The 72,089-nt window shown below is 38.6% G+C and overlaps 1 protein-coding gene across 2 annotated transcripts; it reads right to left on the bottom strand.

Annotated features, from left to right (window-relative positions):
* Nucleotides 1-17,260: 17,260 nt before the first annotated feature.
* LOC107827293 (TOM1-like protein 9) lies at nt 17,261-31,791 on the bottom strand. 2 transcript variants are annotated; one of them, XM_075251877.1, is made up of 11 exons: nt 31,424-31,645; nt 29,679-30,186; nt 29,167-29,245; nt 24,742-24,840; nt 24,528-24,644; nt 23,889-24,049; nt 21,559-21,640; nt 21,230-21,315; nt 19,743-19,931; nt 18,775-19,208; nt 17,261-18,193 (listed from the first exon to the last, which is right to left on the bottom strand). In XM_075251877.1, exons 4-11 carry the CDS (start codon nt 24,796-24,798, stop codon nt 17,520-17,522), a joined length of 1,800 nt encoding a protein of 599 aa, XP_075107978.1. In that variant the 5' UTR covers nt 24,799-24,840; nt 29,167-29,245; nt 29,679-30,186; nt 31,424-31,645; the 3' UTR covers nt 17,261-17,519. The 2 variants fall into 2 exon arrangements, with proteins under 2 accessions (XP_075107978.1, XP_016509876.1); XM_016654390.2 differs by lacking the exon at nt 29,679-30,186 and having other exon boundaries at nt 31,424-31,791.
* Nucleotides 31,792-72,089: the final 40,298 nt, after the last annotated feature.

Genomic DNA, 72,089 nt, shown 5'->3' with positions numbered 1-72,089 from the left:
TCCTTTTATTTCTTTTAAATAAAATTAAAACCTAAATTAATTCCTAATCAAATTATCTGATCACATTGAATTAAGTAATTCTAAATAATAATTACCACCACTAATTAAATGACAAATTAAAGAAAAAACTACCAAAATTTGAAAAATTAAAATTAAAGTGCCAAAATGAACTATTTTGTGATTTTTTCCAATTTTATAAAACACCAAATTACTAATTAATTCAAAAATGCAAAAATTAAATCCCAAATGCAAATGCAACATATTTTTGTATTTATTAATGAATAAAATAAAATAAATGTGCACAGACAAATGCAAATAATTAACAGAAAATGCCACGAAATCCAACAAAATTGCAAACACTGAAAGAAATTATTTTGTTTTTAATTTGTTGGAGTAATACATATAGGGAAAAAATTACGTGCTCACAGAGTCACAGGTCGGAATGGAATTCCGGAAGTTGGAGTAGCTCCGTAGTGTTGATTGTGACGTGTGTGCAAAATTTCAGGTCATTCGGACGAGGATTGATAGACTTTTTGATCGAAAGCATATTTTTAGAGTTTTAGAATTCTTAGGCTTGAATCTGTGGTTGATTCGTCATTTTGATGTTGTTTTAGGTGTTTTAAGGATTGGTATAAGTTTGGAAAGTGGTATTAGACTTTTTGGTGCCTTTGGTTGAGGTCCCGGGGACCTTGGGAGGTTGTCGGAAGAATTTGGAATTTGTTTGAGCAACTTCAGCTGTTGTTTTTCTGTCATAACCGCACCTGCGGTTGGGTCCCGTAGGTGCATAACCGCAGAAGCGGCATTTACCATCACAGAAGTGGAAATTGGGAGGAACAACAGGAACCGCAGAAGCAACATATGTACCGCACTTGCGAGACCGCAGATGCGGATTCTGGGTCGCAGGTGCGGCGGAGAGGTTTTAAATGAGAACCGCAGTAGCGAACCACAGAAGCGGTATTGCAGATACGATGGGTGGACCGCAGATGCGAGATTTCTGGGCAGAACATATAAATTCTTGCCTTCGCGAATTTGAACTATTTTCACCTATTTTCAAACGAGAGGAAGCCTTGGGGAGCATTTTCAAGAGAGATTTTCAGAGGAATTCCTTGGGGTAGGATCTTTGGTCCATAAACTCGTTATTGGGGTGATGTTTATCATTATAAACATGAAATTTAAGGAAAATTAGTGGTAATTTAGGGGTTAGGTCTTGACTAATTAGAGACCTTTGAGTAATGATTTGAGGGACCATTTGACGTCCGATTTTGGTACTTTTGGTACGACTGAACTCCTGAGAGTGTGAGGATTCTGGAAATATAAATTTTAATTGATTTCGAGATGTGGGCTCGAGGGGCATTTTGGTCATTTTACCTAATTTCGTGTATTAGCTTAGAATTTCTTTGTAGAACAATTACTTGAAGTGCTATTTACATTATGAAATTGAATTGAATAGATTTAGGCCATTTGGAATCGAGTACTCGTGGCAAGAACGTGGTCTCGGGTTGATTTTGAGCCGGTTCGAGGTAAGTGGTTTGCCTAACCTTGTGTGGAAGACTTTCCCCTTAGGATTTGGTATTGTGATGATTGAAATGCCTTGTACGTGAGGTGACGAGTGCGTACTTGTGCTAATTGTTGAAAATCCGATTTTCATTAAGTAACTTTAATTGTGTTTTCCCTTTTTATTTATTATACTTGCACTTTTAAACCTGCTGTTAGTTTAGAGAAGCATGTCTAATTGACTTAATTGCTTTATTTGCTTTAACTACCTTATTTGTATTACGTGAAGCATGCTAGGTTAGAATTGTCTGTGTTACCTTGTTATGAAGTTGAGTTTATTTGAGTATTCCTTTTGCCATTGTTGTGTGTTTTACTTTGGGACTACGGGACGGCATCCCGAGAGATCCCCTGTACGCATTTACGATTTGAGCTAAAGTGTAGGATACCGAGAGATCCCTAGCACGTATATATATTGAGCATACCAAGAGATCCCTAGCATATATTGAGGATACTGAGAGATCCTCGGGATTCCAAGAGATACCTATCATACATTGAGGATACCAAAAGATCCTCGGGATACCAAGAGATCCCTAGCATACATTGAGGATACCGAGAGATCCTCGAGATACCAAGAGATCCCTATCATACATTGAGGATACCAAGAGATCCTCGGGATACCAAGAGATCCTTAACATACATTGAGGATACCATGAAATCCCTGGCATATAGTGAGGATACTAAGAGATCCTCGGGATACTGAGAGATCCCCGATTATTATCCTCATAAAGAATGGTATCTCCTCGTGATTGTTTTTGCCTCTATTTCAGTTATTGAGTCTTTTATATTCCTATATTTAATTCTTATCGTTAGCTTTCAACTGTGCTGCTTACCTTATTCTGTCATATCTTACATTTTTAATTATCTCAGTAGAGCCCTGACCTTCCTCGTCACTACCCGACCGAGGTTAGGCTTGGCACTTACTGAGTACCGGTGTGGTGTACTCATGCCCTTTCTGTGCATGTTTTTCATGTGCATATCCAGGTACTTCGACTCTGCCCTATCACCCTTGAGGCGAGGCGACTGCTCCAGAGACTTCGATGTAGATCTGCCATGTCCACAGACCGAGGAGTCCCTTTCCACTCTATCTTGTAGTGACAACCCTTTTATCTTTTTTGTTGATGTAGACATTCCGGAGTTAGAGCATTTTTATTATATTCATAGCTTGTGATTCATGGGTTTTCGGGTTTTGGGAGAAATGTATTAGTTTTTGATAGTTAATATTGTGTATGCCGAGCGGCATTTTTAAACGCTGTTTTATTACACTATTTATGTTTTAAATTGTTTTCTTCCGCAAATTGGTTTATCTTCCGCAAATTTAGGCTTACCTAGTCATAGAGACTAGGTTCTGTCACGATGGTTCACGGAGGGCGAACCGAGGTCGTGACAGAGTTCATTCAGGCTATACTGAGCTTTTTATAACCTAGAGAAACCATCAGCTCTCTTGTTTTCATGGGCTTAATCTTGAGGACTTATCCATTCTCTCCACCTTCTCACTTGCCTTTTCTTATCCTTACTCCTGTCTTCCTAAAACCTTGTCGCTCTACCATACCTTAGCTTGCGACCTACACATATCTATTTATACTACTCGCAACCTTCCTTCAACTTGCTGGCGCCATAGATTTCCTTATGTTATTCTAGAACATCAAGCGAGACATCACATCATCTCTAACTCTTCTTTACTCTCTTAACTAGACCTCTTGGTATCTAGAAACCATAGGCTGGAAGATATAACACTGATGATGTCGTTATCATTCCTGGATACTGAATCCCAGTGCTTCTAGCCTTCTATCCGAAGTATGGACTATTTACAACCTTCTTCATTTGAGTGTCTCATACGTTGTTCACCTTTACCTTACTTACCTTAAAATCTCGCATCACATCTTCTATCTCTTTCATAACCTCCCTTCCATATAGGTATAATTCACATCCACAACTTGAAGCTCTATTATAATACTTGCACATTTGGTGCATACACAATCCGGTGGGAGCTTCATACTGACTTCTTATGAGGCTGGTACTTCTTCTAACTGGATATATTGTAGAGCCATTATAGAATATGGTTGTTGTACTGTCTCTCTTATACCTCTAATATTAAGAGTGCTTCTGCAATGTTCTCAATCATGATTTCTATAATTTTCTGGGTCCAATAATCAGGCTCATGATTTACTTAGTTGATGTAACTCTTTAATTTCCTTTTTCCTCTAATCAGCCTTTATGTAGTCTTAAGCTATCTTCCGATCTACGGTTCATGGTATTAGTTATTACTTTAGCCTTTCATGTACGCTATGGAATATCTATGATAAAATCTTCTAACAATTCAATCATTTGTCTATGACCTAGACTCAATTCTTTATTTTAATTTATACCGGGGTCTTCTATGGTCATATGATTGTCAACATATATGATGCATGGATAATACTCCAAAATCTTAAGTGTGTTCATAACGTAACTAACTTTGGATCATTGATCGAATAATTCCTTTTGTTCCTTCTCATCTTTCTTTAAACGTAAGCTATTACTTTTCTTGGTCTTTCTGCCCCTTGTTGCATGCATGCTTAGCTTATCTTAGTTCTCACGCATGCCGAAATTTTTGTGCAACTCGTATGATTTCGAATATTACTTTTGATTTTACATCCCGTTCATTAGCCATGGTAGGTGCCACTTTATTATCGAGTGCATATAATGTTGTAGTGAGACTGTTTTTACATGACCATTCCTTCTTCAAGTTACTATGCTTAGGTTGAAACCTTCTTCCTTATTTCCTCGACTAGTCTTTCATTGTAGTATTTAGGGAGGATCCTCTGACTCTTGTAAAGCTGTGAGCTTATTACGTCGTATACTTGATAGAATTTTTGATGTTCTTCCTCGCCTATAATTATATGTAGTTACTTATCTCCACGCCCTTGTGCTTGTAGGGTTGCTTCTGACTAATATTTTGACTGTCTTTCCAGTGGAATTCTCTTTTATTTCTGTAAAACACATACGGTACCTTTAACTTCCCCAACTCCTATCTGAATATATCTCAAGTATTACAATCTCATAACTACGAGACTGAATTCACTATATTGGGTTTTACTATGTTTTATCTTACACGATCTGCTGATTTGTCTGTAACCTCTTGTCTAACCATAACTAGGCTCTTGCTGAATCAACTACTAACTACTTGTTGGCCCATTCTCATATCAATATTTCATATAATCTTTCTTGGGTTATTTCTTTTGTCTTAACTTACCTCTCGCACTGGCTCCTTATTTATCAATAACATCCTGTGCAGAAACCCTTACTCCCTTTCCTTAACGTCGTGTTTGCATAATGTTCTGGAATCGTAACATATCTATAGGATTTGGATAAGTAAAATCTCATTCCTTTCTCATTTTTATCACATTCTTCCTTTACCATTCCATAGTTACAAGAACCACTTAATTCTAACTTAATTCCATATCACTCCATATTCCCCCCTTTAAGGGAGTACAAAATTTAGCATTACGGTGATCTACCTATAGATGTTTTAGCTCTTCGTCGTTGGCATCTTTTCACATCATCGATGACCCTTACTCACCTTGCGGTAATCCTTCTGTACCAAGGATAACAAAATTCCTTACTCACGAGAGAGATACCTAGTATAACTGGCACACGCAGTCCCTTAAGCTTAACTTTGCTCACATTGCTTGCTTTAGGGGAGCGTCTTCCTGAATGACCTTTAAGGGTTATTCTTCTATCGTCCATTCTATTATTGCCGGAACGCAATCTCTGAATTTCTCATGATGCCGACTATTATCAAATCACTCAGTCTCTAATTCATGTTTAGTTTATCTTGTTCACCAGCCCATATTTATTTCTATTACTCTAGGGTCTAACTTTTCCTTTTGGTAATCACGTTAGAGTCACGAACTTATTTTTCGAAATGAGGATATGACTTTATGGCCTATACTTTTTTGTTGTCTCAAGGCCTGTCACCTCTCATCTTTTCCTTCCCTTGACAATAGACTCTGTAATGATGTCATATTTTTGATCTACCGTTGTCATCCATGTATCACATCTTACTCATAATGCTTTATTAACACTCTTCTTATTTCTCTTAACATTTATGTCCATCACTTTATTCTGAAAACTCCAACAAGTTATTCTTTTGCTTTTAGCTCCCCTTACCCCATCCACTAGCTCTTCGGGCTACCTAACATTCTCTCTCTACTAGGGACGGGAGCCAGATTAAGGTAATATTTATCCCTTCAAGGCTTCCAGTGCCTATATTTGTAATTTTTTCTAAACATTCTAGTATTCCTATATAGCTATACTATTCTAGAGGGCATCATCTGGGTGTCTCACAAGGAGATATATTAGCACATTTACAATATCCTTCGTAAATATCAACTAACGCAAACAATCCATCTATTATTTTGGGTTACTCTAACCCCAGCCAGATCCTGATATCCCGTCCTTCTCTTAAACTATATCTTGTTAGTTCCCATAGGGCATAACTGATATGGATGTGGCTAATTGTACATACATTTGTTATTGTTGAAGGTAACACAAAATGCTTATATTTCTCTTCCTAAATTGTAAATACTGATAATCTTCATTAACTGGGTGCCTCGTACCCTCTTTCACCTTACTTCTTTTACTTGTTGAAACTTGTATCTACCTTCTGAATCTCTCGTTGCTTTTCACCATATGGGTGGATAGATATTCTTTCCTTAAGGCTCCTTATCAAGAAGCTTACACGTCTTAGTACACACATATTCTATTGAAGACCTCACATTTATCCATCACAAGAATGACTCAAAATCGAGTTCCTCTAACTCAACCCTTCTACAACCATATGCAATCTCTTACCAATTGTCTTTTGGATGTAGGTATCGTCTTATTACGAATAAAATAAAATTTAGGAGTCTGAATTCTTACAAGTGAACTCTACCACACAATCTAGAGTAAGAAGAAAGAGTGACAGTCTTAAATGCCCTGTAGCCTCCTACTTATAAGTGTGGTTCACAACACACCCATAAACAAGACTCTACTAGACACGTCTTGTAGACTCCCTAGGGCAGATCAGCTCCGATACCACTTTTGTCACGACCCAAACCAATGGGCCACGACGGGCACCCGATACCTTACTTAACCGAGTACCAACATAATGTATCTTTCGTATCATATTATCATAGGTAAATGAACCAGAAAGGCTGTCAGGAGATAACTAGAATAAAGCATGACGGAATACTCGGTATAGGATGACCCAACATGATATACCAACTTATACATATGATGTACAGGCCTATAAAGCTGGCATGATCCTTTATATACTCAAAACATAGGTCGACAAGGCCATACAAATATCCATATACATGACATGTGTCTACAAGCCTCTAAGAGTAGATAAATACCATAAAGGTTGGGACATGACCCCGCTATACCGATCAATACATGTTAAAAGCATACTAACCAAATAGGTGACTCCAGAGCAAATAGAGCATACCAACACCTTCTGTTGAGCTGATAGCCTACTTGGAGGACTCTCAAACTGTCTATCGGGACCTACGGGCATGAAATGCAGCGTCCCCAGGAAAAAGGATGTTAGTACAAATAATGTACCGAGTATGTAAGGAATAAAAATCAGTAAATAAAAGTCATGAGAGAAACATGGAGTAAAAGACTCAACATGTGAGTCTGAATAACTCTGTGAATTATTTAATATTTATAATGTCATGCATATGCGTACAAATGGCATAGCATGCATAGTTATATGCGTACATAACATCAGGCCTCTGAGGGCATCCCATCATATCATCTCGGCCATTGTGGGCAAAATCATCACCGTATACCAGCTGATCAGGTAGTGGTGCATATATAACGCCATAATCTTTCCTCATACTCCATATACATATATATATACGCGTATATAATGCTATCTAGTCATAGGTCAATGTGCATGTATAATTGAACGCAATGCATAAGAAGTGAGTTAATAAGATTTCTCGGTATGTCATAAGATCATTACGCCTTTAATTAATATCAAGAAATAAACTTTATCAACTTACATATTTTCTGAGACCCATGAACAGATGATAGAATAATAGGACATATAGCGAATCAAGAACATAGGAACCCTTAGTACATTTAAGAATAGAGTCATTTGTGAAAGTTGCGTGTTTGCTCGTTTTGTGTGTATCATATAGACCATGTCAAAAGGAAAGAAGGGATAGCCTTAACATACATGAGTCGATTCTCTTAACAATCCCTCTAACCCACGTCATTTTGCAAAAAATACGTAACGACGGGTGGAAGTATGAAAGAATCCGTATGATATTCTTGAGAAAGATTATACCGTGCTCTCTTAAAATTGCATCTCACGTTGCTGTTAAGTTATGAAATCTCGCATGAATTTTTGTTGAAGCTTTCCTCCATTACTTAGCAACCATAACCTCACATTTTAATGATGTAGGGAGATGTCTTATCATTGTGGGTTGTGGGCCCCATTTGATAAGAATGAATTTTGCCCCAAATCTCCTAAATATGTCACCTAGCCCTATGACTTAGTCATATGAATTCCTTTCTTGCTGCCACGTTGGGAGGTTAATGTTTATCCATCAATTCCTAATTAGCTTGTTAATGTTTCATTAAACTAATAATTAATTAACTATCCACATAATTAAGAATTATCTCAAATAACTTAAAATACTAATCACTTTTAACACATATTATACACCTTACTATCATGGTCATGTGGTATATTGTGTGGCAATAGTCCATAAATACGGGGTATTATAGCTTGGATCATATTTTATTCCAAATTGGCAATCTTCAACGAAACTCATTTTCTTTAATATGTTTACCCTTTCACCCTCACGAATTTACTTATCACTTGTTTAAAATAGCATAATATTTATAACCTCAAAATAATTTTGTCCTTGGACTGATGTCAATTATCTTACGACAAATCCAACGTACAATACTACGGGGTGTAACAAGAAGGAAAAAAGTTTATATTTTTTTTGTGGTATTTTTAATATATTATTTAGGTTAAATAGAGGTGTTGTTATTTTATTTCTTGTTTTTTGCTATGCCACCGCGTTTGATTTCACACTGTTGGTTTTGTTTGCCGGTGGTTAGTCGATGGCGTAATAGGCACAGTTTATGTTGGAATTAAGTGTTTAATAGGAAACGGTTTTAGTTGAAGTGACAAAATGGAATTCGGAACCAACTTTAAGGGGCTATGTATGTATTTGGCTTTTTTCTATATAAATATTTGATATTGATTATTACTTCTTCACTCGTACATAGTCTCTTTCGTCATCAAAAAGGCAAGCATTTGTTTTGAAAAAAGAAGATTTAAACGTAATCAATCGTTTATTATCAAGTACTCTCCATTTTTCTTTTTCTTTGGTCGAACAGTCGGTTATTTTTCTTTTTCATGCGCAATTGAACCCAAACGTATTCTTTTTATTGTAGTTCAATTTGGTTAAGTCTACTAAACTTAAATGACATTAATTCACATTTTTAGACTAAAATTCAAACGTTTAAAATCACCTGAACTATAGAAATACTTAATGATAAATAAATTGTTTTAAACTCTGTAAACCTATCATAATTTTTATTTTTCAAGTCGCCAAATTAGAACAATTTGATTAGATTCATCCGTTTAGCGAAAAGGAACATGAATGATCTGGAATGTTACTTTTTAAATAATACGTAAATCAACATAATATATTATCCTGAGCTTGAATTCAATTTGGATTTAACAAATTAACTTGAAAAATTATAAAATAGGAAGAATACTTTGATGTGTTCTTGTTGTAGGTATATAAAATTTGCGAAATTAAATTCATAAATTAATTTAGACTATATTTTAAATTCAAGATATATTGATCCCAATAAATATGATGGGCTAATATAATTGAATTAATTATATAAATCCAACATATATGGATTAAATAAATAAGTCTTAATCCATTGGGCTAACTCATTTAATTGGGCTACAAATGATGAGCCCACTTCGTTTAGCCCAAGATGTCATCTTTCTAGAGGCACAGTTTGGTGCCACGTGTCAAATGACGTGGCACGCCACGTCAAATGGAAGAGCCAATAGGACCATGCAGCGTGCCAAAATGACAAGGCATGCCAAGTCACATTAAAAGGCTAATGAAATCGCGCCACGTGTGCAAGTGACATGTTCTGACCAATCAAATGCGGTCATGTCACACTTCAATTTGATTGGTCGGAAAGAGTTTGTTCTTATCACAACTCCTCCATTCCACAACTATAAATAGGGTCTTCATAACTCAGAAAAGACACCAGAAGTTATAACAAGAAGCAAGAGAGGGCTCATGGATCAAACGCTGCAAATTTCTCTACAAGTTTCAAGCTTCAAGCAATCAAATTCAAGCTCAAGAACGAAGAACAAATCAAGGTCAAGTTCAAGCAATCAAGCTCAAACTCGAGAACAAGATCATCGTTCGTGGCAACAAACATAGATTCAAGATCAAGCTCAAAGGCCCTTGAATTTATTTATTATTGAAAAGAAGGATCAAAGGATTCATAGAGATTGTAACACTCAAGTATTTGAAATAAAATACTACGATTGTTACAATATCTTCAGTCTTGATTTTATTTTCTTGACGCAATTTATTGTCTACACTTGTATTCTTAACAATACAACATACGAGTTAGATCAACTTATTTGTAACTCCACGTTTAGTCAAACTAAAATACAAGTTACGTACTATTCACCATTAGAACGACATGTTTTTGGATGAGCAAACCTTGGCAAAAAATTCTCTATTTATTTTTTCTTTCAATTCAAATAACGACATGACTATGACGTTCCATTGAGTGACCGGAAAAGTGGCAATAATTGTCCTTTTTTTCCTGGTGTATCTTGATTCGAAGATTTAGTTCGACAAGGTAACTTGTGTAATTGCTTGAATTAAAGGAGAGACCGATGTGTTGCGGAAGCCAACTGTATATAGTGTGAATAAGTCACAACTATTATACCAAAAATTATGACAGCCACCAAATAATAAATAAGACAATAAAGCAACAATAAAGGGAACACCAGAATTTACGAGGTTCGGCTAATTTTGCCTACTCCTCGGACACAACCAATATTTTATTTCACTCCAAAAATACAAGTGAAACAATACTAAAGAGAGAAGATACAAATGCCTTAAATAGATGAGAAGGCAAATGAGAGGTGTATTTCAATCCTAAACATTAGGCCTTCTTTTATAGGGGAAAAATCCCCCCCAAACTTAACTCTAAACCAATGTAGGACTTTGGCATTTTGCCAAACTTCAACAAATCTCCACCTTGGCAAATTCCACATTTTCAATTCTCTCTCAATAACAAATTTTGGTTGTGTCTTCATCTTCAATCTTCAGTGTTCAACAATGTTGATCAAATCCAAACAATGTTGAAACTTGATCGCAGTCACCACCTTAGTTAGCATATCAGCAGGATTCTCCGTAGTATGAATTTTCTTCACTGTGACTCCTCCTTCTTCTATGATTTCTCGTACGAAATGATACCGAACATTAATATGCTTCGTCCTTGCATGATAAACTTGGTTCTTCGCTAATTGAATAGCACTTTGACTATCACAAAAAATTGTGATACCTTTTTGTTCAACACCAAGCTCCTTTAGCAATCCTTGAAGCCAAATTGCCTCCTTCACAGCCTCTGTAATAGCCATGTACTCTGCCTCTGTTGTAGACAAAGCAACTGTTGACTGCAAAGTAGACTTCCAACTAACTGGTGCTTTTGCAAAAGTAAACACATAACCAGTAGTTGATCTTCGTTTGTCCAGATCACCCGCAAAATCTGAGTCACAATATCCAACTACAGACTGATTGTATTCCTGCTCAAAAACTAACCCGACATCTACAGTATTATGAATATACCGTAGAATCCACTTCACAGCTTGCCAATGCTCCTTCCCTGGATTGTGCATATATCTGCTAATAATTCCAACAGCTTGTGAAATGTCAGGCCTTGTGCAAACCATTGCATACATCAAGCTACCAACAGCATTTGCGTATGGTACCTTTGACATATACTCTCGTTCAGCTTCATCCATTGGCGACATAATAGTACTTAGCTTAAAATGGGAAGCAAGTGGAGTACTAACTGGCTTAGTCTTGTCATCTATGCCAAAACGTTGAAGTACTCTCTTCAAATATTCCTTTTGAGATAAACAGAGTTTCTTTGAACGTCTATCTCTAATTATCTCCATGCCAAGAATTTTCTTTGCCTCGCCAAGATCCTTCATCTCAAACTCCTTCTTCAGTTGAATCTTCAACTTATCAATTTCTTCCGAATTCTTGGAAGCTATCAACATATCATCAACATATAGGAGAAGATATATAAAGGAACCATCTTTAAGCCTGCGCAAATACACACAATGATCGTATTTGCTTCTCTTGTACCCTTGCTGCAACATAAACTTGTCAAATCGTTTGTACCATTGTCTAGAAGATTGTTTCAAACCGTACAACGATTTTTCAAGTTTGCACACCATATTTTCTTTTCCAGCAACTTTGAATCCTTCTGGCTGAGTCATGTAGATTTTCTCCTCCAAGTTTCCATGTAAAAACGCAGTTTTTACATCCATCTGAACTAGTTCCAAATCCAATTGTGCTACCAAAGCCAACATAATTCTAATGGAGGAATGTTTTACAACTGGAGAAAACACTTCATTGTAATCAATTCTCTCTTTTTGAGCATATCCTTTGGCCACCAATCTTGCTTTGTAGCGAACATCTACTTGGTTAGGAAATCCTTCTTTCTTTGCAAATACCCATTTGCACCCAATTGCTTTCTTTCCCTTCAGGAGATTGGCCAATCTCCATGTATGATTCTGATGAAGGGACTGTATTTCATCATTCATGGCAATCCTCCACTTATCTTCTTCTGAACTTTGGACAGCATCTTTATAAGTGGTAGGAACATTATCAGCTACAATTGAGGTTGCACAAGCAACCGTCTCTATGAGACGAACAAGTTTCGTTATTGTTCTTTTTGGCCTACTGGTTGCTATTGATTCAAGTTGTTGTTGAGGTTCCTGAGTTGGAATCTCCTCTACTGGCTCTTCTTCCAGAGGGTAATCTTCATTTATTTCCTCCTCTGCTTCTTGTGTAGGAAAAATAAATTTTCCCTCAAACTCCACCTGCTTAGAAGCACCTTTATTTTGTTTGGTGTCTTCTGTTACCTTATTTACCATAGCAGATTCATCAAAGGTAACATCCCTGCTGAATATTACTTTCTTTGTCATAGAATACCATAAGCGATATCCTTTGACTCCAGAAGTAATTCCCATAAAAATAGCCTTCTTTGCCCTTGGATCCAATTTTGACTCCGTCACATGATAATATGCAGTTGAGCCAAATACGTGCAAAGAGTCATAATCTAAAGCAGACTTTCCATACCATTTTTCAAATGGTGTCTTGCCATCAATAGCAGCAGATGATAAGCGATTAATGAGGTGGCATGCATATGTAACTGCCTCAGCCCAAAATTCTTTGCCCAAGCCAGCATTGGACAACATACACCGTACCTTCTCCAGCAAGGTCCGGTTCATACGTTCAGCCACTCCATTCTGTTGTGGTGTATGTCTAACAGTGAAGTGTCGGACGATGCCATCATTTTCACAGACCTTATTGAAATGATCATTTTTGTATTCACCTCCATTGTCTGTGCGAATACACTTGATCCTCTTGCCTGTTTGATTCTCCACCATCGTCTTCCATTTGAGAAAAATTCCCAACACTTCATCTTTGCTCTTCATTGTATACACCCATACTCTTCGGGAAAAATCATCAACAAAGGTTACAAAATAGTGTTTCCCACCCAATGAAGGTGTTTTGGAAGGACCCCAAACATCAGAGTGTACATAATCCAAAATGCCTTTAGTATTATGGATCGTTGTACCAAATTTAACCCTTGTCTGTTTCCCTTTAACACAATGCTCACAAAACTCCAAGTTGCAAGCCTTTACTCCTTTTAACAATCCTTGATCTGATAGAGTTTTCAAGAATTTCCTCCAGCATGTCCCAAGCGCATGTGCCATAGCTTGGTTGCTTCTGCCTCTTTGTCGTCACTGGATGTCACTGTCGCTGTCCCAATAACTGTACTACCACAATAGCGGTACATATTATTATTCTTCCGATTAGCCTTCATTACCACTAGTGCACCGGAGCATACTCTCATCACTCCATTTTCTGCAATGATTTTAAACCCTTTTGATTCCAGGGCTCCCACAGAGATGAGATTCTTCTTCAAATCCGGTACATATCGAACATCTGTTAATGTTCTGATCATTCTATCATGGTTCCTTAATCGTATTGAACCAATGCCATATGAGGTAAGAGGGCTATTATCCGTTGTGTGGATGACTCCATATTCTCCTTCTTGAAATTCCACAAACCAGTCCCTGTTGGGACACATATGATGGCTACAAGCCGAGTCCATCAACCATATGTCTGATGATGTTGATGACTCTGTTGTAACTAATGAGAAGTCTGAATCATCACAATCAGCTACATTTGAATCCATAATGGCCTTTCCATTGTTATGTTTGGCCTTATTCTTCAACTTCGGACAGTCTTTCTTCCAGTGCCCTTTTCTCGACAAAAGGCACATTCATCTTTGCTGGGTCTGGATCTTGACTTGGATCTTCCCTTCTTTGTCCTCGTTTGATTTTGAGGACGACCCCTCACAAACAGTGCTTCTCCTTCTCCGCCCTTCTGTTTTTCTCGCTTTCTTTGTTCATAGCTGTACAAAGCCGAACAAACTTCTCTGAGAGAAATTTCGTCATTTCCATGGAGTAGAGTAGTTTCAAGGTGCTCGTACTCATCAGGAAGTTACGCCAACAACATTAAGGCCAAGTCACCATCATCATAAGTTGTATCCATATTTTGCAAATCTGTGACCAACTTATTGAAACTGGTGATATGTTCATTCATCGTGGTACCAGGAACATAGGTGAAGTGAAACAGTCTCTTCTTCATGTACAATTTATTTTGACTGTTTTTCTTCAAAAATTTATCCTCCAGTGCTTTCCATAATTTACTTGCAGAAGTTTCCTTTGTGTATGGAGATTTCTGCTCTCTAATAAGGTAGGATCGAATGGTACCGCAAGCAACACGGTTGATAATTCTCCAATCTTCTTCTCCAATAACATCTGGTTTCTTTTCTTCAATGGCCAGATCTAGCCCTTGTTGAAAAAGTACATCTAGAACCTCGCCTTGCCACATCCCAAAACGCCCGAACCCGCAAAAAATTTCTACCGCAAATTTCGCATTTGATACAATTCTTGTCATAAGCGAAGATGCCAATGATGACGTATTGTTGACACTTGATGTAGATTCTTCTTGTTTATTGTCTCCCATATTTGACACAAATATTATTTAATAGCTGACGACACAAATCAAGATTATTTCCTTTCTGGTGTGGAAGATCAGACTAAGCTGCAATCACAGAGCATACTAAGACAGAATTTTGACACAGTTACCAAGATAAATCTTTTCTGATGTGGAAGATCAGACTATGCTGCAACCACAGAGCATACTAAGACAGTACCTTGGCTCTGATACCAATTGTTGCGGAAGCCAACTGTATATAGTGTGAATAAGTCACAAATACTATACCAAAAATTATGACAGCCACCAAATAATAAATAAGACAATAAAGCAACAATAAAGGGAACACCAGAATTTACGAGGTTCGGCTAATTTTGCCTACTCCTCGGACACAACCAATATTTTATTTCACTCCAAAAATACAAGTGAAATAATACTAAAGAGAGAAGATACAAATGCCTTAAACAGATGAGAAGGCAAATGAGAGGTGTATTTCAATCCTAAACATTAGGCCTTCTTTTATAGGGGAAAAATCCCCCAAACTTAACTCCCAACCAATGTGGGACTTTGGCATTTTGCCAAACTTCAACACCTATAACCTTAGGACTCGGTAGAGAGAGTCCAAGATTTCCTGTTTTTAATATAAATATTGAGGAATGAGATAAACACATATGTATGAAATAGAAGGGGAAAAAATATCAGTTTTGCGAAGTATTCCATTTAACCATTGCTTATTAATTATCACAATGATGCTTAACCTTTTCTCAGCTTTTTATATCCGCGGTGCTTAACCTATTTGTAATGAGTTGTTGGAGACAACAATTAAATAGTATATGTTTTTGATGTTGTAAATTGCGAATGATATGTTTGAAACGAAGACAAGTCAATATGAAATGTTCAATGCTTTTGTTAGTACAATTGTCCGAACAGTCGTTTTCTATACATCTGTATTCAGTTCTTTTCTTTTAACAATATTCAATATGAATTACTCCTATTGTTATGCACCATAAATACCCACAAATATATAATATGAAGGCGCTATTTTGGTAAAAATTGCATGGGCTAGTCAGTTTTTGGACTGGTCATTCAAAAATAGCAAGCGTTTGCAAAGTCATTGAAAAATAGCCACTATTTTGTTGCAACATGGAAAGTTCCGGCATAATATACTTGAGATCAGTGCACTTGTGTATGAACTTTCAGCAAATTATGTTGGACCGGTATATTATACTGAAACTCCAGTATATAATATGATGGAAGTCCAGTATATTAAACTGGAACTCCCCAATATACTTTGCTGGAACTCCAATATATTATACTGGAGTTCAGTATATTATACTAGAATTCCAATATATTATGCTGGAGTATTTTTCGGATTTTGAACAGTGGTTTCATTCAGATTTATCTTTACATGAAAAGTGCTAAATTTCGACTACTTTTGAAATTGTGGCTATTTTTGAATGACCACTTGTAAATCTGGCTATTTTTTTAATTTCTCCCGCTATTTTGTGTATTCTTTCAAGTTTCAAGGGGCAGCTGAAGCATAACACAACTCATTAATTGGATAAAATTGCAGTCTTATCTCATAAATCCCCCAGTTAATCAATAATCAACAGGGAGTAGAAAACATACACAGGCATGGTCAAAACTGGGGATTTTTGCAGCTGCAAACCATTATTATCTACATCCTCCAAATCAATCTGGCAAATTTAGCCTAAAATGGATAATCTGAGACCTATAAACCAAAAGACACACCCTTAAATGGTCTTAATGCAACTTACAAGGGCAATACGAATGATTTATTGAAGCATTTGTTAATATCCCAGCTCAACCAACCAGTATAAACACTTGGCAGTGTAGAATCTCAATCTTCCATATAAACCAAAGAAATCTAGTACGACGAAACAACTACCACAACAGAAAACAGCAAGAGACCGTAAAAATTAACCTCCCAGGTTGTAGCTCAGCATCGTATTTCTTATATTGATGTCATTTTATTATGATTCTATTGATGGTACTAATATATTGTCTCTTGTGGCCTTCTTGAGCCGAGGGTCTCCTGGAAACAGCCTCTCTGCCCCTCGAGGTAGGGGTAAGATCTGCGTACATATTACCCTCCCCAAACCCCACTTGTGGAATTACACTAGGCCGATGTTGTTGTTGTAGCTCAGCAATCATTGGACAACAATGGATTATCTTATCACTTTACAATATTGTAAGGTGAAATATTGATGCAATATTTCCCCTGTGAGCCATAAAGTTCTTCCGCTACATGGGTTTCCCAGCATTTACACAAACTTCCCAGTAAAAGCACAAATAACTGCATGACTAGTTATAACAGCAACCAGCTGCACAAAAAAAAAACATAAATGAAGGCATTCTATACATATTCAAGCTGATAAAAAGGAGGTTCGTCGACTTTCTTTCTTTGTGATTTTGGTTTTACTCTCTACAAGAAATGTACAAACTCTCATGAAGAACCATTAAATGAATATGGACTAAAAGGACCAATCTGCGAAAATCAAGTGTTAAGGAAAAAATCAGAACAAACAACAGAAGCTTGATCGCTAAATAGAAGTGAGAACTATATCGGAGGAAAAACAGTGCAGAAACCAGTCACTTTCACATGCTCCCAGCTCTGCCAGGAGTAGTTTTGGATGACTTGAACTTTGAAATGTCAACAAGATCCCCAAATAGTTTGTCTTCCGGCTTTGAGGGCTTTCCAGATGGTACATATGAAGGAGTTGAAACTGGATATGACGAATTATTTAGGACGCCATCATCCCTCACGGAGAGCCCAGACATTCTCTGGTTAAGAAATTGAGTGTTCTGTGGTTGGGCATAACCATAGCCATAACCAGCCATTTGGTTGCCATAAATTTGCTGAGGATACATATAACCCATCTGCCCAGATGGCATTTGTTGTGGAAACATACCCATCAATTGCCCACCTTGCATTGGTTGAGGTGACAAGCCTACCATTTGATTGCTTTGCATAGTCTGGTTCATCATGGCAGGATGTCCACCAGTGATCTGCTGTGCATACATACCATGGGCATATGAACCACCAGCTAGCTGCTGGCTGTTAGCTGCCACCAGCTGATTATTTTGCATTGATAAAGCATTTAGACTACCAGACATTAGCTGATTGTTGTGCATTGGTAGAGCATGTGGACTGCCTGGCAACAACTGACTATTTTGCATCGGTTGAGCATGAGGATTCCCTACCATTTGGCCATTCTCAGCTGCCTCAGCTTCCCATGGAGGTGGTGGAAAAGAACTATTGCTTTGACCACCTAAATCAGGAATTGGACGAGCACTATGTGAGTAACTATTCAGAAACTCAATGAGCAAGAGGGGGCTTAAATTCAGGCAATCCGTAAGACTCTATCAGAAATTGCAAGGGGTTTTACACGTGACAGATAACAGTATCAAACCTATGCCTCTATGCAACCATAACTCTTATGAGTCTTTGCTATTACAAATACTCCCACCATTCCGATTTGTATGGCACTATTTCCATTAGTCCATTCCAAAAAGATTGGCACCTTTCTAAATTGGAAACATTTAACTTAAACTTCTCATTTTACCCACAGTAAGAAGTTCTAGATGTTATGTTTAAGACCACAACTTTCAAAAGCTTCAAAACCACATAAATAATATGGCATGATTAAGACCACAAGTTTTAAAAGTTCTCATTTTTTCTTAAGCTTTGTTACCAGACAATTTATGCCAAACAAATCAGAACTTAGGGAGTAGTTGCTAGGTCTATTCAGATAATAGACAGACATATAACAGGGAGGACAAAATTTGATCTACAGGACACATTTCCAACTGTATACACAAAGAATGCAGGCAGAATGACAAAGAAATGCACCATAAACCGGAGAAGATGACTGCTGTTGCTGTGATATCTGTCCGTTCCACGCCGCATTAGAGCCTTGTGTATAGGTTGTTCCAGGGGCACTTCCATTTGGGTACATAGATGGCAGGGTAGAACTGAAACTCTGTTGTTGAAATTGAGGAGATGAAGGATGCTTCTGCCCAACTGAATATGGAGATTGTGAGTTGCCAGGTGGTGAAAACATGTCAACAAGAGCAAGGGCATTCTGCTGTGAAACAGGACTTGCAGGCTGAGGCTCTCCACCAACAGGAACAAGAGCCAGTGCATCCGCAGCCGTAGGCAAGCTAAAGTCATCTCCACTCAGAAGATCAATTTTTGGGCCAACATTTGCTGTTGTTGATGGACTGCTAGCTGATGGAGGAGCTGGAAGAAGCAACTGTGTCCCTAAGCTAGTACTTGAAGTAGATCTGAAAAGCACACCAAATGACTTAGATGACAAAATTGCTTCACAGTTCACATCAAACTAAGACTCAAAAACTAAAATGAATACCCAGGATTCCCATCGTCTTCCCCCTTTTCTTTTGGACCTTGGGATTTGGGTTTTTTTTTTTTTTTGGGGGGGGGGGGGGGGGGGCGGCGCTGGGGAATTGATTCTTCATCACTCTTGTAATAGCAGACGACTAAGGACTTCTGAACCTTGATAAAATCCTAATCTAATTGATAGTAACTTAAGGTCACTATTTTTAGGCAATTAACAATTTAAGATATCAATCTAGAAAATCAATGTATACTTTTTTAAGCTATAAGCTTTCTCATATACTTAACCAATCATCATTCATTTTGCTAACCAAAAACCAATCATCAAAAGAAACTGAATAGGTTTCTTTTTCTTTTTTCTTTTTTTTTTTTTTGGGGGGGGGGGGGGGGGTGGAATGTCCGGTTCGGACATACAGACGGAGGACGATACAGTTAATAGTCACGACTAAAGAGAACACATTTACCCTTGGTCTGACTGTCTGCTGTCTCCAGTATCAATAAGAGGAGCATCAACATTTACAAGTGGTTGAGCTGAATCAGATTTTGGTTTTTCCACTTTAACAGAAGTTCCCGCAGCAATAGCTTCATGTTTGGCCAATACACGCTGCAACTCATCATTCAGCGCTAGCCCTTGACAAAGCAGTGATTCATCCCTGCATCAAGTGAATGTAAGGATCCACAGGAATCACAACCAGATGGTGCATAATAAAGATTGGAAGAGCAGAGAGGAATGATTTGGAGAGAAAAATATCATGGTCAGTCCAGTACATTTGTAATGTTTGATCAACTATCGTTCTCCTAACTAAAGTACTAGAACATTGACTGCAAAAATAACTGACAGCAGATGGCACTAAAAATGTTCAGCCTTTAGTTTTATTCCCGGCAACGACTTACCCAAGTCTATCAGATATTTACTTAATTGACATGATTTTTACTTCATATGTTTCACTAAGTTATAGTAGTTTTTAAATCTTTATCCAAATAATAAGTGTTTGACTTTAGAGTTACATTCTATAGCATAACATTTTTTTCTCCCTTCATTAGCGCCTTTCTTCACAAACCTTACAATTTGATTGTTTTTTGTGTAAAGTCCCATCAGGCCCTGGTGCTTTTCTACACTTTTGCCTTTGACACTTACAATATCAAGAGGCCATGAAGTAATTGTTATCACATGCGTATTCCACCACTCCCACCAGTTGGAGTCGTGAAGTGCCTATCAAAATTAGAGAATCCCAAAGACTATTGACACTATAAATTGTATGATTATCTCACCTAAAAGCTTAAACTATTGAAGAGCGCACACTTTTTTTACTTAATTAAGTCCTCAACACGCCCCATTAAGTGCGAGACTGACTCTTATTCATGAGCCAAGCACGTGAAAATTCTTTTTGATAATAGGTGGTGGTGAGACTCGAAACCACGACTTCTGCCTGCTCTGATACCATGTTCAGCATGTGACCATTTTACCTAAAAGTTTAAGCTTTTAGAGAGAGCACACTTTATTTACTAATTATTTCCTCAAGAAGCACCATGTATAACAAACTAATTATGACACATCTATGTCCTAGCAAGTGTGTTTTCCTAGTCCATTCAAAACTTTAAAGTTGAATTAACTGACACCCTGTTAAACTATAGCGAGGGTATAATTAACAGTCAACATGTGATAGGGGTTTCTCTGCTTCCAAAACACCTAAACGGTTGATCCAACCTAACCAAGTGTGTAGTTTTATTTGGTTCATTTAACACAACTTTCTCAGAGTTGATTCTGAAGTTTTAGTTGTTTGGAGCATCTGTTGAGCCAGTGGTATTCAGAAATCTAGTTCTTCTCCCCGATCAGTTCCACTTCATCTATATGAATATTGTACCAACAACTAAAACTTTGACAAATCTATCAAGATATCTCGAGAAAGGCACTTAATGAGAAGCGGTCAAGAGTAAAACAAGGCCTTACGTAGTCGAGTTTACAAGGTGTACCACTCTTTGCTTGTAGGTGCGACACTGTTCCACCAAATCAACAATCACCTCTTGTTTCAGTCCCTGTAACCCGACAAGCAAATACATTCTCAGGGAACGAAGAATGTCAACTCAGCAAAAAAAACAGATAAAATTTCAACCAAAAATAAGAACAAAATCAAAGTTACGAAAGTTCAACCCCAAATACCCAGCACTCTACTTAGAGGTAAATATTTCTCTACAACTGACCTGCCCAATTTGCATCCGAGTAAGAATATCTTAATTGTTGAATGATAACCTGAATAGATGATATAAACAAGACTCTACCTCTTTGTTTTCCGGATCTAATGCACTCAGCATTTCAGCAAGTACATCCATGATACCACGTGCATTCTGGATCTCTGTCAAGCTAACAACAGAAAAAGAAGACAATGAACATTAACTACCAAAGCAAGCCTAGCAGACGAAAGATATGCAATAAAGATATCAGGTGTCATTCACCAGCAGCTGCAAATCATCCCCCCCCCCCCCAAGCAAACAGAAATGTCTTGTCCACCAAAAGAATATAATATAGGAAGGGGCATAACACATAAGTTTGTGTGAAGATTGGTATACAAATTGCAGATTCAGAAGTTTAGCAGCTAAGTCAACCTTAAAGGGAATCCAAAGAAGAAAAGGAAGGTCTAAATAATTTGTATTTCTACTGCGGACCCTACATGGGATCACTTCAGCGATCTCAGCATCGCATTGTAGGATTGGACAATAGACTCATAAAATCTTACCAGACACATTATAACAAATACAACATATTGATACTTGATGGATAACATGAACGCGTTCAAAGTAGTCTAAACAAGTAACATAACATATTGCTAGAACTAAGAGAACTCATATTTCTAGAATTAAGAGTATATGTTGACAAATTTTGTATTTCTGGTGCAATAGTGGCCCATTAGTTAGTTCAGATCAGTACATGGATTTCTTGGAGCTGTTAGGAAGAAGGCTGTAGTAGGCTGATTTCTGTGTCCTTGTTATTCTGTTCCTTTTCTGTACCATCTTGGTACCATTCAATATAATCTTTATCTTATCCAAAAAAAAAAGTAACATCATGTGTAGATATAATGATGCATCTCAGAAGAGAGATATCAACACAAATCATAGACAAAAAATGTATCAAAAGATAAGTGCAAAAAGAAAAAAGAAAAGTAAGATGCAAGAATGGAAATATATACATGTCCAAGCCTTGTGGACAGAGTTACCATACCTATACTAGTGGGAGTTAGCAAATACCCCGTGAAATTAGTCAAGGTGCCCAAGCTGATCCATACTCCTGTCATCTTCTCTTTTGCATTCTTGGATTTAGTTTTCTAAATATGTTGTATGTTTGCTATTAGTGCTTCTTCCATCTTTTCTTAGCCGAGGGTCTATCGGAAACAGTCTCTCCGCCCTTCCAGGGTAGGGGTAAGGTTGCGTACATCCTACCCTCCCCAGACCCCACTTGTGGGATTACACTAGATTGTCGTTGTTGTTGTTGTTGTTATTTCTATTTACTTCTGAGTAGACTAAATCTTGGATTATTTAACCTGACATCTGGAGGTCAACAAAATGAAGAAAAATAGTATAATTGGAGTAGTAGTTGGAAACTACTACTGATCCTATGACCCCCCCCCCTCAACTACTACTGATCCTATGAACCCATTAGTGATCACACAGAATCCTACACTATACCTGCTATGATCCTACCATTTCTCAGTTCAACCAGAGATTTGGATCGACTCAATGAACTTGGGAGAGATCCTATAATCTTTGGCAGTTCAAACCAACATAGCACAAGAAGAAAGATATATGAAATACCAGCAATCACTCCTAAGGTTATTCACTGTTATATTTGAGCAATAAGATACTACGATTGCTAATAGAGGAAATTAGTGCTAAAGTTCTCTTCAATTACATAAGCGATGCCTCAGAATGTAAAGGGTTTGCTGGAAGGTTGACAGCAGCAGGTGATACCAAAATAGAAAAAACAGATACAGAGAACTATTCCATTGTGCATCTTCTGGACAATATGGCTGGAAAGATACAAGGCTTGCTTTTAAGGGCAGAGAACTCACATTTCTAGAATTAAGAATAGTTGTTTACAAAATTTGTTCTTTTTGTGTAAAAATGGATCACTAGATAGTTTTAATCAAGTACATGGATTTCTTGGATCTGTTAGGAGGAAGGGTGGTAGTAGGCTGTTCCCTGTTGTTTTGTTTCTTTCCTGTACCATCTTGGTACCATTTCAATAAATCTTTACCTTAACCCCAAAAAATATCTCTTCCATTCTTTATTGCACTCTCATCAAATTGACAGGTTTCGTTGACTTTAAACATGACTTGTTTTATCACATGCCTAAATTTACATTTGGTTGAGGCGTTGAGCTCAACCATCAAACTCTGTAAAGGCATGCACTATCAAACTACTCATCAATCAAGTCGTGCAGGGACAAGTAGGAGAAGATTCTCCTAGACTGGCTCTCCCTTCTCACTTCTCAACACTAACTTTACTAACCGCACTTGCTGACAGCTCCACAATAGGACAAGAAAAAGGAGAAAGAAATCATAGCAAAATGAATTAAAAGTGTTAACTTCTTTCCAGAGTTAGAAATAAAGATTCACCTCAAGGTTGGATATTCAACCTCTGCAGAAGACTCAGCTGCTTCCTGTCCGGATTCAGGATTCCGTAGATTCTGTGGGTATGAAGCCAGTGGATGTGTTTGGGGGGGTGTGAACACTGGGGCTGATCTCTCAGATCTCTGAGGGAACACAGCTCCAATGCGCTGAAATGTAAAGCAATATGTTTAAAACTCCATTTTGAGAAGGAAAGGTGAAGCTAAAGGAATGATATGACATGACTAACTGTGAATGAACAAACTACATGTAGTGCAAGCTGGAAGTTTGGTTCAATAAGCATCTGTATTGGAATTTTAGCGACCATTGTACTGTTTGGAGATATGCAGTCCCCCAACAACTTCTATGCTGCAACTGGGCCCTATACCAATTAGTTGCTGATGGGGTGATATTCTAGAAAACTAAACTATCATACTCATCAAAAGACCCAGTTTCTTTTCCAAATTGTTTTAAGACCTCTTAATGACATGAACTATTATCAAATAGACCCAGATACACAAACTAAAACCAGTAAGAAGAATTACCAGCAACTCCTGGTATGCTCCATAAAATTGTGGACCTCTTAATGACATGAACTATTATCAAATAGATGCAGATACACAAACTAAAACCAGTAAGAAGAATTACCAGCAACTCCTGGTATGCTCCATAAAATTGTGGGTATCTTGCCCTTGGTCCTCCAAATGCTTCTTGCCATGTGTCTATCAAAATTAATACTTTTTCCTTGACATGCAAGTCGGGTTGCTGTTACAAACAGTATATATAGATGCCTTAACTTTATGAAGAGAGAAAAACGTTTTAAAAAGGACATAAGGGAGTTCGAGAGTCGGTAAGAAGTCACCTTCTTTTTTACAATTTTCACCATCTCATGAAGGAGATCTTTCTCAGCAACATGCATATGGACAATATCCCCACAATTCTTCACAATTGTTTCCAACAGCTGAAAAATGAAAACTCAAATTATCTAATGTCCAGTCAACTGTTTGCTTTGATAGGCTGGAGTACTGACTTCTGAGCATAAAAGAAGGTTGATTTCGGTAATCCTTTATGGTTTTAGAATCTTCTTTCTTTATTGGTTTATAGATCTTTAGAATCATAAAAAGAGAACATGAAATTTCAGACTCTCATAAAGGTCACAGTGCTAAAGAAGCAAAAAAGTCTCACGAAGCATGAAGATATGGAAAACCATTCCCATTTGTATATTCTGGACCACATGGCTGGAAAGAAATAATGCTTACTTTGAAGGAAAGAGAAGCCATATATAAGATAAAAAGCAAACTCTCATAGTTCCGAGCCTAGCTCCAACAACTTCTTCGTGAGGAAATGTACTTCTTTTGGTTTGAATAGGGGGTTGCCCTTTTTTTGGTTGAAGTAGCCACGACTTTGGTGGTAGTCAGTTTAAACCCATAAACCCAGGTCCACTTACTTGTAATTTTGGTGTAAAAGTAGTACATTAGAGAGTATGGATCAATATCTCCGTTTTTTGTATTTGCTGGGAGGGAACATATAGCTTAGTTGGTTTTTTTATAACACATATAGCTTAGTTTTTGTTTGGCTGGTTGATTAGTCCTGTACTGTTTTTGCACCATCTTGGTACTTATTTAATAAAAACCTTACCTTATCCCAAAATAAAAAGGTCACACTGCTAATGAGGGGACATCTAGGCAACTAAAGACTTTTAAAGGTTAAAGCTTGATAGAGTAAAAAGATGTGTCTATTTGAATGCCAAAACAAGCCTATCTTGAGATACTTCATAGAGTTTTTGCATGAATATTAATTGTTGTTTCCAACTCTTGCAAGGATTTATGAGAAGTAAACTAACAGAAAGGACAAGTTTGATGAATATTCCAAGCTGAAGATAAGAATGTGACTAACTGCTGCTGATGGATTTAGACCGCTGCAGCACCCTCAACTTCAAGAAGATAAATGACTTTCCAGGCAGTGAGTTAAAGAAAGAATGCCTGCTGCAGTGCATAGATGAGCTGGAACAGCCACTCTCGAGAGGCTTTTATACTGCTGCAGTGCCTCATATTTAAAGAAAAGTCGCATCTTCGGGTGGTGAACTGGAAAGGAAGACCACTGCACGCTGTAGCGCTCCTGACACAAGCTTGCCAGCCGCTGCAGCGGCCTCATAGTCATCGGCTGCAGCACTCGAGCAGAAAGTTCCGTATCAAGAGGATAACCCACTAAACCCAGCTGCTGCAGCGGTCAGTTTGGCATCCGCTCCAGAGCCCCTGGACGCTGATGCCAAAATTTGACTAGACGCGATCCTAGTCAAATTTTGGGGGGTCTAAATAGAAAATCTCATCACCCTGGAAAGGGACTTACTTTGGAAAAGAGGCAGAGCCTAAAGATTGAAGCTTCACTCCTTCAACCCCAAGATCAACAGATTCCAAGAGGCAGATTTGTGAAACTTTTCATCAGATCTTTCTTCTTCTCATGACCTTTTCCATATCTGTTTATGTATTCTGTATTTGAACTCCACTATGAGTAAATCTTTTTGTTGGGATATTGATGGATCTTAATGTTTTGAAGTAAGGTTTAATTAGTGTTGTCAGAAGGCTCACTTAAAGCACGCTTTATCCCTGAAACTCCATGAAATCGCAAGTTGTGTGCTTCGCCTCACTTAGTTAGCCCTTTAGTATCGGCTAAGGTGCCAAGGAGTGCACCTCTTCACGGACTCTCTTTTTGAGTGCACAACACTAGACCATAAATATAGTTGAAAAATTCATATATTAATTGTTAAGAAAACCTTTTGCCGAACTTCTAGTTATTAGGAACAAGAAATTAGAGCTTTCTGGGGAAAAAATTTAAGAACGAACTTTTCTCAAAAAAGAATAGGAAATTCGAAATTTAGAATAAGAAAAATATCCCCTAAAAACTTAAAACTGCATCTTTTCTTCTAAATCAAAATTTTGAAATGGTCTTTGAACTTGATTGACATGATTTTTACTTCATATATGTAACTTTATTGTAGTTCTTTTTCATTCTTTTGCTCAAAAAGGTATCGTTTGTTCTATACCCTATAGTTACATTTTGCTGCATTACATTTCTATTCATTATTTTTTCCATAAGCACTTTGCACTATTGCCTACGCTTTAACTTTGTTTTGCACTTAAATCCCCGACAAACTTGGCGTTTCTCACTTTTGACTACTCTGGGTTTAATCTTTTCATTCTTCATTCATGCTTGTATGAATTGACCTATCATTTACAAATCCATTGATGATTTTGGTAAGGGCATACCCTTAGTAATTAGGGTTTGCGATACTTAATTATGAAGTATGTTAATTCTAATTGAAAGAGGAAAACTAATCGAATTTCCATATGAATCTACCGCATCATGATTTCCTTTTCCACTAGATCTTAACCAAAAGGGAACGACTGAACAAGTGAATGAATCTAATTGTGGTAGTTACGATAACCAATAGGAGTCTTGAATAATTCTATAAACCCAACCAATTGATAAAGCTTTCTTCATTTTAATGCATTACAAGAGTTCAACTAGATTCATAACCACAAGGAGTTACTGTTTGCAACAAATTATTTGTGATACAAAAATAAATCGTAACCACAATATAAATATGAAGAAACACAATTTTATTGATAAACAATGCGGGTACAATTCTGTTTATCCCTTGATTCTTCCTCCGCTTTATTCTACGTGATTTGAGGGCCTTAGCGGCGTATTTCTCGAATGTAGGACTTTAAGAAAGACATATTTGACATGTCTTTGATCTCTTAATGAATATTCCAAGAGTTTCATGGAATTTCGGAGATCTCATATTTGATCTCTTTGTACATATTCTGAGAGTTTATGGAATTGTTGAGATTGTCTTTGAAGAAAATATATAGCCTTATTGATAGGCATGAATTAGGGTTAGGGTGGAGTAGCCACCAAGTAACCCTAATAGACTCCTAATATTTCAAGAGTTGTCTTGAATTTAGGACTTATCTTGATCTGTTAAAATTTTAGTCTCTACCGTTACTTAACTAGATAACTCGTAATAGTTCAATGCAATTGAGAGAGGCATTCATACCAAAGGAAGCTTACTTTCAAACATCAAGTGAAATCAAGATCCCAAGTCCCAACCTTGTCTTCTATCACATCAATTTTTCTCATCGTTCAAACTTCCCTTTCCAAGTATTCTACTGGCTTATTTAGTATAGTTCACTTAGTTGCTGGAAAAGAACTACCGTAAATTGATTTCTCATTAAGCATACCTACTTTGTTCCATAAAGAAGCCAATCACGTGGGATGACAATTTGACTTGTTATGAAAGAATCTAATCACCCAGCCCAAAGCAGAAAGGCAGTGGGTGGAGTAGCTCAAGATCATTATAAACCCCGAAACCCTTGTACATTCAATGATGGACAAATACAACATTTTTTAACACTACATGGATTATATTTTGTGGCCTTTTTCCGGAGAGAGAGGGAGAGAGAGAGAGGAGGTTCAATAGGAGTGAGCCAAGAGTCGAGCCAAAGACTAGGCTTGATAGGTTAATGAGTGGACCTAGAGTAATATTAGTGGCTTGATGGGTTGAATTGAGAGAGAGAAATCTTGAGCAACTCCACGGGCTGAACTGAGAGAAAGTGAAGCCTAGAGCAATAGAAAATAAAGAGAGAAAGCGGATGTGAAAACAAGTTCACCAAAGTTTTGCTCTGATACCACGTAAAGGAATCCAAACATCCAACTCAACGCCTTAAGGCAATAAGTGGAGTAACTCGGGATCTTTACAAACCCCTTTGGAAAGTGGAAATTTGTAGACAACCTATGAGAGACAAGTGTACCATTCTCTATCAATTGCAAATTCATTTTAAGTTTGACTAGGTACATATCAAGGCTACAGCTTTAAGGTAACAACCACCAAATAAAGTGAGAATTTTCAGGGACGCGGATAAAGCCTTACCAAAACTAGCAATACACGGTAATAGCTTATTAGAAATTCTTGAGATGGATAGTGGCATTATATCACCACTCCACCTCAAGGGTAGTCCATATAATGTATATGTGGGTTTTTTTAAATAAAGATCATATAGCATACATAAATAGATGTGGTTAACAAGAGAAAATGAAAAAAAAAATAATGAACATGAAACAATTAACACGAGGAGGTAGCATAAATTTAACAAATTTGTGTGAATGACTGAATGAACATCTACTACACAAAAGAAAGAAAGTAAAAGAAAAACAAAAGGTGGAGACTTAACAATCACATGAATGAAGTACTAAAACATCAATTTTGTCAGCTTTAGAAACTTACTGTCAGAGCGAGAAGTTGGACTTTGGGATTCTTACTACCAAGACGCCTTTTTATTCCTTTCACCACATCTTTGGCTTGCCTGGTAACCCCAAAAAGAACATAAAAACAGTAACAACTTTAAACAATCTTCCGCCGAAAGTAAAATAAAATACCCATATGATCAAGCCAATAACAAGAGGAAAAATTAAAAAGGACAAACGGAAATTTTTTGTTAACACTACTACATGATGCGAGTGCAATCTAGTTCATCGGATTTCTATTTAATGTTTTTCTTTTATATCATATTATTAATAATAAGAAGCACCACAGATGTGCAATATTGCAGAAATTATATACAAAAGGTCTAAAACCATAATAGGTAGGGTATATCATATTATTAATAATATGTACCACAGACGTGAAATATTGCAGAAATTATACACAAAAGGTCTAAAACCCACACTACCAGTTATGCGAAAGAGCTAAGAAAATCTAACATTTGTTTTACGCCGTTTAAGGATTCATATTTTTACCAGCAAAGAAAAATTTCAACCACCAGAACGTGAGTTGATAGCCAAGAGGTCCATCTCTTTCAAAGCATCTTCCACTCCTTTCTCATCCACAATACCCAGATTTCCATTTAATGAATGTAAAATTAATCCTCAATCTGAGTAATGAAATTATCAACTGTGAATATGAGGTGTTCTTCTCTGGAGCCAGAAAAAGCCGTCAAATCATGGAATATATGTGCTGCACATATAGCTGAAAGGACAGATTCTAAACCACTTTGACAGGCTGCATCGTCAGATGCAATCAAAATTCTTTTCCTTTTTTCTTTTATTTGTTAGATTGTAAGTTTGTCAGATCCACTCATTTTACAGGGCGTACTCAAGATTAAACAAATGCTCTTCATCAAGGTAGTCCACCTAGTTTAGCTTACCGAAAATTGAAACTGAACTCCAACAAAACAGCAGATGAAAGAGCATAAATAAGCCAGACTGCTCGTAGCTTAACTTCTGAATCTCAAATTAAATCTGCCCACTGTTGACCAAGAGATCAGCCTAAATATGAACACTCTCAAGATAGCCAAATAGACAGATATACACTTCCTTTAGAAGAACGTAAGCAAAAATATTATTACTGCAAAAGTTAGATCAGCACTAAAAAAGTGCAGATGCGTACAAAAGTTGATGTTCCATTTACAAAAAGGTTCAAGCTGATAAAGAGCTAATAAAGTCTTATCATATCCTCTTTTCCATATGCATTATATGACTTATACCAGACAGCTAACAGAAATAGGCAAAGCTCTTCGTTTGTTTTTTCTTTTTTAATCAGGTGCAGTCGAAGCCCTCCCCCTTCAAAGCACCCTAATTCTTTTCTGTCCATACTACCAAGCAACATAGGTATATAGACGCTTTTAACACACTGCATAATGTTTAACCCTTGAGGTTGTGCGTTCCAGGAGTCTTTGATCAACTTAACATTGATATATTTGCCTCCTCACAACATTGGCGTAGAAGTAATTAAACTTGACAAGGAATAAATAAGATAATATACAAAACTCCTCATTGAAAAAACTAAACTTTTAGATAATATAACTTTAAACTTCAGATGGATCCATCGCCAAGCAACATCTCCCTGAATACAATTGTAACGTGAAACCAAATTGCTTATTGAGTTTCTTGAAAACTAAAATTTAGAATTCCCAGCTGACACGACCAGCACTATTATACCTCCTAAAGAGATGATGAGAATACATGCAGGGATTTCTCCACGAATTCTTGAAATCAGGAGTTATCAATTTTTCATTATGTAAATTGAAATTACGTCAATAAACCGAGAGTACAAGCAGTTTGGTCCCAGAAGATCATTCTATCTAGCAGGAGCTAATAACACAATCCTTCACTTACTTTTTTGCATAATATCGCTTGTACTCTCCCTGTCTTCTTAACCAAACAGGACTTAGTCTCATTATTCCCCTCATCAAATTAACAGTTTCTTCAAGAAATCCTCAACACAATTACTATTAGTATTTTTTTATGGTAAAGAGGACATTTGCCATTATACTATACATTTAACTCAACGAGCAACTACTTAAGTACTACATTTAACTTCATAATCCAGTTCTAAACTCAGTCTAAATCATCCACAGTTAGTGTCAACTCTCTGATGATTAATAAATCTCAAATCACATAAACTAAAAATAAAACAAAAATAAAAGATAAAGAGGCAAAAGTTTAATATACGCAAAATCATAGATTAAATAGAAGCATCATACGCGGGATCGTGATTGCAAATATCGCAGATCTCGAGATTCATAGCCCAATCAGGACCTATGAGCATGTCGCTCGTTGCTCTTTCCACCATTGAATTGACCATCCTTGTTTACTTCTATTCACCTTGAACCAAAACTCTCCAGCTGTCTCCTATCAAAATCACCGGTCAACTCCCCGGCGATATCGCAAGAAAGATTCGCCGGCGAGAATTTCAATCTGCACGCGAATCCCTGAGTTTACGAATCAAACAGTTTTCTAGAATCACACGGCTCTCTCTCTCACACTTTCTCTCTCTTCACTGTGTTCGCTCCTTTTTCTTTTTCTTCCTTAGATAAATTTTTCAGTGACGAATATGAATATTTAGTCCCTTAATTTGGTTGGCTTTTTAGTCCATTTCAAAAAAATCAATACATACCTATTTTTAAAAATTCTTAATATTTGCATTCCTATTTTATCTTAAGGAGATATAAGTGTAGGGATGATTTTTTGTGAAACCTACTATAAATTATTGTTGATATTTTATATATATTTAATGTTTGACAATATTACTATTAAAGTCAATATGTGCTCACTCTCTATTCAGTATGTGCTCACAGCTCACCTAATCACCTTCTATTTAAATGTGGTTACATTCTATTAGTTATTTTGGCTGCATATTTATTATTTCACTACATAAGTAGTACTAAATAGTTTTCTTCATCAAATTTAAATAGATAGTAATAGAATTGAGGGCTAGCTAACTTGGTAAGTTTTATACTTCACATTTGAGGTGGAGCGTTCATAGCATCTCCTTTCATTTTCCCTCCCCTCCTTTGATGTAGTTCAGAAAATAAATGATAATAAATTGTCAATTTTATTTCATTACTTCGAATGCTATTTTTTAATTTCGTGTTAAGAATATCAAATAAATCAGGACGAAAAATAATTTATTAAAACCGGAATAGGGAAAATCAATTAAGGAATGGAAGACTTTAAGAAAAGGCATGGAAGAAGACCAATAGAAGAAAAGGCCAGTAAAGTCTAACTATGTCATGGAATTGTTTACTTTGCATTGGTGGTCGCAAGTTCGGCCGACATTTTTTGATGGACGGTAAGGTAAGAACTTGCTTAATAAAGATTCTTCATTGGAAGTGGTCGCGTCACCATCGCATTATATAGGTCAAATAATTGGAATATTAACTAATAAACCCCTGTGATTTCTTGGATGTGAAGAAAGTCCACAACTCCACATAGTTTGTAGATACGTACCATTTGGATCTTGTAAAATTTAGAAGGAATTTCTGCTTTTTTTACTCGTTGTCAAGTAGTAACACTCTTTTTATGACACTAATCAATAGAAACTAATAGCATCTAATCACACTACTAGTTAAAACCAACATTTAAGTTAGACACATACTCAAAGCTTCTATTGACATTAATATATGAACATGTCTCATTGACTAATACTTGGGCATGCCATATTATTATGCGTTTTGGAGTGCTCGATTTGTCATTTAATTTTCAGCACATCAGAAATGAAAATAAGAAACTATGACTACAGTATCTCATTAGTAATTTTTCATTTATCGGCCAAGATAAATCATAATATATCATTGGACATTGGTTTCCCTCTTTTTAAAAGAATCTATCAATTTATATTTAGATTTAGTCATTTGTTGCATGTGCTTACAGAGTCATTTGTATATTATTGGCTTCATAGAAATTTTCCCTATATTCCATCTTCTTATGTTCTTTTTTCTTCTTTTTTTCAAATGTCAAGCATATAATTTATTGATTTTTTATACGTGATATAAATGAATATTTCGTTTCATATGCATGTCAATATGAAATTTCAAAAAGAAATGAAGCGAATGTGAGTAGGGTTAGACCAGCCAGGGGTGGATGCACATAGGTGGAAACAGTGCCATCCGATACCGCTTCCCTGAAAAAAAATATTAAACGATTATACTAATATTTTGCAAAAATAAAGCAATATATAATAACGACATCGCGTCCTAGCAGAGAATACTTTTTAGTCCGCTGGTCAAGCTTATATTTGAGCTTGTAAAGGTCGTACGTTTGAATCAAGACCTAGAAATTCTATTGTTTGAAGATATTTGAGCGAGCATTTTTGTTAAAAAATTGAGGCTAAGGAGATTGAACTTACACCTCCCTTGCAATAATATTTAGCTAAATCATTGGACCAAGACTTGTGAGAAAATAATATTAACTTGTACTTTTTTTTTATTATTTATGTACGATACCACTTACAAAAAATTCTGCGTACGCCCCAAAGACAAACACATTAAAGTCATGGTTAACTAACATAAACACACTTATGTGTATATTTATATTGAGGAAAGAACGAAAGAAGTAATATGATATATGCTGCACGAAAATGTTTTCAAAGGAATATTAATATTCCATTTCAGTATGGGTATAAAAAGAGTAAGATGTCCCCTTCTCCTCTTGTGACCACAAGTTTTAATTATGACCTCTTTATATTGGGAAGCGCATTCAAGATCCAAAAGGTAGTCCATGCCAAGACATGCTGGCTAAATCTTATAGAAAGCTGAAGTTGCATTTCTTGTTTGCTTTTGGTAAATGCGCTTATATACATCATTGATAACATTTTTAACTGCATAGGGAGCTTTGGAATCTTTAAAGCTAGCTCCTCTTAGGGATTACCTCTACTTAGAGACTGACTTATTCCGCAATCTAATTTCTCTTAGTAATGATAGATGTAACGTATTATCATAATGGACTGATAGACTATTATGATAACGTACTGTAATAGATTCAAACTACATACATTGATTGTAATAATTTTTTGTACCATCAGTATATCAAACTATATAATCTATCTATATATATAATTCTGGAAATAGTAGAGCTGATGTGGCATCCTCTATAGATGAAAATTGTTATTTATCTTTTTTCCTGTTTTTTTGCTTTTTTACCAATTTATTTTCGTTTCAGTTTTCTATTATAATTTAAAAAATGGTTTGTTCTCTTAGTCCAACCGTTGCAATAATTAATGAAATGGTAGAAAATTGAAAAGACGCCTTAGTAATGAACCGTTACGCCAATATTTATAACTGATCGACTATTAATCATTGTATTAAAGTTTCTCAATTAGCTTTCTAGACCACTACATATGCATTGCAAATGATAATGTGTGTTTTAAAATAATTTTCGATTAGCAGGTAAAATCTTGCTAATGCCTCATTAAAGAGTATACCACTCTTCTAGAAAAGAGATGTTTGGAAAGAGGAGAAACCACAACGTTCAAGATTACGAGAAAGGCAGTTTCTTTTACTTCAAATCCTTGGAGATTAAATTACAGCATGGTTTGAAAATTTTGAATTTGAAGATTTTGTTCATCTACTACAGGTGCTAATTTTTTTTCCTTTAAACTTTCTTATTGAACTATTGGTAGATTCTTGATCTTTTTTATGGCACATGTATGTTGTTGTGAGAAATTATTTTTTTTAAAAAGGGTTCATTGAATTTATAGAAAAAGGGTGTTGGACAGTTTGAAATGGTTAAAAGATTTATATAATAAATAAAGAAGAATATTTTAAAATTTTACAGAAAAAATAGGAAGAAGAGAATATAAGAAATTATCTGGTTGATTAAATGGTACTGATAGAAAGGAAGAGAGGGAAAAAAAATGGTAAGAAGATTTATATAATAAGAGAAAGAAGAGATATAGGGATGATTGGTTGATTGAACGTAGAAAATAAGACGGAACATGCTAATTGATTATGTTATTTGATGGCTTTAGCTGATCTAGGAGTTAATTATTTTTCTTTTTTTGACTTGTTTCTATTTATTTTTTCCTATAAAGTATATGATTTTTTTATAGTAGATACTTTCCAATTTCTCTTATCTTCGTATTCGTACTTAGTAAACACATTTCTGTTTCTCTCTTTAATTTGTTTTTTTGTCAATTTTTTCATTCTGTTTTATTTGAAAAGACCAAGAGTCATTCTTTTGAACTTCTTATATATCTTGTATATTTAATTTTAGCATTACTGATATGTTATAGGGTAAAGTCTATGTATACTATCTTTCCCATACCTCACTTATGCAATTACACTTAATTTATTTGTTATTGCTGATGATTATTGATGTGTTAAAATTTTGACTTTATTTCTTCTTCTTCAAGACATTAGCAATATCTTAATCTCCTTTTCTATTTTTTTTTCCTTCACCACTAGCGGTTCTTTTTGAAAATTCTTCAGCCGAACTTTATCCATTACATTCATTAATATTATATTCTTCTCAATAACTTACACTTTTATCACCTTTTCCCGTTTCAATAGTGAACAAATGAACGAAGTTTTCTAGACGGAACACCATAAGGCAATTCGTCAAAGCCGGTGAGGCTTTAATTTTCATGAACCGGAATTCTATGTGCTTTACTTGAACCTTTCCCTCTTTTTCTCAGTGTGAATTGAATAATTCTTAACCTTCTTCCTTTTTGTATTTTTCAACAGTTTAGCGTGTGTATTTTTGAGTACAAGAGAACAATATTTAGGTAAAGTATCAAATACTATTAGGGAGCCAATAATCTAAGCGTGTGTATGTTCAGACTCATCAATATCACTAGCTTAATTTTATTGGACTGTTTTTTGAAAATTATGTTAATTTGAGTTTAAGTTTTGATATTCAACATATTTTTTCTGAAGAAAGAATGCTTAGGGAAGCAAGAAAGCAAAAGAATAAAATAGAAAAAGAGGAAAAGATAAAAGACGAGAAAATGGTATGGTTTTATCTAAATAGGTCATTAGAAAAGGAATCGACTATCTCGAGAAGATAATTAAATCGAAACGATGAAGAATTATAAAAAATATAGAATTATTTTTTAATTAATTAATACTTGAAATCTAATATATTTATATATAATGATTAATTTATATCTAACATGTGATATTAGAAAATACTATTTAGGTCTTTAATAACCGCGCAGAGTGCAGGTAAATTTACTAGTTAATGTGATTAAAGGAAGGAATTTTTACCCCCTATACCAAAGTTTAATACCCTATTTATTTTAAATAAATATCATTTTACAAAATTATATTATATAGCTACCCTTTACTCTTTATAGCAAAATATCTAATTATGGTTACATCCTACCCTTAAACCATTATATATGCTAATTATTATTTTTCTCTCTCCTTTTTTAGATTGTCTCTCACATAATTACCGGTAAAATTCTCAAACCACGTTCTCTCTCTCTCTCTCTCTCTCTCTCTCTCTCTCTCTCTCTCTCTCTCTCTCTCTCTCTCTCTCTCATTTGATACACTTTATTCTCTTCCCCCACAAAACCACGATTCTGCAACTGAAATTATCTCCCACCCACATCGCCTAGGTCTTCCTCATTCTCACTCACCACGTTAATCTCTCTCTCAACTCTCGGTTATATTTTGATACAAGTAATTGCTGTAAGTATTTACCTTCTCAGATTTTTGTTTGGATTTTGTATTTTGTTTGTTTTCTTAAACAATAACAATTGTTATTTTTTACTCAACAGAAAGCTCACGTTTTTCTCTCCAATGTCGGATTCAACGTCCCACAAGAAGGTTACCAGAGGTATACCAACCAAAGTACTCAATTTCGATGGGCCCCCTTTCTCTTTGCAAATCACTCAATTTGATGCCAATTTATGGGGCCCTCCTTTGGGACTATGCTATGCGTAAGATAGATGTTGATGCCATAAGCGAGAGCGAAGCACCCTCAAAGATTGTTAGGCAAATTACGGATTCGGATACATCGGTTAAGATAATGTTAGAGTAGTCTTAGGTGAATGTAGTTTAGGATGGTAGTTTTTGTGAATACTATTTTTTGGATAGTGTTTTGGTAAAGATGGTGTTTAGTTAAGAAAAAATTATGTATTCATTTTATTCATTGTATTAACACTGTTTATATATGATCATTTCAATTATTCAGTCAATGTGTTAAGTTTTTGTGCATCTGAATTCATCTGTAATCAATAGGTTGTGTTTGTATGGTTACAACAGGTTGTGTTCATGTGTATTCAACAGATTGTATTCATATGTATTCAACATATTGTATTAATATGTATTCAACATCTTGCATTCATATGGATTCAACAGGTTGCATTAATATTAATTTAACAGGTTGTATTCGTTTGTATTTCAACAGGTTGTATTTATTTATATTCATTAAGTTATTTATCTGTATTCACCCGGTTATATTCACATATTTTCTAAAGGTTTTATTCATATTTATTTTACAGGTTGTCTTCATATATATTTAGATATATTTACATATATTAGGAGTCTATGAGACCTTTATACAATACATATTTAGACCTTCATATGTGTATAGCAGATTGTATTAATATGTATTCAGGATTATTTGAATACATGTATTTAATATTAAGAGATCATATACAATCCCTAATACAATAGTCATTTTGTATTTATATGTATTCAGAAAAACGAATTAGTTCTAATGAATGAAATATTACATCTTTTTACAATACAATCATATCGTATGTATATAACAGATTGTATTCGGATGTATTCGAATACATATATTTAATATTCAGAGATCATATACCAACTATGTATTCAGATTTTATTCATCTGTATTCAGAAATCATGAATTAATATAATAGTCGTATTGTAATTATGTATTCAAATTTAATAAACTAACTAAATATATCCAGAATATATTTGCGAACAAAAAAAGCCAACATGTATCATTGGTTGACCGATTTCTGTTTATGAATGTATCAATTCTCTATTTTATTTGTTGAACATAGAAGCACACACACACAAAAAAAAGGAAGAAACAAACTATTAGCGAATGCTATGTTTTGATGTATATAACGTTTTAGGGGGAAAATGCAGATTATTCACGTAAAAAAATGATTATGGGGTTAGTTGAGTTATATTAGGAGTCTATTATGTTAATTTATACACTTTCCGTTAAAACAAATCTGAATAGACCTGAAATTGCGTAGTTTATGTTACGACATACAGTCGAATACAATCACATACACCCACATACATTCGTCTATCCAGCTGTAGCCCCATATTTCGCGCCGACTTTTGCTACTGTATTCATGAATACAGTAGCTTAAATACATCAAATACATCCTATAACAACAGAAAACATATCTACAATCCTTAATATAACAAATGATATCTATATATAGTTAATTATGGCTAAAAGATAGTGCCTTATGAAAAATTCTCTAAAAAGAATAACATAATCAGTGACGGACCTAAAAATTTATACAAGCGGGTTCAATCAAACATCATTATAGTCAATTGTATAAATAGAGCAGTAGTGCACTGCTCTTTTTTGTTCATCAAATCACTTCAAAATGAAGTCATTTATCTATAAAAGAAAAGGTATGGGGAAATTTTAAGAAAATAACAAAGAAAATCTCGGCATTTTTTTAAAGTTTATCTATATAAATTAACAAATTTTATTCAAAAAATTTAGCAATTTTAAAAAGTTCTTAACCTACTTAAAAATCGTACTATAACTTTAAAAAGTTTAACATACAAAGTTGTTACAAATAAAAGACACGAAAAAAAGAAGTTATAACCAAAATTAATTTATACAAATTATTAAAGAAAAAGATATTTTATCCCAAACTAAAATTTTGAATATAACAAAAATTAACAATTTTAATATAAACTAAATTAAAAAATTACAAGTAGTTTCGATAAAGTACAAGAAATCAAAATGGGCATCTCCAACCATTCCCACATTTTCGGTCCCCAAAATGGGGATTTCCCCATTTTGGGGACAACTTACTCCAACCATTCCCCCATTTTCTTCCCCAAACTTTTTTATATTCTTCTCTCTCTTCTATATTATATTATTATCTTTCATTTCAATTTCATTTGTTAATTTCCATTAAACAAATTCCATCTTTTATTTTTATTAATTTGTAATTTCCATAATTAAAACAATTCTACAATAAAATTAACTTATAATTTTACATAAAAATAATAAATACACGAAAATTAATTTATCAAAATTATACACCAAAGTTAAGATATAATATTAATATTATAAAGACATTACATAAACATAATTAAGTATATATAAAGAGATAAATTAAAAAATTAAATAATAAAATAATAATAATAAATTGATGAATAGTAATGGGGGAGATGAATAGTGTACCCCATATTTGAGGGAACACTATTCATCCCCTATTTTGGGGACAAAAATGGGGAAGAATTGGAGCTAAATTTCCCCCAAAGTTTCTCCCATTATGGGAGATGGGGGCAAGGTTGGAGATGGCCTAACTGAACCCCCTCCCTACAAGGTGGTCCTTCCTCTAATAATGAACCTTTTTATAAGCGGTATAATCTGAATGACGAGGCAAGATTATTTACTAAAACTTTTTTGCAAGATCGAAAAGGAGGGGAAGAAAGAGAATTTTTTTTAGGAGGATTCTCTCCTATTTTAGTTTGCAAAAAGGAAGGAGGGCCGGAAAGTTTAAGAGGTTTTTTCCCCCTATATTTAGTTTGCAAAAGGAAAGAGGAACTAAAAATTTACTAGTGAAAAGGTTATTTTTGGTTGAGCTCATTCCCTAAGGAGTTTCATTTTATTTCTTTGGGCAGGTGTTTACTTTGAAAATGATATTAACAATTATATTTTATTTTGTGGTTCTAAAAATATGTGATTTATTTTAATACTAGTTGTTAGGCAATAAATGCTAAGTGTAAGTAAAGAGAATAAGATAGCCAAACCAATATTGATGAAGGACTGGGGTCTCGAACTCAATGGAATCAAGGACCTCGGGTCCGATAATAGCAGTAAATGAAGAATAATGAGCGAAAAATAATAAAGCTGAAAGACAATGTTGAGCGTGAGAAAAGTAGAAAAATGTTCTATTGTATTCAATATTCATGTGTGTTACAAAATAACAAGGGTCCCCTTTATATAGGAGGGGGGAATTCCAACATAGTACATGTCTAATAATGACGAGGAAATTGTCACGACCCCAGTTCGCCCTCCGTGAACTATTGTGACGACACCTAGTATCTACAACTAGGTAATCCTAACAAATGCGGAAAAAGAACAATTTGCGGAAAGAAAATAATTAAAAACCGAGATAACAAAATAAAACAGTGTTTAAGATGTCGCCTGACATATAACAGTACAAGAATCTCAACCTAACACTCCCAAAATTCGGAACCCCATGAATCACAAGCTAAGAGATACATAAAAAGCTCTAACTCCAAGAATGTCTATCAAAAGAAAAATACAACAGGGCTATACTCGTACAGAAAATAGAAAGGGACTTCTCGGTCTGCGAACGCGACAGATATACCTTTAAGTCTCTACAAAAGCGACTCGCCTCAAGGATGATAAGACTGAGTGGAAGTACCTGGATCTGCACATGAAAAACATGCGCAAAAAGGGGCATGAGTACACCACAACGGTACTTAGTAAGTGCCAAGCCTAACCTCAGTCGGGTAGTGACGAGGAAGGTCAAGGCCCTACTGAGGTTAAATGAAATACAAGGTATAGCAGTATAGAATAAGATGGCATACTTAAGTGCAATAGTAAGATGTAACACATGAGAGAAAGAGCATCAACAGCTACCACAAAGACAAAATAATCACAGAAGGTATACAGCTCAACACAGAGATAATAGCCGGGAATCTCCCAGGATACCGTCTTATAGTCCCAAATATAAATATCCGATGAATCTCCCGGGATATCGTCCCGTAGTCCAACTCATAATGCACGAGGATCTCCTGGAATACCGATCTGTAGTCCCAAATGTAATTACTCAGTACAGGGGGAATCTACCGGGTGCAGTCCCGTAGTTTCAATATAAAAGTGCAGGGGGATCTCCCGGAATACCGATCCGTAGTCCCAAAGTAAACATGCAGGGGGATCTCCCGGGATACCATCCCATAGTCCCAAAGTAAACACACAACAACAACACGAAGAATACACAATTCAATTCAAATTTCATACCAAGGTAAAACAGGTATTTCTATCCTAGCATGTTGCACATAATCCAAATAAGGCAGTTTGAGCAAGTAAAGCAATTAACTCAATTGGACATGCTTCCATAAGCTAACAACAGGCTTAAATTGCAAGTAATATAAACATGAAAAGGAAACACAATTATAATTACTTAATGAAAACCGGATTTTTCAACAATTAGCACAAGTACGCACTCGTCACCTCATATACAAGGCATTTCAAATATCAATAATACCAAATCCTAAGGGGAGTTTCTCCCCACAAGGTTAGGCAAGCCACTTACCTCGAACCGACTCAAAGTCAACCTGAGACCACATTCTTGCCACGAGTACTCGACTCCAAATGGCCCAAATCTATTCAATTCAATTGCACAATGTAAATATAACTTCAAGTAACTGATTCCACAAATAAATTCTAAGCTAATAAACGAAATTAGGTAAAATGACCAAAACACACCCGGGCCCACATCTCGGAATTGGGTAAAAGTTACGGATTATGAACCCTCATTCACTCACGAGTCCAACCATACCAAAATTATCCAAACCCAATGTCAAATCCCCAATCAAAACTCGAAAATTAGGTTTTTGAACTTTTCCAAAATTTTTCCCAATTTCTCACCCCAAATCCGAAATTAGATGATGAATTCATGTTTAGATTAATGGGTTATAAGCAAAAAGGAGTTAAAAATTATTATCCGCAAGCTCCCTCCGAAATCTCTCCAAAATTCGTCTCCTACCGAGCTCCTAATTCAATTTTGTGATATGAACTCAAAACCCTCGATTTTGAAATTTAAATTCTGCCCAGACGCGTTCTTCTTCACGAACGTGAGACACCAGTGGCGAACGCGATGCACAAAAATCCACTGGCCAGTCTTCCTCTTTCGCGAACGCGATGTCCAAGCCGCAAACGCGATGACCATCTTCCCTCCTCCTACAGCCTCGCGAACGCATAGGTATAAGACCCCCACAGCCTCGCGAATGTGGGAATACTTTCGCGAACGCGAAGCATTAAACCTTCACCAGCCCCAGCTCCTCTTCGCGAATGCGAGACCCTACTCGCGAACGCGAAGAAGGAAACCAGAACTGACTGCTACAATTTTTCTCTGCAATTCTCTATGTTCCAAAAATGACCCGTTGAGCATCCTAAATGCACCCGAGGCCTCCGGGACCTCAACCAAACATGCCAACCAATTCTAAAATATCATTCAAACTTGTTCCTATCCTCAGAATGCTCAAAACAACATCAAAACACCAATTTAACATCGGATTCAAGCCTAAGAACTCCAAAACTCTCAAATTACGCTTTCGATCAAAAAGTCTATCAAACCTCGCTCGAATGACCTAAAATTTTGCAAGCACGTCATATTCAACAATACGGAGCTACTCCAACTTTTAGAATTCCATTCCGACCCCGATATCAAAATCTCACTATCGAACCGGAAACTTCAAAATTCAACTTTCGGCATTTCAAGTCTAAATAAGCTACGAACCTCCAAAACACAATCCAAACACGCTCCTAAGCCTGAAATCACCCAAAGAAGATAACAAAACCGATGGAATTCCATTCCGAGGCCGTCTTTACACTGCTCCAACCACGGTCCAAATTTTAAAGCTTAAGCTCTCATTTAGGGACTAAGTGTCCCAAAACACTCCGAAACTCAAAACCAAACATCCCAGCGAATCAAAATAGCAGAAACAAATATGGGATAAGCAGTTAATAGGGGATCGGGGTGTTAATTCTTAAAACAACCGGCAGGGTCATTACAGAAATGTTATTGGTACAACTGTATAATGGCCTAGTACGGATTTGTACTATTCTTGCAGACCTGGTCAGCTCTAACCACGTGTCCTTGGGAGCTTTTCCGCCTTTTCATGACAATCATGGATTTGTACTGCTCCGAGATTGACCATAGTGAACCTTCGATATGCTCCGTCAAGGGACGCACCTCGGGGTTACACTTTAAATTCTACTTTGAGCTTCTCGAGGTTAGGCGTGGAGTGCCACAGCAGCCCCAAAGTCGAACTCCCCGATTTTGGCCGTATACAAATAGTCCCCGCATTTCTTAGAATAAAATGATAAGAAACGATATTGAGTTCTTGCCTCTTCGATACCCCCATTCTAACGTCAGCCACGGGAGATCATTAAATTGGGTGACGGAAAAATTGTACAGAGGTCTTGTCAAACACGATTCTCGAAAAGTCCACGAACCGCTATTGGTCGCCCGTTCAACTCCTCCAATACACTTAGATGACTCTTATAAATACTTCAATTCCATGTCTTTTAAATCTTTACAACATCTTCAAATCTTCGAATCTTTGTTAATAGTTTCCTGTCTTCATCATTCTTCTGTGTTCACTTCTTCGTCAGCTTACTTTGAAATTTTGTTGTAACCATGACCAAAACATCTAAGACAGTACCTCAAAAAGAGGAATCCCCTTCTTCGTCATGCTCGACTAAAAGCAAAAAGATAGTGCCTCCTCGTATTGAGGAGTGTATTCCTGGGCCCTTCCAGACGTCCTCCGATTTCAAAATTGATAAACCTTCTTTGGTACCGGGCCGATGCGAGCCCATATCTTAGTACATTAGTCTAATAACCGACATAGATAAAGTGAAAATGGGTTGCCGCTGGGTATAGGCGGTACAAGTAGATATCCCTTCATCGAAAGAGGATATAAATACACATAGAGCTGGTTTCCTCGGCGTATATACGTATCCCTTTACCTTAGGTCCTGTAGATTCTTCTTCTCTACCGATAAACCCGGTGATCCTCGATTTTTGTCGACAATATCGAGTGACGTTTGGTCAAATTTATCCCTCTTTTTGGAGAATCATCTATTTGATTAGATATTTCTCGAACATGGTCAATGGGATGAATTTTGCCCTCGATCATCTGATTAGATTGTATAGCCCACGTCTCTATCAGGAGGGCCTAGTCAAACTATAGTGTTGATCTACCAAAGCATTTTTTGCCAGCATCGATGAAGATAAAGACCGGGGGTGGATGAGCCGCTTCGTTCGAGTCAGGATTTCGGACCTCATCCCTACCGGGAAGATGCCATTCCCTGAGGAATGGAATATGAGATGTAAGTGTCGTTACACCGAGCATGTTTTATCATTTGAATGTCCCATTTTCCTCTTTCGAACTAATTCCTTTCTTATTTGAATTGATTCTCTTCCAGTTACGTAGCCACCATGTAGTTCCCCGGCGCGGTCGAGGATCTCCTGGGCTGGGTTAAACTTTTAGACTCTACCTCCTCGTATGACAAGCGTGTTTGGCGTGATTTGGCCAAAACTCGATGGGAAGCCAAAAATCATGGTACGCCCTCACCATTGTCACTTCTAAATTCCTTATAAATAGATTTCTTGGCAGTTTGTTTGGCATTTTACGCTTGTGCAGGCCTCGGAGAAGCTATTTCAATGAGACCGCCTCCTTCTAGTGAAGAGGAGACCCAAAGACCCCCCAAAGATAGAAAGAGAAAGAAGGAGACGCCGACGGAGTCCCCGAAACCAAAGAGAGCTAAGGCTCGAAAGCCTAAGGCCGATGCAATGGTCCTCACTCCGGCAGTTTCTGAGAGTCTTCGTGCTGAAGACGAAGATGCTAATGGTTGACCACTGGTACATAGGGCAAGACGAAGTGCTGATGCTTTGAAGGTTACCGGGCAGAAGACTGCCGAGTCAGATGTGGCCGATGCAGTCCCATTTCGTATTGAGGAGATCTTGGAGGAGGGTTTGGATGCAGTCCCAAAGCTGACCACTGAACGGGATACAACTTGTGCCAATGAGCACTTGGTTGGTGCATTTGGAGGATCCAGCTCTGAGGCCCTTCGAGGGCGAGAGGAAGCCCCGATAGAGGTTGATGTTATAGACGATCTTCAACCAGGCCCCGTCGTTTTCCCCGGGGCAAATACGAGATACTTAGAATAGGGAGACTCCCGATTTGGGGGTATCCCAAGGAGAGGATAACGCATTTGGAGATTTTTTTGCCGGTGTTGAAGAGGATGCTGATCTCCATGCCCCAGTCATTCCTCGAGGAGGCTGCGAAACTCCAAAAACAGGTGATTTTTGACATAACCTTTGTGCTTTGAGTTTTTACCTTTGTTTTTCTAACTTATTTCCTTCGTGCTATAGGTCACGATGCTGTACGACCAGGCCTTCTCCAAGTTAAGAGATGAACTGACTCATTGTGAGGAGGAGTTTGAGAATCTTGCTTTGGAGTGAAAAGAGCTAAAAACTCTATACGCCCGGAGGGAGGAGGAACTGAACAGCCTTCGAGCAAGCTCGGAGAAAGTGCTCCAAGAGAGAGCCAACTTCATCGAGCAGGTAGTTCGGTATTCATGAGCTTGCCTTTTGTTTTCATAACTTGGTATTTATTACCTTGACTCGGCATTTGCAGATTAAGCAAAAGGATGCCCTAGCAGGGCAGCTTCGGGAAGAGATTGCAACCAAAGATGTCGAGATCCTTGAGCTGAAGCGGTACAAGGATAACATGTCCTCGGAGAGGGATACTCTCCGAGGGGATCTGGCCTCGACCCAAAGTCTTCTTCAAGGTGCTAAAGAGGAGGCTCACAAATTCAAGGCACTTCATGCTGAGTCGGCTGCCGCGTTATCCTGCGGTCGATGCACTCATATTCTCGTATCGGCAAGATGCTGCTGCAGTGAATACTCGAGCCAAAGAGATATCTGAAGAGGCCGAGCTCAAACTGGCTCACGCCCTTACACATGCTCGATTAAAAGCTCGGAGGCTGGCCTTTGAGGAAGTGCATGCCACGGGTTTCGATCTCTCTGCCGAGATCAAAGAAGGAAGGCCTTGGAAGAGGAGTCAGCAGCCCCGACTACTTCGGACGAGTGCTCTGTGAGTAGCTCGGGGAGTAGCAAAGATGAAGGCTAGGCCACCTTTGCTCCTTTCACTTCTTCTTCTTTTGTATGTGGACTCCGCGTGGGAATTTTGTAAATGCACCTTTGTAAATATATTTTTGGAATGCAAAGGATTTTTTTGTTTAATGTTTTCAAAGTTTTGCTTTTTATTGTTCGTGCCAAAGTCAGGCTTCGAACTTGAATTTAACTCCTTCGAGCTCGGTCTTGGAGTAATAGAGACCTTTGAGATCGTGTTATTCTAGTTTCATCGCATACCTTCCCCAGGTCAGGTTGGTAAGGGATTAATTTGAACCCTCGATCCTTCGAACGCTGTGTGGTGACGTCATTCTTGTGACACCAGCGTGAAGTGACCGAAATGGCCCCGTTGGTACATTTTCCCAAAAAGTCATAATTGCTTTGTCAGAGCTGATTGGCTATCAAAGTTAATGAATAGTCGCTGCTCTTCTTATATATACTTGTTTTCCTTTCATTGAGGGCTTTGCTGCTTTGTGCAACTGCCTTTCTTTATAGAGTTCCTTTTTTTGTGCTAGTTCTAGTGTCGCATTAGATCAAAGCTTTCGCCTTAGTTTTCATCTTTCCTTTCTTGTTTTAAAGGAATCATGGCTACCACACCTAAGTTCGCTCACCAGAAAGGGGGAAGTCCCACCTCTATTTCCCGCCCAGCCGGTGGTACAACTCCGGCGTTTGGCAAGCTAACTTCGAACTATTTTGTCTCGATGAGAGATTTAATGATAGAGAAACCTTTCAATGTTCCGGGCCATCGAGAGCATGCATCGAGGTTCATTCGATCAATAGAAGAGAGACACCTCAAGGTTGTGAGGAGAGACTGCAGATGGGGAGAAAAGGTGAGGCTGAAGATACCCTCATGGGAAGAGGATATTATGTCCCACGTAGAGGGGTTTTTTAACGTGTACACGTACCCTTTTATGTTGGGTCCTCTCGACCGACTTGTGCTCGAATTCCGTCGAAGAAATCGAGTTACTTTGGCTCAGATCCATCCGTATTTCTGGCGGATCATATTGATGACAAGATTTTTCGCTGAAAAGGCCGAGCTCGAGTTCACTCTTAGCGACCTCATCAGATTGTATCAGCCTTTGCATCATCGAGGTCTAATTACACTGCGACGCCAATCCACCAAGCCCTTTATTGCCAGTGATGACGAGGATAGGGATCAAGGGTGGATGAGTCAGTTTGTTCGAGTGAGGACTATTGATATTATTCCTACGGAGTTCTTACCATTTCCCGAGAAATGGAATTTCAAGCGTAAGTGATATACTCTATTATTTTTGTTCTCGGTGGAGCCAAACTCCGTAAGGACGTTTTCTTTCCTTTTCCGCAGCGATTCCGTGGATGCCAAATGAGGTCCCAAATCTTGTGGTCTGGGCCCGCAAACTGGTGGCCTCTTCAACTTATGACGAGCGCAAATGGCGAGATTTGTCGAATGGCAAATGGGAGGCTAAGCACCATGGTATGTGCTATGTAGTCCTTCTCTCGAGGAGTACTTTCCTTTACGTACACTAATTTCTTTGTTGCAGGCATTGGTGAGTTCTCTGAGGTAAGACCGTCCCCTTTCGAGGAGGAGGAAGCACCTTCGATTTCTGAGATAGAGAAGGATAATAAAAGGAAAAGGTCATCGAAAGATGAGGATTCCTATAACAAAGCAGGATCCACCTGGGGGCACGAGGAAGACGTTGCCGCTAATGAAGATCTTATTTTTATCGACTGTTCTATGTATATCAATGCACCCGGAGAGGATGACTCTACATTTATGGCTCGAACTAGGAGGCCTTACGAGACTGTTGAGCATGCTGGGCTCGAGGCCCCTAGTCTCGAGGGAGGGATTCCACAAGAGAGGAAAGGCGAAGGTCCTTTATTACTTGGTTTGACAGCTGGTTCTCGAACGTCGGGAAGTACTCCAAGGGAAAGACTTTGATGTATTTCCGCCCAATCAGAGTGCCTTGGGTTGCTCTACCGGGGCCGATGAGACCGAGCCGGTAGATGCAAAATCGACCTTCGAGGAAGCTCAGCGACTCTGCTCTATGGTGAGTTTTGAAGTTTTTTCTAACTTCATACTTTCTCCCTTTTAACTGAACCTTCTTTTTCATAGGCCTTCGACAAGCTCAAGTCTGATCTACTTCACTGTGAGGCTAAGTTGCATAGAGCCTTGAATGGGGAGAAATCTCTCAGGCTTCTTTATGATAAGAAGATAAGAGAGCTGATACATCTTCGATCGGAGTTGAATCAAAGTCATGATTACGAGGACAACCTCAAGAAACAGGTAACCTATATTTTAAGGGAATACAAGCTTTTCCTCCCATCTTCGGAAACTAACGTTTCAGTATCTCAGTTGCAGAGAAAGACAGAGATGTTGTAATGCCTTCAAGGTGAAGCCAACCAGGTTAATTCTGAATGCAACAAATTGAAGGAACAAATAGGTGCTCATGCTACGGCCAAAAGGAATGCTTTAGCTAAGGCCTCCCCCTCGAGATACAACTTCGTAATGCTCGAGAAAACCACTTGGTCCAGACGAGTAGAATTGCTAAGCTTGAAAAATATCTTTTGAAGATGAAGTTCAAAGTCGTGGACGCTCGAGCTGAAGCCGAAGAGGTCCGAGTGAAGGCTGATAAGAAGGTGGCCATCTATTTGAAGGATGCTGCTGAAGCTCGTATGAAGTTGAAGGGGGATTCCGATCGAGAGAGGAGAAGCAGTAAATATGCCCGATGCAGATCCCGAGGGAAACTCTCGAGGGGATTCATGGTAAGGGCTTCGATCTCTCGGAGGAGATAGAGCAGGCCAAGACGGATGAGTTCGATGTCAAGTTCCTCGTTTCCGATGCTGAAGACAACAAGAAGGAGGCTAGTGAGGGAGCTGGTCCCGAGGGAGCCGATGGAGACATAGTCCCCGAGGGGGGAAAAGCTAAGTTTCCGAGGGTAGGCTAGGTTTTTCTTTCCTGTTGTTTGTATAGGTCTCCCTGTGGGAGTGTTGTAAATGTATCTTTGTACCATTATTTATAATAAAAAAGGAACCCTTCGGTTTTCCCTTTATATAAATTTCCACATGCTTATGTATTTGTTTATGTTTTGAGTTTTGATGCTTGCCGATAATTAGTCTGATATGTTGGACTTTAAGATAAGAACCCTTAGGTTGTACTTGATGGGTAATTGATAGTAGTTGACCGTTTAGGGCTCAGTCCTCGAATCAAGTTTTGACTCGGGCTCATTAACCCTTAGGTTTTCAACATATTGGCCCTAAGGCTCTTTAGATCAGCCCTTAGGCTCTTAGGCTAGCCCTTAGGCTCTTTTTAGATTGGGTCGATGCGACCTCTAATATGGCTATAGTTTTCCCTTATTTTGGCTAAAGACTTTCTGAAGTTTTGATTATGCCTTGGCATGTTTTATGTTCGTCCGACTCTTCGACGACTCAAACAAGAACCTCGATTATGAGTCGATATGTGACGATAGCTGAGTACCTCGGGAGGTTCGCTCGAAGGCTGAATTTTCGAAACCTTTTCATCGAAGGCTGATTATTTTCGAAGCCTTTCTATTGTTCTGAGATGATATTATCGAAGCTCCTTTGCTTATGCCGAGGGTAGCTTGATTAACCAGTTCTTTTCGAAGTATTCTCGAAGTATTTGAAGGCCTTTAGTTTTATGGCGGTAGTCGGACATCTTCGAGCCGCGTTAATTTGGCCGTAGACTTTTAGTTCGACCGTAGTCTTTATGTTTGGACATAGCCTTTAATCCCCGGGTGAGATGACCTCGGCGTCTATATCGAGGGTATGCCCTTTTAGGGGTCTTACAAGTTCAGATATATAGCCTTGGCCTTAATATCGGGGTCATGCCTTTTTAAAGTCTTATAAGTTTGGGCATGCCTCGTTGAGGTCTTAGGAATTCGAGTTTTCGATGGCTCGATAAGATGGCTGTCGATGACAGTCCCCGAGTGTTCGAGAGTTTTTGGCCCTTGAGCCGTCTTATGAGAAAGTAGTGAACTTCTTTGAGGCACAAAGTGTTTTGATAAGCAAAAAAGGCTTCCTCAATTACTTGATATATGCGTACATGTTTCTTTGCCTTTGGAAACTCGATTATTCTACATGGACACGGTTCATTTGAACGTTTGGCCCAATACAACATTCTCCTATCGAGGTCCTCCTAGGCATAGTTCGATTTCTTTGAAGAGGTGACCTCCCGGGGTGATGCCCCCCCCCAGTATTTGAGGTTGTTCGAAGAGAAGCCTTGAATACTTGATGAGTTCTCCTTAGGTAGCATATGGATGTTGCCTTGTTAAAAACCTTGCCGTAAAACCCGTTTGGGATAAAACCCGATCTAGGGGAAAAAGCGCAACGCATGCTTTAAAAACCGAGGTCTTCGAGCTGGAGGGTGCTTCAATTCCCCTCAATCTAACACCTGTAATAAGTTAGTATAAAACATAAATGAAAAGGGAGAGGGTTGTACCTTAGCAATGATAGCGTTTGAGCTTCGATACGTTTTAATTGCTTGCTCTGAGGACGCGGCATGGTCCTTTATTCACTTATTTGGGTGCAGCCGAGAATGTAGATTATGGTTGCTACTTGGCGCCAACAATGTATATTCGGGTGCTACGCGGCATGGGATGCACCTCGGGGTCACACTTCAAATTCTACTTCGAGCTTCTTGAGGTTGGGTGTGGAGTGTCACAGTAGCCCCAAAGTCGAACTCCCCAATTTTGGCCGTATACAGTAGGAGAGGTATGGGAATTGGGATTAAGAAAAGTGAATTATTGCATCTCTATGCGATTCAAGACAAACCTTATGTCGTTGAGCTATTTGCTCAATTTTCCACCGGTTAAGTTAAAAGAATATGAAAAAAGATGTTTGAATTTTCATGTTCTTCTCACCTTCATTTATGTTAGAAGGAAAAGGAAACAAATTAAAAAAATTCCCCACGCTCTATTTTTCTCCCTTTTTCCACTTTCCTTTGTGGTTTCAAACCAAAAGCATTATGCTTTTACAGTAGTTAACTTATTAAACTCGATAATATGTATATTTCCTTCTTTCTTGGGTCGATTGACAAGTGAATTTGGAAAAGGAAATAAATAATTCTCTTCCAGTTCCTTAACTTTCCTTGAGGCAGCGCCATAAATTTTAGATAAAGCTACGCGGCACCTATATTTTAACCAAAGGTCTTTTAAAAAACAAAAAAAACGAAGATATTTTCACATACGATTTAGAAGCAGGAAAATTTGCTTCATTGTATAATCTTTTTTGAAATGCAAAGAGAATATAAAACATGAGTATAACTTAGTATTCTAATTATACAGGTGTATGAAGACGTTAGCAATGAATTAAAAAGTTTACAGGTACTTGTGATTTAAAATATGAGCGTGGTAGTTGGTACTATATCCTCTCATCAGCATCTTTTGTATCGATGACTATCAAGTTGAAATGCTTATATAGTATCTGAGTGACTCGCTATTGTTGTTTTATCTCAAGGATACAAATCGAAATTCTTTTAATTTATTCCTCTTTTAATTAACAAACAAAATGATGCAAGATGAATCATATTATTTTGGGAAAGTTACCTATCAGCATTGAATGTGATTGTCCAAACCCGCATCTTGGCCCTTGTAAATTACAGGAAATGCTCTACATGTGTTTGACGACCCATACATATTATTATATGTATTTAGTACTTCAATATGTGATTCTAGCATATAATTCTCTTGAACATGCTCCATTTTGCATGCTATATTGAAGTTGTGCAAAAGAGTGATAAAGCTGAGGAGAAGGGTCTGATGTTACAGCTTTTTAGATGCTTCTAGTGAGCATATGTAACTATGTACGTATATATGGAAATTGTGTCGATATATCTTTCTTGTTAAGAAAGCTGACATTTTAATTGTACTCGATTTTGAGTGATACTCTATTCTCATGCCATGTCATTATATTTTGGATAAATAATGATTACACACCAATTTCTTTTGTTGTGTGTTTACCCTCAAAATCGGATAACAATTGAATTTGCAAATGGTTTTAAGGATACGTGGATTAAATTGATAAAAGCGATAAATTAAATTGCAATTGAAATAAAGTATGATAAAGTAAATTCAAACCACACGAATTGAACAGTCACAACCTTGAGAGGTGAGCCATCCTTGAACATAATGCATTTCGACCAATGTCAAGACACATTTGTACAAGAACTTTAAAGAGAAAAAAAGCAGTATATTGCTTCTGAATGTATGTAACAATGTCTTTTACAAATAATCAGACCCCTTTTTATAGTAGGGGAGTCCTATTTTGGGTACAATTCTATAAAAGGTAAAAACTCCCGATTTGCTGATTCCTTATTGATACGTGCCGAGATTCCCGCCGTAATACTCGACCGGTCACGAGTATTTCAACCTTTGTTATTTCAGTCTTCTGTTGGTTACACTGACAATGTTTCCTCAAGCTCGTTCGGGGTCAGGGTCGATTCCAGAATCATGGATCCAATATTCTCGAGGACGGACATTCTAACCTTGTGTTCTGGTACGATTGGACTCGGGGTCGATCTCCAACCCTTCATGTTCCGAGCCCGATCTATCGTGTAGTAGACGATCCCGATTTTGACTGTATACAGATAGTCCCCTCATTTTTCGGAGAGTAAATGATGAGAAACGATATGAGCTGTCGATTCTCATCTCGGTACTCTACGTTAGAAACGTCAAAATGAACGAAAGGTCGCATCAGTCACGTCTTAATGGTATTAAATTCTTGTCGGCCACCCCTGGATTTGAACCGCCATTTGAAAGCTATAAATACCTTTTTTTTCATTCATTCAAACTTTACATTCAAACCTTCTCACTTTTCTTCCTCTGAAATTTCCAAATTTTCTATCACTTATATCCTGATTTCTTGAGATCTTTATAAGAACTTTCACTTGTCTTCATTCCAAACCACCTTTCACCTTTTACCCTCCATTTAAAAGAAATTTGCGAAGACTTCAAAAATGGTCCCCCAAAAAGAAAACGCTTCTACTTCATGGTTGGCCGGCGAGGAACCAGCGGCAGAACCTCCTCTTAGCACGTTCATTCCTGGTGGGTGCTTGATGACTGCCGATTTTAAAGTTGAAAAACCTCACCCATACCGGGCCGGAGTGAGAAGGTCTCCAGGTACATCTGTTCGATCACTGAAGAAATTCTTTCCACGGTTAAAAAGGATAGTAACTGGGTTGGCAAAGACGTGGTGGTTCCCGAGCCCGATGAAGAGATCACTACCCACGTCGAGGGATACATAAGTGTTTACACTTATCCCTTTACTATGGGCATGTTGGACCCGGTAATCATCCATTTCTTCAAAAGGTATAAGGTGTGCCTTGGTCAGATCCACCCTTCATTCTAGAGAATCGTCATCCTTCTCCAATTTTTTGTGAGCAAGATCGACGGTTACTCGTTCATTGTTGACCACCTACTGCGCCTATACAGTCGCTAGTTCTTTCAGGGGGGACTGATCAAACTCGCGCGCCGGAGTGAGGACCGAGGTTGTCTCGGCCGTTTTGCCCGAGTGAGGACCTCGGATTTGATCCCATCAGAGTTTATGTCGTTCCCCGAGAAGTGGAACACAAAACGTAAGTAAATTTTTTTTTTCCAAAATTTCATTATACTCTTCTCTCCTTCTTTCTCATCGGTGCTCGGTGGTAGTGCAGCTATTACTCGGGTCTTGAATGCACTCCCTCGACTCAAGGAGTGGGTCAAGGGCCTCATGTCCCAAAAGCCATATTCCGAGCGTGCATGGCACGAACTCTCGAATGTCCGGTGGGAGGCCCGTTTCCACGGTGAGTTCCTTTCTTGGGTGAATAATATTTGGGTTTCCTTTGTGTTGATTGAGTTCATACTCATTTCGTTTCCCTTCGTAGGTCTTTCCAAGGATGTAGTAATGAGGCCTCTATCTGGTGACGAAGATTGTCCTTCCGAGTCCCCTACTCTAAGACACGGTGAGGAGAAGAAGAGAAAAAAGGTTTGGAAAAGAAGAAAACAAAGATAAGGCTGGTGCGCAAATCTAAGGATAGCATCAGCGCTCGAGCGCCCACTTCGGACTCACTTCACCTGCTGAGGGACAAGTCAGAAGAAGAAGCCTCTAAACTGGTGTCCCACGTACAGTCAGGGTTCAAGGTACGAGGGGCCTCCGAGTCAGAGAGAGAGGTAAGGCTGATCTGCCTCGAGCCAGGGAGGCCGACGAGGAGGTCGTGGTTGGGCCAATGTCGAGGCCGTGTCGAGGCCAATGTGGAGGTCATGGTCGAGGCCAATATGGAGGCCGTGATCAGGGCCTCTCGGGATGAGGGTAGAGCCTCGAAGGATGTACTCGGTATAATAGACACCACCGATTCACTTTCATTCACTGAGTCTATGATAAACGAGGCTCAGGCAGTGAAACCTCGCCCTATCGAGAGGGGCCATAGAGCAGACGACCCTTTCCGTGATTTTTTGATGGCGTGGATTCTACCGCCATAGAAGACGTCACCGGATTGGGTGACTTAGAGGTGCCGAGGAAGAGTACATCTTCGGGAACAAGCGGGCCTTCCTCAAGCCCAAAATTAATCAACCGGTTCCCAGCTCCAAGTGTGGATCCTGACCGGAAGCAATCGATCATTATCTCAATTCCAAAGGATGCCTGGGTCCTTTCACCCCCCATAGGGGTGGCCAGTTACCTTCGATGCTTGGTGACCGAGGAGGATCAAGCCAAGATGAACGAGGTGGAGGTGTCCTGCCTATTCAATGAAGCTCAACAGGCGTTAAACTGGGTAACTTCAGATACCTCTTGATGATTTCTAGTTTGTACTTAGATTAGTTTGTATATGATCATAACTTCTTTCTTTATATTTGTAGGCCTCAGTACTTCATCATGAGACTTTTCTTCGATATCGGGAAGAGCTAACCCCGTATGAGGCCGAGTTCGAGGTCTCACTGAGAAGAGAGATGCTTACAAACTTCTTAGTGAGCAAAGTGAAGGGGAGGCTAAGAGCCTCCAAGCTTTGCGAGATGTGGCTAAGAAGGAGCATGCCGACCTGGTCGAGCAAGTAAGACAATTATTTGAGGTTAGTGACAATGATTCAGACACGGTGACTAACGGTCCGAACCCGCAGGTCCAACAGAAGCTTGATCAGATCAAGCATCTCCGGGTAGAGGCAGATGCGGTGAAGGCAGAGGCTGAAGAATGGAAAAGCAACATGGACCGCTTGGCCTTAGAAAAGGAGACTGCCTGGGCATCATTAGCTTCGACTAAGTTCCATCTTCGAGATCTAAAGGAAAAGGCCTTGGTGCAGGCCAAAAAGATCGAAGAGCTCCAGTCTCAGCAAAATTCGGCTATCTCCGATCGAGAAAATCTGGCCAAGGAGCTTGAGACGGCTAAGCCGAAGGCCAAGGTGGTTAAAATTGATGCCAATGAGATGGTGGCTTATAAGGCCAATGCCGAGGCGGCTCAGGTTCGAGCAAAGGATATCATCGAGTACGCAAAGCGGCAATCTCAAAGGGAGGCCCTCGAGGAAATTCATGCTCGAGATTTCGACTTATCGGCTGAGATTGAGAGTGCCATGGATGATGAAGATTTTAAGGATTTGGGCGAGTCCGAGGGTGGGGGAGACCCCGAGGATGATAAGGTGGCCCCCGGTGAAGACCAGGCCACTTAGGTTTTTGGAAAATGCTTTTGTTTTTGTTTTTTGTATTACCTTTTGGTTGAGGCCGTTTGGACTTTGTATAAATTTGTATCGAGGCCGTTTTGGCCCTTGTAAATTTTTTGTGATATGTATAAAAAAAGCTTTTTTTTCGCTTCAGCAATTTCTGAGTTTTTTTCCTTTGCTTTGCCATTTATATTAGCAAAGATTAAAATGCTTTAGCATGAAATAGTTAGGCTATGCCCGGAGGTTCGAACAAGTATTGCCTTCAACATTATTTTATTTTTAAGGCATTGTGGGGGTTCGGTGTAACCAAAATTTCCCCCCAAAGTACTTATACTTTTTTAGATTGTAGTTTCTCGAGGGTAGCTTTTAGAACCGATTAAGAAATTTTAAGTCCATGTTATTTTTGTTCCGGGTCTCGGACGTCTCTGAGCCATTTTAATTTGGCCGTAGTCTTTTAGTTCAAGTGTTTCACCCCCAGTCCCCAAGTGGGGGTGGCCGTAACCTTTAAAATTCAGGCATTGCCTAATAGGTCTTGTGCCCTGATAAGTAGGGATTTTGACCGCTTATTTGCTCTCTTTTACTTGCGTTTTAGCTCAAAAATGCTTAAAGGTATTCCCGAAAACTAATAAAATGTACTTTCGTGCAGGATTATTGGGAAACAAGCCAAAGAAGTCAAAATCAACTCACAAACGAGTCAAAATTGGACAAGGACCAAAACAAGGCAAAAAGGCCTACAGTGCGGGCCGCACAATACTGTGTACAATTGCAAACAATGAAAGAGCACTATCAGATTTCCTTTAGAGTATACGGACAACATAATTATTGTGCGACCACAGAAGAGGAGATTCCGAGAGTTGGTTTTTGGGCAAGCTGAAGCTATGCGGACCATACCATTATTGTGCGACCGTAGGATGACAAGTGCGGTCGCACTCACAATTATGCGGTCCGCAGAAGAGAAGAATCAGAGAGCCATGTTCCGGTTGAAGTGTGCGTCCACACTTAGAAATATGTAGTCCACACAATCAAATGAAGTACAGCCGCATCCCATTTCTATGCGACCACAGGAGGCCAGTTGACCCCTCAAGCTCAAAGTGTGAACCGCACAATCTCCATAGAGGCAATTTTGTCAGATATTTTCAGCTTAGTATAAATAGAACTTTTTGTCATTTTTAGGGTAAGTTGTATCAGTGTAGAGCACCTGAGCCATTTTTCTTTACTGTTTTGAGTAAAATTGTACTAGATTAGCTTCTAAACATTAGATTTTCTTTCCCTAATCAATTATTATGCATTCTATCTTAATTTTTTCATTTTTCATGAGTAGCTAAATTTCTAGCTAGAGTTGTAGCCCAACCCTAGTGTGGGTACTTAATGGACGTTTGATTTAGGGCTTGTTTGTGATTGGGTTAGTGATATTTAGCCTAGTTCTTGCTTGAATTCAAGAATTAATGATTGCAAACATTGATTCATCCCTAATTGACTTAGTTTCTACTTGAGAAGAAAGGCTAAGTCTAGGAAAACTTGGCTAACAAGAAATTAGGGTGAACTCAAAAAATTGATAGCCCCAATTAAAGAGTCAAATCTAGAGATAGTAAGACCTAACTTGAACATATATCACTCTTTTTGTGCAATACCCATTTGGACTTGAGAAAGCCAAATTGGGAAAAATCACTCAAACTACCAAGAGGTATAGAGTGGGTAATTGCGTGTGATTGCTATATTACAACCCCGACCAATCAAACTTGTCCTCGAGTTTGCAACCCATTAGGTAACCACCTAGGTGGAAGTCATGATCCTAGATCTTTTATCATTTGAAAAACAACCAAAACCAAAAATATTGTCTTCTAGTTTTATAATTGCAATCAATAGCTTAAAATAGAAGTAGAAATAACAAATAAGAATGTGGAAGTGTAATTTGAGGCACATCATACAATTACACGAAATATATACCTAATCCCAATTCTAACTCCGTGTGGATTCGACCCCGACTTGTGTTGGGTTTTTATTATTGCTTCGACTGCCTCACTACCTATATTTGTGGTGTGAGTTTGGGCGATATCAATTTTTGGCGTCGTTGTCAGGGAGTTAAACGGATTTAGCTATATATCTAGGTTTTTGTGTGATTTGTCTTCTTTTCTTTCCGAGTTACTAACTTTGTTTTTGAATTGATTATAGGTACAAGAATGGCTCTTAATAAAGAGCCCATCGGGAATGTGCCATTGGGAGAGGAAGTGGACGATGACCAAGAAGATGAGGTTCTTCCCGAACTTCAAACAAATAGGCGAGGCCGACTGCCTTATGATAATGTTCTCATCCCTCCCCCACCTCCACCAAGAGTGTCAGCGCACCGGGTGTTGTCGAACGAGAATTATGCAAGTGCTATAGTCCCACCCTGCATTAGGGCAGGTAACTTCCAAATCACTAATATGATGCTTACACTATTTGAGCAACAGGGATTCTTCACCGGGGCTCCTAGGCAAAATGCTTACAAGCATCTCAAAGGGTTCATCGATACTTGTTGGGGGAGAAAGCAAACCAATGTCTCCGAGAACGCGCTGAGGTTGAGGCTATTTCCCTTTTCTCTACGGGGAAAGGCATTGGACTGTTTAGAGAGACTACCCAATCATTCCATTCATACATGGGATGAATTGGCGGAAAAATTCATTGCCACATTCTTCTCTACGAGGCATATGGCGACACTACGGGATGAGATTCTTGCATTGAACCAAGATCCAAATGAGCCATTGCACGAGATTTGGAAAAGATATTGTACCATGGTTAAAGAATGCTCGAATAATGATTTCACCGAGGCCATGATCCAAAAAACCTTCTACAGGGGGATGAACACAGCAAATCAATGTGTGGTAAATCAACTCACCGGTGGGAACTTCATGAGCACGCCTTATGCCGAAGCTTGTAAAATTTTGGATGAGATGGCGGATACCTCATCGGCATGGCAATGTCGAGCCAATATTCCGCAAGGTGACCCAAATGTCATTCACCTATACAAGGAACTTCATGATCATGGGCAAGCTATAGCCGAGTTGACAACTACAATGAATCAATTGGGCAAAGCTCAGCTTCAACAAGTTCAAGGGCCGAAACAAGTGAATGCAATGAGAGGTGTGACTATGATGATGAATAAGAGATGATAAAAAGGTCAACAAATGCAAAGCCGTCCAGAACAATTCATGCAATATGATAGTGATTATGGCCAAGGTGCTTCGTTCAATAAGCAATAAGAAGAAGTGCAATATGTCAACAATTATCAAGGTCAAAGAAACAATGCCCAAGGACAAAATCAACAACAATAAAGGTCATAAGGAAACCAATGAAATTGGAATAACCAAAACCACCAAAGCAATTGGAGTGGTGGAAACCCTAATCAAGGCAATTGTAATCAAGGTAACCAGGGCAATTGGAGAGGTAGTAAAAAAGGCAATTGGGGTGGCAACTGTCGCACCTCCTTTTTACACACCCGAAGGTAGTACAAGGGAGTTTTTCCACTTTAAGTGACATTATTCGAAATGGGATTATTTATTCATTTTTTGTTCAGAGTCGCCACTTGGGATGGTTTGTTTTATTGTGTCCCAAGTCACCGGTTTATTTTTAAATCCCAAATCTAGGAAGATTCGACTTTCTTTGTGAAGTCTCGAACCAGAAATTCTAAGTAAGGAATTCTGTTAACCCGAGAGAAGGTGTTAGGCACCCCCGGATTCTGTGGTTCTAGCACGGTCGCTTAAACTATCACAATTGGCCTATTATATGATTTTAATACATGTTTTAGCCTATGGTATATTTTAAACAATTAACCGCTTTTAATTAATTTTAAGAAGATTTCAACGTCATCTAAAATGCGTCTTTGGAACACGCCACATGAAATGCACCCGCATTCTAAGACACATTTTATTTAACGTTGTTGAGATTTGGATTTGGGTCACATGAAATACACACCCGAGTTTAAGGAAATTAATTTAAATTACGCGCCTAAAGCAACTACGCACTTTCAAGTTTGCGAGTGCCATGGAAAATTCACTAATGGCACGCCTCGATTTCTAAAGATTAAAATTAATTAAACGAGGGCCATGAGCTTTGAGATTTTATTTGGCATGGTACGCCTCAATTCCAATTTTTAAAGGAAATTCAACACTAAACTTTTGAGGGCAATAGACTATTGGTGTTACTAATATGGATCAACTCCAATCTAATTAACGTGCTTAATTTGCTATATGCTAAGTGCAATTAAATGTGTTACTGAAACCACTAAAAGCTTATGCGAGAAAGTGTCAAATATCTTAAACGATGGGATTCGACCCAGCCCAGATGGACCAGTAGCCCAACAAGAGAGGAACGACCCAAGTCTTATTTGAAAGGGACAATCACGCCTGAACCCAAAGTCAAGCCCAAACTCAAAAAAGGACGGTCTCAAATAATGAAGAGGTCCTTAGTTCGAATCCACAACTCAACTCGGAGGCCAATAGCTCGCATTTCCATTTTAAAACTATTAGACCATAGGGGGAACACAGATTACGACAAAAGCTTGCAAAGCTTTGGGCCTGAATTAGGCCCAGTCCTGGCAGAGAGGAGAGAAACGATGGGTCTTGCCTAGGGATCGAATCCCTGAAGACCAAAAATACAATTTCAAAACCCCATTTAAATTCGAGGCATCATAATATCCAGCATTCGTTCTCATAATTAAAAATGACTTGAGCTATTCGAAGCATAAGTGCATAAAGTTTTAGAATATCTCATGAAAAGCTTTTGAAAAGCAATTAAGTGTCAATCGGCTAAGACTACATGAAACGTGAGATTAAACTAGCATTTTTGTTTCTGTATTTTAACTGTTCAAGCACAGGGCAATCAGCTAAACATTCTGAATTTTAAACCTCAAATTCAACTTAAACATGCTCATAAGCAAATCAGAATCCAATCAGCGCAGAGTTCAATTCTTAGAGTATTCCGGACCACTTCCCCCTTTTTAAGCATGATTCCATATTCACTAAAGTTAAGAACATATTTCACTACAATTACATGAACACAACACCATCCAAACACAACTAATATGTTGTAACAACTTAAACGAACTTATCATAGTAGAATAGACTCCAATGTAGTCCTCATTATAGGATTTAACATGATTAAATATAGGTTCTAACTACTGCTTCAACAAAACAAATTGTTCTCCAAGTTTTCATAATAGTCCCAAGTTATCTACAATACTAACAGTTCACTATCCAAAACAAAAACTCGACTAGACGATGTACACATCAATTTACTAAAAACAAACATTAAAAGAAATATGACTGAGTCACAAGATAATTGATGATATGTTCTAAACTTTTGCTTTTCATTTCACTCTTCAAGTCAAGCCTTACATGAAGTAGAATTCAAAGATCATGTACCTAGGAATAAGGGGAAAGCAAGAAGAAGTAAAGATTAGTAGGTAGCAGCAACAGAACAGAGTCTCACATTCAGCAGTAGAACAGTGAAATCAGCTCAAAAGCACTCAATGAATCAGTGACCTTGACCCAGAAATCAACCCCAGACTTTAAAAGAAGAACAAATTCAAACCATTTCGTACACCCACTGAACCAAAGATTGCCTTAAGCAACGTGGAATTCAAAATAAAAAAATCAGAAATGGACTCAATGGAACAGTGATTTTTCTTCAACTTTTAGACGTTCTTTTTTTTCTGAGTTTCTTAGCTTTATTTTCCATCCCCCCCTCTGACTTGAGCTTCAAGTAGCAATGCCTTTATAGGCAAGCTATTAGGGTAGCAAAGATAATTCAGTTTTGCACTTAAAACCTTCAACAATTTTCATTTTTGCAGCTCAGTCCCTAAATTATTAACTTGTTTGCCGAGCAAGTCTGGTTTTCAGCTTCTAAGATGCTTCCTAAAGTTGTTATTAAAAGATTCCCTAGTTGAACTGCCTAAGTTACCCCTATTACTCCTGCATTTTACCTTGAAGCCCAGCCAAACTTCAAGTATTGGCTATGAATCCCCAAACATGCTCGATGTTTCAACAGACATGGGCTCAGACTCAAACTAAATAGAATTCCTTTAGAATGAGGTCTTAGACTGACCTCAGAGCCCAAATAACAAAGGTGAAACCCAAACAAATTCAGAAAACTTAAAAACCAAATAAATCGACTAATTAACGATCACAAACAAGCGGGGAACTAATTAAGCTAATAAATTAAGCTTAGTGACCAAATCAAAAGTTCTAACAGGACAACTAATAGAACTAGGCAAATCAGAAAATAAATTAAAAGAGAGGAAAAGAACAGAAGTGACACGTAGACGAATTTGAAAACAAAAATGAACGGGACTTACCAGCTAAACTTGAAATCAAAATTGAGGCACTGATTCGACCCAAAACAGTGGCAAGCGTTTGTTCTTGGTGAAGAACAAATGAGTGTCACTATTTTGTGCCAAAACCAACTTGAAACAACCGAAAAATTCCTAAAATGGCTTGCATGCATGATTCCGACTTTAGGCTCTTAGGATCGACTCTTCGATTTGATATTCGAGGAGTTCCAGAGATGTTCGAAGGAATCTAAGTGAGGATTTGAAATGAGGGATAGAAAACGGTCCTAGGGTGTTAATTTGGGGCTGAAAAGAGGCGGCGCCGCCACCAGGGAAGGTTGGGCGGCGCTAGGATTTCAAACTTCAATCAAAAATCCGAGCAATTCTGGACAAATTTGAGAGGAGTTGTTTGGAGATTTGGGACGGGGAGGTGGAGAGGAGTCAAGGGTGTGATTTTGGTGAGGATTGGTGGTGGCGCCGCCACTCTAAGGCGGTGGGAACTGGTGGCGGTGCTAGGTTTCCAAAGCGTCTCTGAAGAAAGGGTGAGAGAGATGAGAGATGGGGGTAGGGGAAACGTTTGGATAGTTATATATTATGGGGTGCCCAATTCCGGACTGTCCGATTAAGTGATATGGACGGTCTTGATCGAGAACAATTGAAACGGCGTCGTTTTGGTTACTGGTAGGGTTAGGACCGGGTTGGGACTTGGTTCTGGGCTGGTTTGGTCGGGTAGAGGGTTGAATTAATTGGGCTTGGGGAATTTCATGGATTTGGCCCAAAAAATCCGATTCTTTTCACCTCTTTTCCTTTCATTTTCTTTTTATTTTCAAATTCTTTTGATTCCTTTTCCAAATAAGAATAAAAATCTAAATTAAAATCTCAAAACTAAATTATCATACCAAATCAAATTAATTAACTCTAAACAATAATTACCACAACTAATTAAGTGCCAAATTAAAAGAAAACTATCGAAATTCGAATTCAAACAATAATGAATGCAAAATAAGTTATTTTTTTGTGATTTTCCATTTCTCTAAAACGTTAATTTACTAATTAATCTAAAAAATGTAAAATTAATTCCTAAATGCAATGCGTGATATTTTGCTATTTTTTCATGATTCAAAAATAAAATTAAATATGCATACAAAATGTAAACAAACACGAAAATTGAGTTATTAATTCTTATAAACCAAATAACGAAAGGAAAATCCTAATTTTGGGGATTTTGTAGGAGTAATTCGTGCGAGGCAAAAATCACGTGCTCACAGCTGCCCCTCTTTGCTCGGAGACACGAAGGGTTTTCGAGCAAAGACAAAATGAGCAATCATGAGGGATTTTTGCCCGTTTGACACTCCACGAGAAACATTTTTGAAAAATGTCTGATCGAACCTTGCTTCAGAGGTTGCCTACATATCCTTGGCTATAAAGGAATCAGGTTAGTGTCGTTCTGGAAGTTTTGGTAGCTGGGACTACCGGGAGCTGTGATTTCGTTGCTGCTGCTACTACTTGATAACCTCCTTATTACACCAAAAAGGAAAATCAAAAGCTAAGCTAGCTAGGCCTATCAGCTACGAGTTACAAGATTCCTATCTATAAATCTCTTGAAACTTGATCTTGAGTCTTAGCTGATTTTGCTGTAGACCCCGATCTGAATCCTGATGCTCGCAAGCTGTAGGTGCTGGTTCTTTCTTCAGCATTAGATCAAGGCGGGACAGGCGAAGCTTGTGACTTCAATCAAGTTTTGAGCAGTTCGCATCTTTGTCTGCCTCAGCACTTTGAATTCACTTCTTTTTGTTTTTTTTCTTCTTTTCTTTATTCTGGATTGAGACTCATTCTTTTGGTCATCTCTAATCCCAGCCTTGAGGTAAACCTGCTCAGACACCAAAATAAACAAACGAACGAAATTTTTCTGCCCCAGTTTTCACTAGGAAAATTTCGTGAGTTATTTGCAACACAAATCCAAGATATCTCTTTATCGAAAGCAATAAAAATCAGGATTGTGTATCCTTGGGAGTAGGGTGTAAAGCCCTAAATTAGGAGGATTGCCAGGTTATGCTGGAAAGCTGATCGGGTTATGCCGGAAAAGAAAAAGGGTCCTCGGGTTATGCCGGGGAAGTCATCGGGTTATGCCAAAAGAAAAGAAAAAGGTCCTCGGGTTATGTCGGGAGGACAATGGGATATGCCGGGATAAAAGAAAAAGGTCCTTGGGTTATGCCAGGGAGATCCACGGGTTATGCCGGGATAAAGGAAAAAAGACTCTTGGGTTACGCCAGGGAGATCCATGGGTTATGCCGGGATGAAAGAAAGAAAATGTCCTTGGGTTATGCCAGGGATATCCACGGTTTATGCTGAGATAAAAGAAAAAGATCTTTGGGTTATTCCAGTGAGGTCCATGGGTTATGCCGGGATAAAAGGAAAAGGTTCTTGGGTTATGCCAGATATCGACCAGGGAACGGAACCCTATAATGGAAAAAGATTAATAGGTTATGCTGGGAGTGACTAGGGAATGAGACCCTATGTTGGAAGAACGTAGCTAGAGATTGGAGACCCTAGGCTACCACGCTTTTGGAATTTTTCTTCTTCTTGTTTTCATTACATCACTTTCATTTTATTTAGGAGAAATGAATGAAGAGTTTAAAAGGACTTCCCTTTTCGGGTCAACTTTTTTGCTGCAGAACCATTTTGGTTTCTGCGTGCCTTGCTTTTAATGCACCTGCTTCTTGCAGGGTTGTTTTGAACTGCACCCGTTTTCCTGTTTTTAAATCAAAGAATAATTTGTCAGTTTGAAATGGTGGTTGGCTTTGTGGCCTTGATTGTTTTGAGCGCTTGATCTTGCCCCAACTCTTTTGGTGATAACCTTTGCTACTTGCTGGCTTTTCTGAAGTTTGGTCTCTCTCTTAAAACCGAGGAACTCAACTTTTCAAAATTTCTCATGACGGCTCGCCCGTATGGGGCTTTGACCCTTCCACTTTATTCTGCCTCTGGGGATTTTGACTTGGATTTCTTTTAATTTTCAATAACTCTGGTTTCAGAGCATCGGCCATCATGGCTATCCAGGATCGACTTGATGCACCCGCTGAGGTTGGGTATTTTCTTGGACTTGGCTTTTATTAAGCGAAAACCTGTGAAACCAATCTTGTCACCTTTTCTTTGTATCAGTTTCAGAACAGAGTTAGACCGAAAGGGATTCAAGTGAAAGTAAACAAAGGACAAGAAAAATGAATTTAAAGGAGAAGCGTCCTTTTTGGGAAGGAAGGAAGGACTTATCTGGGGTGCATGCGGGCTTCAATAGACATGACATGCTTCTTGGACTGGATGTCCGATCCGCACAAACTAACCCCACTTCTCATAAACCAATTGCGGCCTGTGTCTTAAAACCGAGAAACCTTGCCAGGATTCTTTCAATACTAATGGTGGTGAGGGGTTTCTTCTTTTCGATCAACGACACCCTTTGCGGGTCTTCGCCAATCGACCTCTCTCATTTCTCTTCTTACCATCGCCTTATAGTGCCCTTTTACGAGTTTTCACTAACAAGACTCTCATTTTCAATTTCTCTGCTCGCCATCGCCTCAAGGTGCCCATAGGTTTTCACCAATAAACTCTCTCATTTTATTTCTCTCATTTTGATTGTGTTAGATCCAAGCAGTTGTGTTTTCTAATTCCAACGCCTTTGCCGATTGATCAGAAGGACTTGGATAGGGTTCGGGTAAAAAGGGAATTGGATCGCATTACAACTTTGGAACCATTCGGCAGGATCATCACCGAACCATTATATCATCTGCCCCAGTTTCACTTTTTGGGGAAAATTGGCTTTTTGTTTTGGTGTGACTGAACCCCAGGGAGAGGCTGCCTACGTATCCTTTCGGAATCAAGTCGAACGTAATTCAGGGAAACATTTTGTTTGTTTTTTTTACTTCATAACGCTTTACGGTTCCAAAGGGTGTAATCAAAGGAGAGTAACCGATTCAAATAGGTTTGCAAAGGGTAAATATTATTTGGGTAGTGAGAATGAAAGCCTTCGTCATCCCAATCGGACAATGTTGTCGCTGCAGAAAGCCTAAACATAATACCTTTTGACTGCATACACATTTACAGCTGCTTCGGGATCAATTCCTTCGATATCGCCCAGATACAATGCTCCTCTCGGCAATATCTTTCTGATGATGTATGGGCCCTTCCAATTAGGAGCAAATTTTCCTTTTGCTTCCTGGTGATGGGGAAGGATACACCTCAAAACGAGTTGCCCCACTTCAAAATTTCTAGGCCGCACTTTCTTGTTGTAGGCACGGGCCATTCTTTGCTGGTACAACTGCCCGTGGCAGACTGCGGCCATTCGCTTTTCATCGATCAAGGTTAACTGTTCCAGACGGGTTTTAACCCACTCAATGTCTTCAATTTCAGCTTCAACGATGATCCGAAGAGAGGGAATTTCAACCTCTGCGGGTATCACTGCTTCAATGCCATAAACCAAAAGATATGGGGTGGCTCCAATTGACGTGCGAACAGTAGTGCGATATCCTAACAATGCAAACGGAAACTTTTCATGCCACTGCCCGGAACTTTGAATCATCTTTCTCAAAATCTTTTTGATGTTTTTGTTTGGTGCATCGACAACACCATTGGCTTTGGGTCAATAAGGAGTAGAGTTCCGGTGCGTTATCTTGAATTGTTCACATATCTCTCCCATCAAATGACTATTCAAGTTTGCAGCATTGTCTGTGATAATAGTTACAGGAATGCCAAAACGGCAGATAAGATTGGAGTGCACGAAATCTACCACAGCTTTCTTGGTAACAGATCTGAGAGTGATGGCTTCAACATATTTCGTGAAGTAGTCAATGGCAACTAGTATGAATCTGTGCCCATTTGAGGATTTCGTTCGATTGGCCCAATGACGTCCATACCCCAAGCAACAAATGGACAAGGTGCTGACATGGGATGCAGTTCTGTGGGAGGTGCATGAATCAAATCACCGTGTACCTGACACTGATGACACTTTGGATAAAACTGAAGTAGTCCTTTTCCATGGTTATCCAGTAATAGCCTGCTCGAAGGATTTTCTTTGCTAAAACATACCCATTCATGTGGGGTCTGCATACTCCCACGTTTACCTCATGCATGATTCTTCCAGCCTCTTCTGCGTCAACACATCTTAACAAGTTGAGGTCCGGAGTTCTCTTGTACAAGACATCACCACTCAAAAAGAAATCACTCGCGTGCCGCCTAATGGTTCTCTTCTAATCTACACTGGCTTGCTCGGGGTATTCTTGCATTTTCAAAAACCTTTTGATGTCATGATACCATGATTGGGTATTTGGTGTTGTTTCAACCGTATTACAATAATCATGCCTTTCCTAGATTTGGATTTCCAAAGGATCAATGCGGGCATTGCCTGGGTATGGCAGAATTGAGGCTAAGGTGGCAAGTGCATCAGCTAGTTCATTATGGCAACGAGGAATGTACTTGAACTTTATTGACTTGAATCGCTTGACGTCTCGGGTTTCCCATTCTCCTTTAGCTTGTCGGATAATCAAATCTGAGTCTCCCATGATTAACAGTTCTTCGACATCCTGGTCGATTGCCATGTTCATACCCATAATGCAAGCTTTGTACTCGACAGTGTTATTTGAGCAGAAAAACCGAAGCCTAGTTGTGGCCGGGTAATGCTGACCAGTGGGCGAGATCAAGATTGCCCCAATCCCAACACCTTTTGCATTTACCGCTCCATCGAAGAACATTTTCCAAGCATTGATGTCTTCGGATATCGCCTCAACTGAGTTTACCTCTTCATCCGGGAAGTAAGTATTCAAAGGTTGGTATTCATCATCGACTGGATTTTCAGCCAAATGATCTGCTAACGCTTGGGCTTTCATTGCCGTGCGAGTGACATATACTATGTCGAATTCCGTAAGCAGGATCTGCCACTTTGCTCGCCTCCTAGTGGGCATTGGCTTCTGGAATATGTATTTTAAAGGATCCAACCTGGTTATAGGGTAAGTAGTGTAGGCTTGCAAATAATGCCTCAGCTTCTGAGCAACCCAAGTCAAAGCGCAGCAAGTCTTTTCCAACAAAGTGTATTTGGCTTCATAACTGGTGAATTTCTTGCTCAGATAGTAAATGGCCTGCTCTCTTTTTCCAGTCACATTGTGTTGCCCAAGGACGTAGCCGAAAGAATTTTCCAAGACTGTCAGGTACAAGAACAAAAGCCTCCCTGGCTCAGGTGGTACCAAGACTGGCGGGTTTGACAGATATTCCTTGATTTTATCAAAAGCTTCTTGACATTCCTCTGTCCACTTGACTGCCGCGTCCTTCTTCAGTAATTTGAATATGGGTTCACATGTGGATGTCAACTGGGCAATGAACCGGCTGATGTAGTTCAATCTACCCAACAAACCCATTACATCCTTCTCGGTTTTCGGAGGAGGCAAATCTCGAATAGACTTTATCTTTGTTGGGTCTAACTCGATGCCCCTCCGACTAACGATGAATCCTAGGAGTTTTCCAGATGGTAACCCAAATGCACATTTGACTGGGTTCAGCTTCAAATCATATTTGCGCAGCCGCTCAAAGAACTTTCTCAAGTCCCGAACATGGTCGTCCTGGGTTTTAGATTTAATGATTACATCATCCACATACACCTCTATCTCTTGGTGCATCATATCACGGAAAATGGCAGTCATGGCCCTCATGTAGGTTGCCCTGGCATTCTTCAGACCAAATGGCATGACTCTGTAACAGTATGTACCCCAAGGTGTGGTAAAAGTTGTCTTCTCCGCATCTTCTTCATCCATCAACACCTGGTGATATCCTGCGTAACAATCCACGAAGGACTGTATCTTGGGCTTAGTGTAGTTATCAACAAGGATGTGGATGTTCGGCAAAGGGAAGTTATCTTTGGGGCTTGCCTTGTTTAAATCTCTATAATCCACACATACCCGGGTCTTTCCGTCTTTCTTTGGCACCGGGACTACATTAGCTATCCATGTGGTATATCAGACCACTCGGATCACCCCCGCTTTCAACTGCTTTGTGACCTCTCCTTTGATCTTATCACTGATATCATTTTTAAATTTTCTTTGCTTTTGCTAGACAGGGGGACAATCGGGGTATATTGGCAACTTGTGAACCACCAAATCAACACTCAGTCCTGGTATGTCATCATATGACCAAGCAAATACATCTTTGAATTCAATCAAGAGTTGGATCAATGCGTCCCAGGTTTTCTCATCTGCGTGAATGCTTATCTTGGTTTCCCTGATTTTCTCAAAACTACCCAAATTAACCAGTTCAGTATCATTTAAGTTCGGCTTAGGTTTATTCTCAAATTGTTCTAATTCTTGATTTATTTCCCTAAAAGCCTCTTCTTCATCGTATTCCGGTTCCTGGTTCATCATTTCACAGTTAAACAGCGTGTTTGGATCTGGGCATGAAGTCCGCAAGCATGTCATGTCATTTAAAGCCGCATTACTAGAACTGAAAGAAGAAAATAAAAGAGAAAAATAACAAAATCAGAACGAATAAAGAAAGATGAACAATGAAATATTGATTTCATTTTTTGGAATTTGAAGATAACGAGTTTACATTGGAAAATTAAAAGACAAGAAACTAAAGAAAACATCCGAGTTACACCCTGAAATAACTCGTGATGCAGAAAGGTGGCAGGACAGGTCTACCAGGACTCCCGCCTGATTGGGAATGGCGTAGCCTTCCTATTTTGTAGCTTGGCGTTAGGTCCCATATAAAACACCCCAACGGTGCTTGAGCCCTCCCCCGGCTGGACCATGTGGGTTTCATATAGTATCTTCCTCATTGTCCCACATATCTCTTCAATCTCTTCGGCCATGAAGGCCTCATATTCTTCTTCCTCATGGTATTTTGGCTTGACAAATGTTCTGCACGGATGCGGCAACTGCTGAGGCAATACCCAACCATCATTATTTCTGTCATTTGCCCATTTTTACATCAGCTGGAGTGGGTCAGAAGCCTATCCCAAAGAACTTTTCACTGGCAGTCAAGGTGACAAGTTCAGTTATTCCTTGCAATGGTTTCCCGAGCCCCTTCCCTAGTTTGAAACCATGCCTGATCATTTCTTTGGCCACCATGATTGATGCATTAGAAAGAAAGGGTTGGGGGTAAGGGTTTCCCTCTTCGTACTGGTCGGTGACCGCAATTTCAAAGGCTTGATAAACTATGTGCTCACTCCATCCTCTCGCTTCAAGATATGGGACTGATAAGTACCGATAAATTGATTGCTCGTCTTCTCCAAGGACCACAATCTCTTGATCTTCATGCTCAAATTTTACCATCTGATGAAGGGTAGAGGGTACATCCCCTGCTGCATGAATCCATGGCCTCCCCAAAAGAAAATTGTAGGATGTGTCCATGTCCAGAACCTGGAAGGTTACTTCAAAATCTATTGGGCCGATGGTCAGAATCAAATCGATCTCTCCAATTGTGTCCCTTTTTATGCCATTGAAAGCCTGTACACAGACATTGTTGGGTCAAATTCTTTCGGTCCCGATTTCCATGCGCTGTAGAGTTGAGAGTGGGCAGATGTCTACCCCAGAGCCTCCATCCAACATAACCTTTTTCACATAGTACCCTTCACATTTGTCTGTCAGGTGCAGGGCTTTGTTATGTGCGGACCCTTCTGGGGGCAAGTAATTTTTGCTGAAGGAAATCTGGTTAATTGCGAAAAACCTTTCTGCCATCCTCTCCAACTGTTCTACAGAAGTCTCAATAGGCATATATGCTTCGTTAAGGGTCTTGATCAATACCTTTTGATATTCGATGGAGTTCATCAGCAAAGCCAACAAGGAGACTTGTTCGGGAAATTTTTGAAGCTGGTCGATCACCTCGTAATCCGCCATTTTCATCTTTTGAAAGAAGGTCTCCGCTTCTTCGGCACTCACGGGATTCTTAGATGGGAAGCGCTTTCTAGTGGCATTGTTCACCTCTTCCAAATTAGAATACTTTTCAACGGGGTTATTTTCTTGAACTTCTCCTGAGATTTCTTTGCCCTTATAGGTCACCACCGTTTTGTTGTAGTTCCAGGGCACAACGGTAGGGGTCATGGGTTTCTATGGCGCGCGTCCAATAACCACGGGCTCATTCAGCCTCAGTGGCTTAATTGGCCCCCACATCACATAAGCCTCCTTGGGCACATACATCTGGGTTGTTTTGTTCAGCTCGAATCTCCTGGGGGGACTCAAAGTTATCTGCTTTTATTTACGGCCTCGCGGGACATAGAGAACAACATCTTTGGGAGGCGTTGCCCCAGTTTCGACTTCAACTTTCTTTTCTAACTTTGGAGGAGTGGTTTTGTTCTTTTCCTCCCCTTTGTCTTGCTTCGGGGCAGCTTTCGGTTTCTTTTGTACATCAGCGATGCCAATGATGGCTTTCAATGCTGGGTCAAATTCCTTATCCTCACAAATCATTCCGATTACTGGTCCGTTGTTGTGGGCCGACAACGGGTTGTTAGTCACATTGGGAATATCTTCATCTCTTAGCACTATCTTCCTCTGTTCTATCAAATCTTCCACAGCTCTTTTCAAAGTCCAACAATTTTCTGTATCATGCCCCTTAACCCTTGAGTGATAAGCGTATCGGGTGCCACACTGGTAAGAGGGTAATTCTGGGTTTTGCCTATTTGGGGGCACGGGCTGCAACAAACCCATTTGGACCAATTTTGGGAATAGGCTAGAATAAGACTCGCCAATTGGAGTAAAGTTTGATTTCCTTGGCGGCTCCCGGGCACGAAAATTATTTTGTGGAGGTCGGGGATTGTAGTGGGCCTGGTAAGGAGGCTGGTTTCTGGGAAATGGAGCTTGGTTCCGATTGGCTTGTTGTTGCGGTCGGACATAAGGTTGAGCATTCA

The sequence above is a fragment of the Nicotiana tabacum genome, chromosome 1 (genome assembly GCF_000715075.1).
Source record: "Nicotiana tabacum cultivar K326 chromosome 1, ASM71507v2, whole genome shotgun sequence".
Taxonomy (NCBI): Eukaryota; Viridiplantae; Streptophyta; class Magnoliopsida; order Solanales; family Solanaceae; genus Nicotiana; species Nicotiana tabacum.
This window is presented reverse-complemented; position numbering and strand designations above follow the sequence as displayed.

What these genes read in the sequence shown, in the direction of transcription:
- LOC107827293 (XM_016654390.2), bottom strand. Translation starts at nt 31,524, where the DNA reads ATGGTCAATTCAATGGTGGAAAGAGCAACGAGCGACATGCTCATAGGT. An exon ending in TGAAAATTGTAAAAAAGAAG is followed by an intron (nt 24,645 to 24,741) that starts GTGACTTCTTAC and finishes TGTTTGTAACAG; the next exon opens with CAACCCGACTTGCATGTCAA. An exon ending in GTCATCTTCTCCGGTTTATG is followed by an intron (nt 18,194 to 18,774) that starts GTGCATTTCTTT and finishes TTCCTGATTTAG; the next exon opens with GTGGTCAAAGCAATAGTTCT.